Source organism: Miscanthus floridulus, chromosome 16 (genome assembly GCF_019320115.1).
Source record: "Miscanthus floridulus cultivar M001 chromosome 16, ASM1932011v1, whole genome shotgun sequence".
Taxonomy (NCBI): Eukaryota; Viridiplantae; Streptophyta; class Magnoliopsida; order Poales; family Poaceae; genus Miscanthus; species Miscanthus floridulus.
The window spans coordinates 23,510,553-23,582,641 of NC_089595.1; the positions used below are offsets into that span (position 1 = coordinate 23,510,553).

Sequence of the window (72,089 nt, forward strand, 5' to 3'; positions counted from 1 at the left end):
ATTATGGCCACATAGAAGATATATGAGAACTAGACTGCGCACCTAATTTTAAAGTCCCTTTGTTCTGGTGCCAATGGGTGAAGCTGACCGGAGGAGGGGTAACAGTCGACAAAGAGTATGGAATGACAACAGTGGACCTCAACAATATTGGGTACAAAGACGAACCATTCGTCCTTGCTGCCGATGTGAGTCAGGTGTTCTATGTGAAAGACATGTCTACAAAATCAAAGAGTGGAAAAAACAAAGACATCAACTCAATGATTAATGAGCCAAAGCGCCACATAGTTCTTTCTGGGAAAATAAATATAGTGGGAATTGAAGACAAGTCAGACATGTCAGAAGATTACGAAAGAAATGTCCGAATTCCACCCTTCATAGTGAAGAAAGATCCAAGCATCATGTTAAATGATGAAGACACTCTATGGTTACGACAAGATCATAACCAAGGGTCATACGTCAAGAAGAAATTCACTGTTGTGCCCGCATGATACAACGATCCATGTTTAATATATTATGTTTTAGAGACGGATATTATGTAATATGTTATGACTTCACAATTGTTTTTTTCATCTGAGGTCATTTAGTGTCTCATTTGAGCAAGTTTGACTAAGTTTGTTAAACTTAAAAAGATCTACAATTGTTGTTTTGGTCAACTTTCCATTTGAGAAAGTTTGGACGGTTCAAATTTATGATTTTTAAATTTCGACGCCTACAAACTAGTTTTTGGGACCCTAGATTGTCTCAAATTGAAAAGTTTTGAATACCAAGTTTGTTAAGCTCATCAATATCTACAATCCTTATATAGGCCATTTTTTCATTTGAGAAAGCTTGAACAAAATGTAATTCAAATTTCACAAGTGTGTGACATAGTTTTAGAAAGTCTATATGAGATTCAAGAAGTTGTGACTAGTGTTTGATAAAAATTTCTCAAATTGGAAAATGAGCTATGTAAAAATTGTAGATCTTGCTGAGATGATCAAACTTGGTATTCAGAGTTTTTTCATCTGAGGTCATTTAGTGTCTCATTTGAGCAAGTTTGACCAAGTCAAATTTGGTCAAATGAAAAAACAACACTTTGACTCTAGTATTATGAACTCTAAATGACTTTAAATTGAAAAGTTTTGAATACCAAGTTTGTTAAACTCAAAAATATATACAATTGTTGTTTTGGTCAACTTTCCATTTGAGAAAGTTTGAACGGTTCAAATTTCTGATTTTTAAATTTGGACGCCTACAAACTAGTTTTCGGAACCCTAGATTATCTCAAATTGAAAAGTTTTGAATACCAAGTTTGTTAAGCTCATCAATATCTACAATCCTTATATAGGCCATTTTTTCATTTGAGAAAGCTTAAATAAAATGTAGTTCAAATTTCACAAGTGTGTGACATAGTTTTAGAAAGTATATATGAGATTCAAGAAGTTATGACTAGTGTTTGATAAAAATTTCTCAAATGGGAAAATGAGCTATGTAACAATTGTAGATCTTGCTGAGATGATCAAACTTGGTATTCAGAGTTTTTTCATCTGAGGTCATTTAGTGTCTCATTTGAGCAAGTTTGACCAAGTCAAATTTGGTCAAATGAAAAAACAACACTTTGACTCTAGTATTATGAACTCTAAATGACTTCAAATTGAAAAGTTTTGAATACCAAGTTTGTTAAACTCAAAAAGATCTACAATTGTTGTTTTGGTCAACTTTCCATTTGAGAAAGTTTGCATGGTTCAAATTTATGATTTTTAAATTTCGACGCCTACAAACTAGTTTTCGGAACCCTAGATTATCTCAAATTGAAAAGTTTTGAATACCAAGTTTGTTAAGCTCATCAATATCTACAATCCTTATATAGGCCATTTTTTTTATTTGAGAAAGCTTGAACAAAATGTAGTTCAATTTTCACAAGTGTGTGACATAGTTTTAGAAAGTCTATATGAGATTCAAGAAGTTGTGACTAGTGTTTGATAAAAATTTCTCAAATGGGAAAATGAGATATGTAACAATTGTAGATCTTGCTGATATGATCAAACTTGGTATTCAGAGTTTTTTCATCTGAGGTCATTTAGTGTCTCATTTGAGCAAGTTTGACCAAGTCAAATTTGGTCAAATAAAAAAACAACACTTTGACTCTAGTATTATGAACTCTAAATGACTTCAAATTGAAAAGTTTTGAATACCAAGTTTGTTAAACTCAAAAATATCTACAATTGTTGTTTTGGTCAACTTTCCATTTGAGAAAGTTTGGACGGTTCAAATTTGTGATTTTTAAATTTCGACGCCTACAAATTAATTTTCGGAACCCTAGATTGTCTCAAATTGAAAAGTTTTGAATACCAAGTTTGTTAAGCTCATCAATATCTACAATCCTTATATAGGCTATTTTTTCATTTGAGAAATCTTGAATAAAATGTAGTTCAATTTTCACAAGTGTGTGACATAGTTTTAGAAAGTCTATATGAGATTCAAGAAGTTGTGACTAGTGTTTGATAAAAATTTCTCAAATGGGAAAATGAGCTATGTAACAATTGTAGATCTTGCTGAGATGATCAAACTTGGTATTCAGAGTTTTTTCATCTGAGGTCATTTAGTGTCTCATTTGCGCAAGTTTAACCAAGTCAAATTTGGTCAAATGAAAAAACAACACTTTGACTCTAGTATTATGAACTCTAAATGACTTCAAATTGAAAAGTTTTGAATACCAAGTTTGTTAAACTCAAAAAGATCTACAATTGTTGTTTTGGTCAACTTTCCATTTGAGAAAGTTTGGACGGTTCAAATTTGTGATTTTTAAATTTCGACGCCTACAAACTAGTTTTCGGAACCCTAGATTGTCTCAAATTGAAAAGTTTTGAATACCAAGTTTGTTAAGCTCATAAATATATACAATCCTTATATAGGCCATTTTTTCATTTTGAAAAAGTTGTAAAACAAAAAATACTACATTTTCTTTATTTTTATAGGTTTAACAAAAATTTCCTATCAATTTTGGTAAAAAACCGAGACAAAATTGAAACATTGACGTTACAATAATGTGATAATAAATTTCCTATCGAATAATATTAGTTTTATTAATTTTAAGTTACAAATATATTTTTGCATTAACAAAATACTTAGTATTAGTAACATTTATATTCTATATTCATAAAAGAAATTAAAAACTTTAGGTTACAAAATTTTCCTATTTACAATAAATAATTAGTTAATCAATAGTATTTTTTAAAATAAATATTGCAAAGTATTGAAGTTGCTATGGAATTAATTGATTAACCTAGTATTAAACAAAATCAAAATCCCAGGCCTTTCCAATTACGCTGACGGGTTACCAAAATTTTCAGGCCTTCAGTCCCGGCCCAGACCAAGAACCGGGACTAAAGGGTGGGCGGCAATTTCGGTGCCCGCCCAAAAATACCTTTAGTCCCGGCTGGTAACACCAGCCGGGACTAAAGGACATTTAGTCCCGGCTGGTAAGACCAATCGGGACTAAAGGTCCAACCCTTTAGTCCCGGTTGGTCTTACCAGCCGGGACTAAATGTCCTTTAGTCCCGGCTGGCCCTTTAGTCCCGGTTGGTCTTACCAGCCGGGACTAAATGTCCTTTAGTCCCGGCTAGTGTTACCAGCCGGGACTAAAGGGTCCCGGCCTATATATATCGAACGTCTGTTCTGTTCATCTTCGATCTCGCCTCCGTCGCTCAGCCCCGCCCGGTCGCGCCATCCGCCGTCGTCGAGCTCGTCTCTGCCGTGCCGCCGTCGTCTACCCCCGCTCGGCCGCGCCATTCTCCCGGCCCGCAACGCCGCATCCCGTCTCCGCCGCCGCACCCGACCCCACCCTCCGTCGCCGACGCTTCCCGCGCGCCCACCGTACGGCCTCCGTTGAGTACTCTTGATCTGCTGCATGCTCTCGATCTGCCATATTTTTTAGATTTTTTTATAAAGTCTCGGCTGTATGTTAGATTAAAATGTATTAAATTTTAATTAGTAGTTTATTATTAGTTTTTTAGTTATTTTTAGATAGTTTTTGATATATTAGATTAAATGTATTAAAATTTAATTAGTATTTTATTTAGATAGTTTTTAGATAGTTTTTTATTATAGTTTTTGATATATGTTAGATTAAAATGTATTATCTATTACTAGTTTATCTAATTTCATGTTAGATTTATTTAATTGGATTTAGTAATTATATATTCTATCTCTCTATATATATTATATCTAGAGAGAGATTCTATATGTATACATATGTACTTAATTATTTCTATATGTATATATACATGTACTTATTTTCATGTGTTGAGAGAGAGAGAGAGAAAATTGTATCTAGAGAGACATTCTATGTGTATCACATGCATATCTAGAGATATAGACATATGCACTTATTTCTATGTGTTGAGAGAGAGAAAATATATTGTATCATTCTATGTGTATATATATACATGTACTTATTTCCATGTTTTTGGATCGAAAGTGTTTTTGATTTGATTCCAAAGCCTATACCTTATTATTGTTTATCCTTATGAAATATTATGTGTTATTATATTTAATTGGATTTAGTAATTCTATATGTGTTATCACATGTACTTATGTTATGTACCATAGTAATTCTATCTATGTGTTATCTTGAAGATACAAATGGCTGCTCCGGATGATAACTTGAGTGATGACATAATGGCGGATATTATCAACGCCGGCACCAATGTGGATGTAGATGACACGAGTCAGTACTTTGCTGATTATGAGGATATCCTGAATATGCCGGTGGTTGAAGATCAACAAATTATCGCGCAAGAAAATACTGGCGAGGTATATTCGATTATCTATCATCTCTTATAGATGCATGCGTACATATATTTGTTGTTAATCGTTGTGGTTCTACTCATGTAGCTAGTCTCTGGATCTACATCAACCACCGACAAAAGTAGGAAAGTCCGAGGGTCAAAAAAGCCATTAGAGGGCCATTTCATAATATCAGAATTCGACATCGACACCGGCAAACCATTGGGACCACATGCTCAGACATATGTCAATCAATGTGGGTTCATTGTAAGGGATAGGATCCCAGTTAGTGCTCGTGAATGGAAGCAGAAGATATCCGCTCCTAATGTTAATTTTGTATCTGATCGTGACAAGAACCTAGCTTGAAAAGATATCACTCAACATTTCACATTACAAGCAGATGATGCTTTGAAGGAGCTAGTGAGGGATTGGACAATGAAGAAGATGGCAACATTGTTCTAGAGTTGGAAGAAGACATTGTATAAAAAGTTTATCTTGAAGAATGCTACACCAAATTTCAATGCTAAGGCGTTTGTCAAGTTGGAGTCCCATTGGGATGCCTTCGTAGAATACAAGACATCTCAAGACAGTGAGGAACGTGTGATGAGGAATCGGCAGAATGCCCGACAGAAGCAATACCATCATCGCATGGGATCAGGTGGTTATAGGAGTGCTATTCCCAAGTGGCAGAACCTAGAAGCAGAGATTACTACCAAGGGAATCATACCTGAAACAATAGAGAAGAACTGGCCTCAACGCGTGAAGAATTGGTTCTACGCTCATGGGGGAAGCCTAGACCCAGACACTGGCAAGCTAATTTTTGGCCAAAAAATTGAGAGAGCAACACAGAGACTAGCTCGTGCTAGGGAAGAAGCTGATAGTGGTGTTTTCAAGCCCAACAGAGAGAAGGATGAATTGACATATGCCCTAGAGAATCCCGAACACGGTGGTCAAACAAGAGGCTATGGGGCGGTTCCGTGGCTACACGCATTCCCAGCAGACAAGGATACCTACAGAAGCCGCTAGAGAAAGAAGGATGAGGAGGCAGAACGAATCCGTGCATTGGAGCAATTTGTTGATGAGTCATGACAAGCATTGCTTGAATCACGTGAATGAGAAAAATCTCTAGAGGCAAGAATGCAGGAGGAGATCAAGAGGCAAGTGCAGCTAGCAATGAGTCAAATGCAATCGCAATCAACGTTGGGAGTCACCATTAGCCCTATTGGTCAGATGAAAAGCAGTTGTGCTTCTACGAAGCTGCCAGTTATTCAAGACGACGCTGGGTTGCGCTTCCCTATTGATGACATTACCGAGCCTCTAACAACATGTGAGCTACACATTCCAGATGGTAATAATGCATCAATCATGGTGGCTGTCGGGGTTGTATCTCCAATAGACCGAACGAAGACACCAAGAATCCATAGGTCAGTTATTCAACCTGGATATGCTAGCGTCTCGGTCGATAGAGTGCTCAAAGGTTACAGCAATGTTCCTCTTGACATTGAAGGCGGTGATGGGGAGAAGACACTAGGAGAAGCAGAGAAGACATTTATTCAATGGCACAAACGCTTCATCATCATTCCTGGGGCACCACCGCTTCCCCTACCTCACCCTAGGTGTGAATGAAAGTGAATGAAATATTATTTTCCATTAATTTTCTATTGGCTTCAAAAATAATTGACACACAACTTGTTTTTGTAGCAGGGTCTCCCCCCAGTCTAGCCTAATCATTCATTTCCCATCTCATCACAGCGTCGTGGGGGGCGAGACGACTTCATCCCCACGGCGATCGCCAACTCCTACACTGGCCCCATCGCCTCCACAACGATCTCCAACTCCTACACCGGCCCCACCGCCTCCACAACGATCTCCAACGCCTCCACGCCGGTCTCCACCAACACCGGCCACATTGCCTCCACGTCGGTCTCCAACACCGCCCCTACCCCCTCCACAGCGACGCACTACAAAGACGTCTAAGGTCCCGGCGGCAAAGAAGACCCCGAGAAAAAGAGTTATTTCTCAAGAAATACTTCCTGAAAAGACTGATGAGCAAATAGCAGCTGAAGAAGACAAAAAAGTGAAAGATTTTTTTATAGATACCAAAAACAAGAGTCAAGCGAAGCTTAAGGAGAATCCGTACTTTTACCTACCACGAGAGGTGCTGAGGCAGAAGGTCGATGCTCACAAGAAAAAGATGATTGAACTTCGTAAGCCTTCGCCACTATCAAACTATGACCGCTCCCTCGTGAAGTCACATGATGCAGATAAGAAAAAGAAAAGAGCATCAGGGAAGGATGTCCCATAGCTCGGACAACAGAAGCAACCAATGCAAAATCTTGTTGTTGCTAATGAATATGGTTCCAACATAGAAGTCTATCGACCAGACAACTCTGGAGAAGTGTCGGTTCAAGCCCTTAATGCTTTTTTTAAAGATACTGGTTTAACTTTGGATCAATTGATGGGCAAAGCTCCAATCCAGAACCTGGAAGTTGATACCTAGAAGACTTATAAATATGGCAAAAGTCTGTACAACCCTGCGGCTCTGAATGAATTGGGTACGCAAATGTACTTGCTCAACAAGTGGTACATGCAGGCGTGTGGCAGGGGTGAGCAGTGGATCTTTGTCAGATTTAGAGACCATCATTACTTCCGTGGCGATGACATCTTACATATTAGTTTCGAAGAATTGCATCAACTATTCCACTTGGACGCTCTGGACAAATCAATCATTAGCTCCTTTTGTTTGTAAGTGATTCTTACTTTTATTTAATAAATTCACTTCCATGCGTACGTGTATATAATTATCCTCACATGTAACTTATATTTATATACTGATTCCAGATGTCAGAGCTCCAAAGAATACAAGACACCAGTGTTGGCTTCATTGATCCTTATATCGTATTCAAAACCGGTATTATTGTCAAGGAGCGGTGGGTATCTGAAGCACAGAAGAATATCATGATGTTCTTCGTAAAGCAGCACGACAAGACAATAATACTTTTCCCATACAACTTTGAGTAAGTGTTAATAATAATGTAGTCTACACATTTTATGTATTATCAATACAACTTATATGCATGTACGTGTGTGTATAAACCAATGCAGGTTTCACTAGATACTCATTGTCATTGAGTTAAACTCAAGTCGGTTAGTAATCTTTGACTCGTTGAGAAAAGAGCGGGCACTATACCAAGATATGATAGACATTATCCAGGGGTAATTTCGATCTCTCGCGCACAACTATTATTGAATAGACTTTGCCATAATTTATTAACGATCGTACATTATTGGTCGCACAGGGTTTGGAAAGAGTTTATTCGGCAACATCGCAAGGATTGCAAGGCACCACTTAATGTAGTTGAAATACCAGTAAGTTGTACTATATACACTTCCTCATGTGTTTAATTATTATATCGTACTTCAATTTACGTGTGAGATGATGAGAATAATCTTCTTCTCATACAGTGGTGTTTGCGGCAGGAACCAGGTAATAACTTGTGTGGATACTACGTTTGTGAATTTATCACTGCGCACATAAGAAGAACTCCTAAAGATGTCCTCAGAGTACGTATATATCAATTTTTTATTTATTTTTAAATGAATATATATATATGTATTAATACTTTTCCTTTTATTTCAAATGCAAGACTGAATGGTTGAAACGAAGGGTCATACAAAAAGACCATCTGAAAGCAGTTCAAGAGTCAATAGCAGGATATCTTGTAGAAAAAGTGCTAAATCCCAACGGCGAGTTCTACTTTAATCCTAAGGAATAAATGATGTAAATTAAATATTTATTGATATCATTATTTTCGAGAACAAGATTATAAAAGTGTTGTATATATACATATATATATATAAATATATATATATATATATATATATATATATATATATATCTATAATATATATAGGTTCATACTTTATTCGAATATAATAATGCTCGAGATGAGAATTAGATATAATTATATGCGTGCGTGTATTTATATTAGCAGCGTAGAATACGTACATAAAAACATATTATATATTAAACAAATACGTGTAACTGAACTGAAAACAAATTAAAAAAAAAGAAAAAGAAAAGGAACCTTTAGTTCCAGTTGGGGTTACCAACCGGGACTAAAGGGTGCGGCCACGTAACCCCAACCGGGACTAAAGGGTGTGGCCACGTTTGCTCGGCTGGAGGGCCTTTAGTCCCGGTTGGTAACACCAACTGGGACTAAAGGTCCCTCTTTAGTCCCGGCTCGATGACCCGAGACTAAAGGTGGCACCTTTAGTCCCGGGATCGTTGTCCTGGCGCGGTAACCAGGACTAAAGACCGTTACCGTCCGGGACAACAAGTCCATTCTGTAGTAGTGCTCTTAGCTAGTACGTAGTTGGCGAGGGGATTGCATCCCTTACCAACTACACGTCCCCCTCACATATCTTCAAGCTTCTATCAGGTTGACGACGTCCATACTTGCAACCTCTCAAATTGCGACGACCATACGACCGACCGAACCCTAACTACCTTTTGCAGCTCCGTGAAGCAACACGATTAAATTTCTATGGACGCTAGCTAGCTTATGATGGTGGTCGATCATGCATACATATAAATAAGGCCCAGGAATTTCTGAGAAGCAAGCCAGAATAGTCTTATCTTGGTGTCACAGTGTGACTGTTAGACTGTAGCCACTGGATGACGACAGATGATTAATGACTTTGCAACTTTATTAGAATATTAAGTACGTAGCTAAGGTACAAAGTTCACATCATGCAGGCACGCATGACGTGCCGGATCGGCGCTGGGATATTTATTTTTGGGTTCGGAGAGCATGTCGTCTCACCTCGATGAGATTGCAAAAGTCGTTGCTACAAAAGATTAAAAAAAAGGGATTTGCTATTTTCAGGTCCATGAAAAATAACATCTGTTCAGGCAATGGCTATGAGCCATCAGATGATCTAAATTGATAGAAAGATGCATGAATATCTTGAAGTAAGATCAAAGAACCAAGTACGTCGTCGTCTGAACAAAAGATAGATTTCAGGCACCTGCTTTTTAGGAAAAGTGTAAAAAAAACAACCCAAGGTATATGTAGGAGACGTGTCATTTTAGGGTCACTTGTGGCATGAACTTAATTTTCACACGGCTCAAAGCACGACATGACATGACAAATTTCAGGCTATGACGAAACGGCATGAACGAAAGGGTCGTACTGTGGCTAAGTCTTGGCATGTTGGGCTACATGGCACAACCCTCATATTTGGCTGTGCTTGGGCTATCATGGCACACGAATTGAAAACAGCCTATGTTTTAGTGCTTGCCTTTTACATGGCCTAACATAACAACAATCATTCAGGAAAACACGAAATATGTCTTTTGTGCTTGGAATATTTAGCCATTTGTTAGTTTTGGCGAGACAAATGCTAGTAAACTAGACATTTTCATACACAACATTATCTAGAATAGTCGTGAAGCACATGATCAGATCTCGATGCAATAAAAAACTATGTAAACTGACGAGTGGCCGAAGAAGATTGATGTAGTATTACTGAGGGCTGTGCCTAGGTTGGCACTACATTATGGCGAGCAATAGGCTATATAGGTCATGCTTATGTCAAGAAAAAGGCTTGCCACACCATATACCTACCGGGAATCACGGCCTGAAGCACGAGAGGGTTGCACCATACCGATAAGACATGGCCTTGAGATTCTTAGGCCACTAGAGTTTTGGCATGGCCTAAGTCACTACCAAGATTATCACCGCCAACTCCAAACTGGAAATGATAAATATCATCATTGTCGGTCCAGGGTACGATCTGGCAGTAGTGAGGTGGACATCACCGCTAGTTGGGCCTACCATCTGGTGGTGTTGATCTTTTTACCGTCGTATCAACAGCTGGTTTTTGGTTCCATTGCGTCCTGTCAGTTCTGGCCAAATCAGCGGTGAAGAACGTGCTATGAAAATGAAATATGTAGTGATGCACCTATGCTCCCAAGTCATCAGAGTTTAGGTTCAATGTCTATCACTCCTCGAGGCCAAAGTACATGCCTTTTATATACATTTTTTTTAAGAATCTCTAGAGGGGCAAAAAGCCCCTACTGGTTAAACATATATATAAATATATATTCTCAGTATGCCGAAGAAAGCACACACGTGCCCTCTATCTGTTGAGTGCGAATTTGGTAACATGGATTGTCTTGCATTGGTGCGTGTTCAGAGTGTGTTTGTGGCTCGTGGCTTGCTATCTCCCTGTAAAAAGAAGTGTATATATATATATATATATATATATATATATATATATATATATATATATATATATAGAACTACTATCCTATAGCTGGCTGCAGAATAACTTATTCTGTAGCCACTTTGAGTTACGATAATTACTATGTTAATTTACGAGATTTACAGTAACTCCTTACTAAGTGGTTTACTATAACGTTATGGTAAATATTCCCATGTGTTATAGTAACCCAACTATCGTAAATATGTATTGACATTATGGTAAATTAGTATATAAAATTATGGTAAATAGAGGTGGCTACAAAATAACTTATTTTGTAGCCGGCTGCTGAATAGCCTCTCCCTATATATATATATATATATATATATATATATATATATATATATATATATATATATATATAGGGAGAGGCTATTCAGTAGCCGGCTACAAAATAAGTTATTCTGTAGCCACCTCCATTTACTATAATTTTATATACTAATTTACCATAATATAAATACATATTTACGATAGTTGGGTTACTATAACACATGGGGATATTTACCATAACGTTATATTAAACCACTTAGTAAGGAGTTACTATAATCTCGTAAAATAACATAGTAATTATCGTAACTCAAAGTGGCTACAGAATAAGTTATTCTGTAGCCAGCTACAGGATAGTAGTTCTATATATATATATATATATATATATATATATATAGGGAGAGACTATTCAGCAGCCGGCTACAAAATAAGTTATTCTGTAGCCACCTCTATTTACCATAATTTTATATACTAATTTACCATAATGTCAATACATATTTACGATAGTTGGGTTACTATAACACATGGGAATATTTACCATAACGTTATAGTAAACCACTTAGTAAGGAGTTACTGTAAATCTCGTAAATTAACATAGTAATTATCGTAACTCAAAGTGGCTACAGAATAAGTTATTCTATGGCCAGCTACAGTATAGTAGTTCTATATATATATATATATATATATATATATATATATATATATATATATATATATATATATATATATATATATAGCTAGCGTCAACGAAGTGCACATGCACAGCGCCTGCAGCTAGCAGCTAGGCGTCGTGTCCATGTCTTTTGAGGCACTCATGCTACGACAAAATCTAGTCAGCAGTCTACCGAAGAGTATACCTATGGTAATAGATGATCGATGAAGGTACGCGTAATAGAAACCAGATGGTAATATAAGACGCAGAGACAGCGATTTAGACAAGTTCGAACCGTCTGGTCGACGTAATACCCTATGTCCTATGTCTTTGTTGGATTGTATTGAATATGATCTAATTTTGAGGGGGTCCCTGCCCGCCTTATATAGTCTAGGGGCAGGATTACAAGTCGGTTAGGTCTAGATCTATTCGGCTATATGATAAGTATTTACAAGGAATACAATATCTATCATATCCGAACAGATCCTTCTCTATCTTCAAGATTCTTTCCTGAACTGTGTGATGCATGCCGATCGGTGTCTTGCGTCACACGCCTTCTCCTTATGGGCTGGACCTACCCTGGTGGTGCGGCCCATGTCTACTGCCGTGGGTACCTGGGGTTATATCCCCCACAGCTAGTACCCGAGCGCCTTGTATCCGCTGAGCATCGTCGTCTTGAGCAAGTTCGAATAATTTATCTTGTAGTCAGACAGTAAATCTGGTAATCCGACCAGTTTAACTGGTAATCCAATCAACAAAATGAAGTACCGACCGGTTTAACCGGTGATCCAAGCGGTAGAAGTCGAAGCCGACCAGTCTAACTCGTTAGGAGACCTCGGACTTCGCCAAGTAAAGCTTGTGTAGGGTCAAGATGGCGGACTAGAGGGGGGTGAATAGCCCTTTCTAAATTTAATCGCGCCGGCTAACCGAAACAAATGCAGAATTAAAACAATCGGTCTAGCCAAGACTACACCCCTCTATCGAAGTTCACAAACACCTTATAGAGATCCTAATTAGGCAACAAAGGTGTCGGGCTAGCTAGAGCTCACCTAACCAATTCTAGAAGCAAGGTCACACAAACCTATGCCTCTAGTACTTCAAGCAACGAGGGAGCTCCTACACATGCTAGTAAGCAAAAGCACAAAGCCACCTAAGCTCACTAGCAATGCTCAATAACAAGGCTACATAAGCCAAATTATAGAGCGCAAATTTCTTAGCTACACAAACTAAGCAATGTGACTAACAAGGTTACTCAAACCGAATTAGTCATTTAAGGGAGCTACTTCTATGCTACACAAGTAAGAAAGTAACTAGCATGCTACACAAGCTAACTAATTATAAGAGCAACTACACAAGCACAATGTAAATGAAGTAAATACAAGCTTGTATAACGAGGATAAGCGCAAATTTCTTAGCTACACAAACTAAGCAATGTGACTAACAAGGTTACTCAAACCAAATTAGTCACGCAAGGGAGCTACTTCTATGCTACACAAGCAAGAAGGTAACTAGCAAGCTACACAAGCTAACTAATTACAAGAGCAACTACACAAGCACAATGTAAATGAAGTAAATACAAGCTTGTGTAACGAGGATGCAAACCAATGGGAATACAAGGATGACATAATGATTTTTATCCCAAGGTTCACGTGCTTGCCAACACGCTAGTCCTCGTTGAGACAAGCTCTAAGGTTGCCGTCGGTCCTCTTGCTAGTGGTGACCTGCAAGTCACACTCTCACACGTGGACTGCTTACCACAAGCTCTAGCACTTGACCCGGCCGGACCACTTGTCGCCCTTTGCGTCTCGCTCTACTAGAGTTGCTCTTCGTGGCTTCCCGCGGGGTGAGCACACAATCCCCCTCACAATCACTTCTCTGGAGCACCGCATAATCTTCTTTACGTGCTTCAACGGACACCACCAAGCTATTTGGAAGGTGGCAACCTCCAAGAGTAACAAGCACCACTGCCTTGTAACTCGATCACCTAGTGCTAGTCAATGCAACCTCATGATGCAATCGCACTAGAATCGCTCACTCACTCGATCGGATGAACACTATCAAGCTCAAGTGAGTTCGAGGGCTCTCAAGCATACCTACACAAGCCACCAAGGCTCAAGGGTGCTCAGCAACCAGCCCAAGGCAGGACAATGCTTGGTTTTATAGCCCCTAAGAAAATAGAGCCATTGTACCCCTTCACTGGGCACTTTTTAAAGTGACCGGACTCGCAGGTCATAATGACCGGATGCGCAGGTCATAGAGTCCGGTCGCTAGGATGACACCACGCGTCCCCTCCTTTTGAAGCCGACCATTGGGCTTCAATGGCTAGCTCCCGCGCGTGCATACTTTTGACCAGATGTGCCTAGGTCCAACGACCGGACTCACCGAGGCCGAGTCCGGTTACCAACGCATTTCTACACAACTGACCGGACTCACCTTTATCCTATGACCGGACTCGACTCTATCAGTGTCCGGTCACTTCTAGAGAGGTTCCAGAGAGCTCTTTTGATGACCGGACACGTCAGGTCATCACTGACTAGACTCTCCATGTGTCCAGTCGCTCCTGGACGTGTTAAAAACACTGACCGGACTCGCAGGTGCTGACCGGACACGCAGGTCGCAGAGTCCGGTCACAAACCTTTCAGCGCTAAAACGACTGTAACTCTTAGCTCCAAACTCTGATTTCGATGATCTTGGACATTTTAGAAAACTTACTTAGAGGTCTACACATCCCACATGCATACTTGATCGAAATCACAATGGATCAAAACAGTATTCCAATCCAAGGACCATCCTATAGTTCAGAGTACACCGAAAAAACCTTTTTCTCTTCTCTAAGTTGATCCACAACAACTCCAACTTCTTCTCCTTTGCAAATGTGCCAACACCACCAAGTGTACACCACCAAGTGCAAGTGTGTTAGTATTTTCACAAACATTTTTCAAAGGATTAGTCACTCAATTTACCATGCCACTCGATCCTAGCAACATCGCAAAGTTAGATCGCTCAAGTGGCACTAGATGACCGATATGCAAATAAGTTTGCCCCTCTTTATAATACGGCCATCTATCCTAAACCCGGTCATAAACTTCTCTACACACCTATGACCGGTGAAATAAAATGCCTTATATGTTATACCTTTGCCTTGCGTATTCCATTCCATCTCCTCCAATGTCAATGCAACACATGCACCAACATGATCAACAATGATATGATCCACTTCATATTATCATGTGACCTTATTGGTTCATTGGTCTTGACCTCACTTGCCCTTCACCGTTGCATCGGTCCACTGGTGCCAAGTCTTTGCTCAAGCTTCACCACCACACGGTCCATCGCTCCAAAGCCTCCAACTCGCCCTTCACGCTTGCAACTGGTCCATCAAGCCAAGCCTTGTCTTGATCTTCTCCACCTTAGTCACATGACTTCATGTCATGTCTCATATGCAATGAGCTCCTTCATCACATGTGTGAGCTTTACAACATCTCCGAGCCATTTTCACCACCATGACATATGTTGCTCGTACACATGTACCTGTGGACTAATTTTCTGTGTATCTCACATCAAACATAATTAGTCCACCTAGGTTGTCACTCAATTACTAAAACCAAACAAGGACCTTTCAGCTTGCCAAAAGGATATAAGGGGCTCAATATTAATTTTAAAAATTATTCACCTCAGATGAAGTGTAGCCACTAAGACTCCATTTGCAAGGTCGGATGATTATCATCTGTGACTTAGTCAATAAGGAGGGTAAATCAGAAAAAGGCACTACATTCACCGCTAGGTGAAGTGTAGCCACTTAGTCCCCGAGCCTACTAGAAGATGAAGAATGAATCTTGTAGTAGGGTCAAAGAAAATAAGTCTGAAAGCTTGCCGACGTCATCTAACATGTGCGTATCAAGACCCAGACGTGCTGCCTAGGATCAACACCCTGATCCAAATAACATGGAGCAACTTGATAGCACACCTGATGAGACATAGCGAGATCCGAATGCTAATGGAGTCCCTAGCTTAGCCGACGACTCTTGCACGAAGAACCCAAACGCTGAGTCCTCAGCTTAGCTAGCGACGCTTGTACAAAGAATCCAAACACCGAGGAGTCCCCAACATGGTAGGTGAGCCCCCATCATCACTGACGATGAAGCGACGGACAATCCGACCGGTTGGTTGGTGAAGAATCAAGCACCGAGCAGCCCAACCATCTGGTCGGTGGTGAAATGACGTCGAATAGATGTGAACGCCGAATAGTCCAACCAACTGGTCGGCGATGAAGTCATGAACCTAGCGGTCCGACCAGTTGATCGGTGGAGAAATCCAAAAGCCAAGTGGTGTGACCACCTACACGATAGTCCTGCAATACAAATATGTAGGATGGGTAGTACATGATGAATTCGGTGATGAAGAAAACAGAGCAAAGTTTATCAGGAGCAATATATTAGTGAATCTTATATCCCGTAGAGCAGTTTATGTTTATTTGGACTTTGTTCATATTTGTAAAAAGAATAAAATCCTTAAAATTTGTAAAGTGCTGGGCACTTAAAAATGGAGAAAAATTAGAGAGCACGGAGAGCACTTAGCATTAGGCCATGGAGAAAATTGGAGAGCATGGAGAGCATTGAAGAACCATGGCGAAAATGGAGAACATAGCAAAAATGGAGACCATGGAGAAATTTGGAGACCGTGGTGAAATTTGGAGACCGTGGCGAAATATGGAGAACAAGGAGAAATTTGGAGAACATGGAGAAATTTGGAGACTGTGGCGAAATTATGGAGACCGTGGAGAAATTTGGAGACTGTGGAAAAATTTGGAGACCGTGGTGAAATATGGAGATCGTGGCTTGATTACGACTCAGGCGGCTCGCTTAGCAGCTCGCTTGGTGGCTCGGCGGCACAGTGGCAGGGTGGCATGGCGGCACAGCAGCTCGAGTGGCACGGCGGCAGCTACGTAGAGTCATAGGCAAACGGGCGTAATCAGAGCTTGGCGGAGTCAATTCGCGTGGGGAGGTGAAGCCCTTGAGCGTGTCCGACCAAGGCGAAGGCGTAGTTCGATTTGAATGGCCATAATATGCATCATCTTAAAGATGTTTAGCATGGAGAAAAGTTGTTTGGAGAAAAATTGTGGAAAACAAATGAAGAAAACATCACAGATAGAATCATTATTGAAATGCATATATACATAAAAAGGTACATATATTTTGTAGAACGTCTAAACGATAGAAACACCTAAGGCGTTCGATGTGCCAAGAATTAGGGATGTCAACGCCGTCTTGATCACAGAGCCTATATGACCCACGTCAGGTCACAACCTTGATGATGTATGGACCCTCCCAAGGTGAAGATAGCTTATGCATCCCGTCGGTCTTCTGTCTCCTATGGAGTACCATATCATCGACCATGAAGGATTGCTCCTAGATATTGCGGTTGTAGTACTTACGTAGACTGTCTAGGTACTTGGTCGTCTGAACACATGTGACCAAGCGTTCTTCCTCAAGTCGGTCGACATCGTCTTGTCATGCCTGATTGTTGTTCTCTTCATCATAATTCTCTATCCTTGGTGCTTGGAAAGCGACATCGGCGGGTAGCACGGCCTCTGATCCAAACACAAAGAAATAGGGGAAGACTCTAGTATTGCGACTGGGCTAGGTCCTAAGTCCCCTGACCATAGTTGGTAGTTCTTTGAGCCATTTGCCTAGATGTTTCTGATCCTTCTCATATAACCTCTTCTTCTGGGCGTCTAAAATCATGACGTTCACTCGCTCAACCTGGCCATTGGCCCTAGGGTGTGCGACCGATACATACTTAATGGATATGCACCGATCCTCGCAAAAATCCTAGAAGTCGCTGCCGGTAAATGTAGAACCAAGGTCAGTGATGATATTGTTTGGCAGCCCAAACCTATGGATGATGTCGTTGAAGAGTTCCACTACTTTCTTTGCTATAGACTGGACGAGCGGCTTGTACTCGATCCACATGGAGAATTTGTCAATAGTGACATAAACCCATCAGAATCCACTAGGGGCTTTCTTGAATGGCCCAATCATGTCTAGTCCCCAGCATGCGAATGGCCAAGAGGTGGGAATAGTCTGCAGAGCCTACGCTGGAGCGTGGATCTATTTGGTGAAAAATTGGCAACCCTCACACCATCGGATGAGTGTTTTGGCGTCTGCTACTGCTGAAGGCTAGTAGAAACCTATTCGGAAGGCTTTGTCGACTAGACTTCTAGAGGTTGCGTGGTTGCCACAAGATCCAACGTGGATTTCTTGAAGCAATTCCTCCTTTGCATTCTTCCGCATTAGCTTGCCATCGACTAGCACGTAATGCTTGCTGCGGCAAATTAGGCGTTCCATTTTAGTCTTGTCAGCCGGTATATCTGCGGTGGTCAAGTACTTGATAAAAGGCTCTCGCCAATCACTGCTCGGCGTGGGAATTACTAGGACCAATTGCTCGGCAGGGGAAGATTCGTGAATTTCTTGCTCCTGCTTAATGGATGGGGTTTGAAGATCTTGGACAAAGACACCAGCTAGGACCTCAGCTATGGTCGACCCTAGCTTAGATAGCTGGTCGGCTGCTTGGTTCTTATCTCGTACGACGTGGTGGTATTCAATACCATAGAACTTTCCCTCCAACTTTCTGATTTCTAAGCAATAAGCATACATCTTGTCACTGGTATAAGACCAATCTTTGTTGACCTAATTAATGACAAGCGCGGAGTTGCCATATACCAAGAGGCATTTAACACCAAGTTTGACACAATACAAAGACCATTGAGACAAGCTTCGTACTCAGCGACGTTATTGGAGGCTGGAAAATGAATTCGAAGGACATATCGGAGGTGATCCCCGGATGGAGAAATAAAAAAGATACTTGCCCTAGCACCATCAAGGTTGAGGGAGCCGTCGAAGTACATGACCCAGTGCTCGGGTTGATCGGCTGAGATAGGAGCTTGCATGTCGGTCCATTCGGTGATGAAGTCGGTAAACACTTGAGACTTTATCGTCTGGTGGCCCCTAATATCAATGGAGTACGTGCCGAGCTCTACCACCCATTTAATGATGTGGCCATTGGCTTCCTTATTACGTAGGATGTCGCCTAGTGGATACTCAGTAACCACTGCTACTTGATACATCTCAAAGTAATGGTGGAGCTTCCTAGACGTAATAAGGATAGCGTACAACAATTTCTAGAACTGAGGATACCGAGCCTTAGATTCATTCAGGACTTTGCAGATGAAATATACAGGGCACTGAACCTTATAGGCGTTCTCGGCTTCTTCTTGTTCGACGACAATGGCCGTATTGACGACACGGTTGGTTGCAGCGATGTAGACCAATAAGGTTTCACCAGGCTATGGTGCTGTCATAACTAGAGGCGTTGTGAGGAATTGTTTGAGCTCATCAAAGGCCTAGTCGGCTTTAGGCGTCTAGGTGAACTTCCCCGAAGCTTTGAGCATCTTGAAGAAAGGTAAGCCCTTTTCCCCCAATTGGGATATGAAATGGCTTAAAGCCGCCATGCATCCCATTAGCTTCTAGACATCCTTTACGCAGGTCAGCGATTTCATCTTGGTGACCGCTTCTATCTTCTTTGGGTTTGCTTCAATGCCATGGTGGCTGACGACGTTGCCTAGGAGTATACCAGATGGAATACCGAATATGCACTTAGTGGGATTCAACTTCCATTGGAATTTCTTCATGTTCTAGAAGGTTTCTTTGAGGTCAGCGATGAGGTTATCAGTAGTCTTAGACTTAACCACCACATCATCAACATAGGCCTTAATGTTCTTCCCAATTTACTCTTGGAGGCATCATTGGATAGCCCTCTGGTAGGTGGCGCCGACATTCTTTAGCCCAAAGGACATGGTGGTGTAGCAATAGGCACCGAAGGGTGTGATGAACGAAGTCTTGATCTGGTCTTCCTCCTTTAAGGAGATCTGGTGATAACCAGAATAGCAATCAAAAAAGCACAAGAGCTCACAACCGGCTACTGAATCTACGACCTCATCAATGCGAGGTAAACCGAAGGGGTGTTTAGGGTAGTACTTATTGAGATATGTGTAATCAACGCACATTTTTCATTCATTATTCTTTTTTCGTACATGGACCGGATTGGTGAGCCACTCCAGGTGATACACCTCTTTAATAAAACCGGCTGCTAAGAGCCGTGTTATTTCTACCCTAATGGCCTCATTTTTGTCTTGCGTGAATTGTCGTAGCTTTTGCTTGATCGGTTTGGTGGTCGACAAGACATTTAAGGAGTGCTCGATCAGCTCTTGAGGAACGCTGGGCATGTCAGCAGGTTTCCATGTAAACATGTCGATGTTTCTATGGAGGAAGCTGACGAGCGTGTCTTCCTATTTGGGGTCAAGATGGTCCCCGATCCGGGCCGTCCTGCTTCTATCACCGATCATGAGCTCAACCTCCTTTGTGTCTTTAGACTTAGTCACAGACTAAGGTGGCTCTAGAGTCGGGATCGCCTACTCCTCTGCTGGGGTCTTCTTGGAGTCGGCGATGCAAACCTCCATTCTAGCTGAGAGGTCCATTGCTTTGGCGATGGCGATTCCTTCTCGTTCGTAGTCGTAGGCGGTGGAGACATTGGTGCATAGGGTGAGAAGGCCTTGCTCCGTCGGGATCTTCAACACCATGTAGACATAATGGGGGCACAACCATGAACTTGGCGAGAGCTAGTCGGCCAAGGATGGCGTGATAGGCAGTGTCGAAGTCTGCCACAAAGAAGTTCACATACTCAGTACAGAAGTGGTTGGCGGTGCCAAACTAGACTGACAAGGTGATCTGCCCCAAAGGTTGGGACACTCTGGCAGGTACAATACCCCAAAATGGAGAATCAACAGGGACGAGATCGTCCTTTATAAGGCCTAACTCAGTTAAGGCTCTAGCGAAGAGGATATTGAGGGCACTCCCACCGTCGATGAGGATCTTCTTGAACCGCACGTTGTGGATGGTTGGATCCAACACGAGTGGAAAATGCCTAGGGTATGGGATATCTGCCCACTGGTTGGCCCTACTGAATGTAATAGGATGCTCCGACCAGTCCAGATATTTGGGATCGGTGACAGTGTCGTACTTGGTGAGCGACATGACCTGCCGAGCGATGAGCTTCTGCTGGCATTTGCTCTCGGAGACTGCACATCCTTCAAAGATTGTGGCGATGGTCTTGTTGTCATCTTGGGCAGTAGATCATGCGCCCTTAGGATGCTCCTCTCCTTTGTCGTTGTCTGACTTATCATCCTTGCGCGTTCACCATTTCTGCTCCTCATCACGGAAAAGCTTTGGCCATGCCATGGCATTGCCGCGTGGTGTGCTTGCTATTTTTGTGAATTAAGCATGGACCATCAAGGAGTTCTTCATAGGCAGCATTGAAATTTCGCATAGCGCGTGGCTGCTCTATGTTGCCAATGGAGTTTTTCGGTCGGCGGCGACGTGGCTGTGCAACCCTTGATCCCTCTGGCTGATCAACTTCTTTGGAGTCTACATATGAGTTTGCAACCTTGGGGAGTTCTCCGATGGTCTAGGACCTCTTGGTGTAAATTTTGTAGCATAGCTCCTGACGGTGATGGAGTCCTTTGGTGAAAACGGAGATGGCCTCACTGTCTAGCTAGTTCGCGGGTGGCCACATCCAATTCTGGATGTCGTTGACCTAGGCCTAAGCTGCTTTGAGCAGTGCTTGAATCTTGAGTATCTCTGATGTTTGTGGGAGTCTAGCCAACTCATGGGTGGCAGCAGCCAGATTGGTGCTCGGTGTCTGCTCCACTCGCTGATTGTCCACCATGAGGAACTCTTGTTGGAGATTATGGGCGAGAGGTGGCGGGCCACCTCTGGTGGCTTGGGTGGCATTTTCTGCTTCTTCATTGCGATGTCTTTGGCGATCAGTGTTCTTGGCTTCACACACATGGCACTGGACACTGGTCTCTCCATCGACAGCAACGCTGTCCTGGCTAACCATGAAAAGCTCTCTCCCCAAACCTGGAGAGAAAGATGGGCAATTGTTGGCAGAGGCCTCGTAGTACAGCTCAGGACTTTCCTCTAGGATGGTGTGGAGTGTTTCATCTAGAAGATCTGTTTGGATTTGCACCATGTTTACCATTGGTGCAGGCTGGTCGGCCTTAAGGAAGTCGATCTAATAGAGGTCAATGACGCTGCTGTGCTCGGCGTGGTCAGCAAAAAGATGGTGCACGATGTCCTGACACATCAGATCTGCACCCACTAGCTCAAAAGGATAGGGCCTCGACATGCTCTCCGTTGGGGCGAGGAGTGGTCGGCGTTGAACGGTACGCCCTTTCGGAGTTGCCGTGATCACCAAATCTTTATCTTGCCACCTCGGACGACGTGCATGAGCGTGGCATTTCGCATTATTGGCATGGTGACCTTCGAGTGCAGGAGGTTCATGACAGAATCCACGAGGAGCTGACATTCCGCTAAGCGGTCCTAGACCCGATCGATAGCTTCGATCAGATCGTCATTGTTGATGGATCTCCTAACCCAACGTCGAGGCATCGGGATCAGAGATGTCATTGTAGATGTTGGCATGATCGGCGCAGGGTGATCCTGCACCGCCTCCATGATTTCCCCGCTGCCGTCGGGACCGATGACCCAAGTCATAGATCCGACCGTGAAGATCTGGCCCGGCTCGGGAAAGGCCATGGAGCTCGGGAAAGTGACCATCTGGTTGGCCATGGAATCAGCACGCACACCCCCTACCTGGAGCGCCACTGTCGACGAAATCTGGCCAACAGTCTACCGAGGGGTATACCCACGGTAGTAGATGATCGGTGGAGGTGCGCGTAATAGGAAGTGGATAGTGACACAAGGCGCAGAGACAACGATTTAGACAGGTTCGGGCTGTCTGATCGACGTAATACCCAACGTCATGTGTCTTTGTTGGATTGTATTGAATATGATCTGATTTCGAGGGGGTCCCTGCCCGCCTTATATAGTCTGGGGGACAGGGTTACAAGTCGGTTAGATCTAGATATATTCGGCTATATGGTAAGTATTTACAAGGAATACGATATCTATCGTATCCGAACATATCCTTCTCTATCTTCAAGATTCTTTCTTAAAACTGTGTGATGCATGCTGATCGTTGTCTTGCGTCACATGCCTTCTCCTTATGGGCTGGACCTACCCTAATAGTGCGGCTTATGTCTACTGCCGTGGGTACTTGGGGTTATATCCCCAACACTATCCCTTGTGCTTTTCTTTCTGATCAAGTGCCGATCGATATGTACCTAGGTAGTAGGTCACTGGCCTGCTGGGTGCTGCTGGTAGCTTTAACGGCCTGTTTGGTTCCTTAGACTGAATTTTAGTTCCTGTCCTATCGGATATTTGGACACATGCATGAAGTATTAAATATAGACTAAAAAAATAACTAATTACACAGACTGTGACTAATTTACGAGACGAATTTTTTAAGCCTAATTAGTCCACAATATGGCGCTACAGTAAAATATATGCTAATGATAGGTTAATTAGGCTTAATAAATTCGTCTCGTAAATTAGTCTTCATCTGTGTAATTAGTTTTGTAATTAATTTATGTTTAATTCTCCTAATTAACATCTGAACGTTTGATGTAATATCAACTAAAATTTAGTCCGTGGAACCAAACACCCCGTGAGACTTTAACCCAGCAGCTTTCTGGAACGGTACGCTGCAGCTCTCCATCATGCACATATCGTTGTTATCCAAGTGCAAACGAAGTGCTAACAGACTAGCTAGCTAGCTAGGTAGATATATGGTCAATCTCGCCCGTCCACGTCGAGCAATCCAATGTGCTGAAATTGTGAACTTTTCCCACACAACAAAGTTGCTCGATCCATCAGCTTTCTTCCTCCATTGGCTGAACTATGCAAGCATTTCTACCAATAATACAGTGGAATTTTTCTTCTATGGGCTATAGCTAGTAGTGCACTAGCACGCAGTGGGTTTTCAGTGGTGGTGGTGGTCATTTCTAGCTGCTTGAGTGACTCTTGACTGACTGATGACTTGTTATATTCATATTTTGACATATTACCTGTGCATGCACCATATCTACCTACCTATGGTGGAGTCACACTGAAATTTCAAAGTCACAAATCCTGCACCAGATAGTTGCCTCTATCAACTACTCCCTCCGTCCCAAATATCTGTCGCTTTCGCTTCTCGAGAAACAACTTTGATAAAATATATATTATAAAATATTAATATTTATGGTACATAATTAGTATCATTAGAAAGATCTTTGAATCTAGTTTTTTTAATAAATTTATTTGGAGATATAAATGTTGTACGTATTTTCTACAAATCGAGTCAAACTTGTGGCATACAAACCGGAAACGACAGATAATATAGGACAGAGGGAGTACAAAGCAACACTCTCTCCTTCTCTCTCTCAGGAGTACTTAATGGGTACTGCGTCTGTGTCAACCTTGTTGGGGGCTTATTGTCAATACAATTTCAAAAGGTCGCTTCTTAGACCATGGTTCTAAAAGCATCATTTTATATTACAACTCTCAGGAGTACACTTGGGCATTGCGTCTGTGTCAACCTTGTTGGGGGCTTATTGTCAGTGCAATTTCGAAAGGTCGCTTCTTACGCCATGGTTCTAAAAGCATCATTTGATATTACAACAAAACGATTTTAGGAGATAACTTCTTTAATTTACTAAGGCAGTCATAAAGAGTTCTTGCCTCCAAAAATGCATACCGATTTTCGGAGGCGGTCAGTCCATTTATAGAAATACTGAGCAAACTTTTGCATGTGGAAATGAATTAACAGAAGTGAGCGTCTTAAGACGTCCTCCTTTGTAAATGAGGGCCATTTACAACTCTAAAAGTACCCACCCAAAGCCTAATATATAGCATCTGCCCCACCTTAGCCCATCAGATGAAACCCTAGGTGCATATCACCTAGACGCCTACCCAACAACGCGAGCATGGATATAAACCCGAGCACGTAGGTGAGCTCCAACAACGGTCACACGACAACCTTCAACGGCAGCTAGCTATGATATATACGCGAGCGTGCAACCTCTTTGATGACCTAAGGTAGTCAAGTGCGTCGCGTTGGAGGAGGCTGATGGCAGCAGCAGGCTCGACGATGGGCTTACTGCTTTGTTTTTTCCTCTCAATTTACAAAGGGGAGCATGAACCACCGCCGATGTTGTCTCTATTAATAAAGACCATGAAGCAGAGGCGGCCAATAGGGATGGTAGTGGGGCGGTTTCGCGTCAAGCCCCCGCAGATTTTAGGTCCAACAGGTACAAGTGTGAGGGCGATTTCCCCAAACGGATTTTGGGTTCGGGGACCAAAAACCTGTTGGGTTCAGTTTCTGATTTTGGGTTCCATCCACAGATGACCAACGGAGTCCCGAAATAGATTATTTCAAATCAAAACCCATGTCTTGTATAATAAATTGTTTGTATAAGCTACTAAGTTTGTTATAAGCTGAGTCATGAAATTATGTGTTGTTTGTTGCCTCTTGTATATAAATGTAAATATCATGCATGCGTTGTCGGAAATTCCTTATTGCTCTTATTGTACTGCCATATAGTGGTTTAGTGGCAGGGGTGGATTATCACCTGAATCGGTGTTCGAGGCGGATTCAGGTTTTGAGTTCTAGTTTCAAGTGCAGGTGCATGGAGAGTTCACCCAACCTAAATCCGCCCCATTGCCATCCTCAACGGCTTTAGCGGGCCGACGGTTACTCTGCCTCTGATAATCATGTCGGTTCACCTGTGATAATGGGTTCTATGGTAGTTTCAACATTAATTTAGGGCTGGCCGGGCCATCAAGGTGCCTGACTGGACTAGCTGGGCTTGGGCTGGACCACACCACACAAGTAGTATGCACTACTGGAAACAGGATATTTGCCGTGTGTAAAAAATCGGGCACTCAGCAAAGAATTGCACTCGGCAAAAAAGGCTCTCGGCAAAAGCGCGGCACTCGGCATAGGCTGCCCCGCGTAATGGTGTTCGGCCACGTCCTTCTTTGCCGAGTGCCTGCTGTTAGGCACTCGGCAAAGAAGGGGTTTTTTTTAAAAAAAATTCTTTGCCGAGTGTCCTAGATCTGGCACTCGGCAAAGATTTTTTTTTGGAAAATACTTTGCTGAGTGCCCCTGACACGGCGCTCGGTAAAGATTTTTTTTTTGAAATGTCTTTGCCAAGTGCCCTTGTGAAGAACAAGGTTGACACGGTGATTTTTCTCCCGAGGTTCACGAGTTTGTCAACACGCTACGTCCCTGTTGTGTCGACCGCTCACTTGGTGGTTCGGCGGCTAATTGGCATCACCCGCCAAGCCCGCATGTCGGGCACCGCAAGAACCTACCCCGAAAGTGAGGGTAGCTCAATGACACGCTCAACTAGAGTTGCTCTTCGCAGCTCCCGCAGGGCGAGCACAATGCCCTTCACAAAGCTCTTCTCCGGAGCACCGCACAAGCTTCTTGTGGGCTTCAACGGAGACCACCACCAAGCCATCTAGGAGGTGGCAACCTCCAAGAGTAACAAGCATCACCGGCTTGCAACTCGATCACCTAGTGCCACTCGATGCAACCTCACGATGCAATCGTACTAGAATCGCTCTCTCACATAATCGAATGATCACTATCAAGTATATGTAAGATGGAGGGCTCCCAAGCACTACTACATAAGCCACCAAGGCTCTAGTGTGCTCAGCTGTCGGTCTAAGGCCGACCATGGCTTCTATTTATAACCCTACGAGCAAATAGAGCCGTTACCCCTTCACTGGGCAAAACTCAGGACGACCGGACGTTCCGGTCAGATCTACCGGACGCTGGATCTCAGCGTCCGGTCATGCGATGCACGCCACATGTCCCCTGCTTCAAATACAGTTCGCCCGATCTCAATGGTCATATGTTGACCGGACGCAGCAGCTTGAACTGACCGGACTCAACAACCCCAGCATCCGGTCGTTTCCAGTAAGGTACCAGACATGACCGGACGCGTCCGGTCAGTCGCGATCGGACGCAGCACCAGTGTTCGGTCACCTCCAGCAACACTGCTCTACCTGTGTCATCACACGTCACCTTGACCGAACACATACGGCCAGCGTCCGGTCACTTCCAGCGCCAGCGTCCGGTCGATGACCGACACCTGCCCGCTGACTGCCACTACTGACCGAACGTTGGAACCTAGCGTCCGGTCACTACGTGGCCAGTGTCCGGTCCACTCTGTGAGACCCTATCTTTTTAGAACATGGCGCCGGTGGCACCGTCAGACTGTCCGCACTCTATGGGCGGACACTCCGTCGATGGAGTTACGAACCCTTCTCACCTCCGTTCCATCGCCGAGTTGATCCACATCAACTCCAACTTCATCTCCTTTGTAAATGTGCCAACACCACCAAGTGTACACCATCATGTGTATGTGTGTTAGCATTTTCACAATCATTTTCCAAAGGATTAGCCACTCAACTTGCCACACCACTCAATCCTAGCGATGATGCAAAGTTAGATCACTCGAGTGGCACTAGATGACCGATATGCAAACAAGTTTGCCCCTTTTGATAGTACGGCCATCTATCCTAAACCTGGTCATCAACTTCTTTACATACCTATGACCGGTGAAATGAAATGCCCTAGGTTATACCTTTGCCTTGCGCATTCCATTCCATCTCCTCCAATGTTGATGCAACACATGCACCAACATGATCAACAATGATATGATCCAGTTCATATCATCATCTAATCATATTGGTTCATCGATCTTGACATCACTTGCTTTTCATCATTGCCTTCCTCCATCGGCGCCAAGTCTTGCTCAAGCTTCACCGCCACGTGGTCCATCGCTCCAAAGCCTCAAACTTGCCCTTCACGCTTGCAACCGGTCCATCAAGCCAAGTCTTGTCTTGATCTTCTCCACCTTGATCACATGACTCAATGTCATGTCTCATGTGCAATGAGCTCCTTCATCATCACATGTGTGAGCTTTGCAACATCCCCTAGCCATTTTCACCTTCATGGCATATGTTGCTCACACATATGTACCTATGGACTAATAACGTGTGTATCTCACATAAACACAATTAGTCCACCTAGGTCGTCACTCAATTACCAAAACTACACAAGAACCTTTCAATCTCCCCCTTTTTGGTAATTGATGACAACTCTACAAAGATATAGAAATTAAGCTCTTTTGGATTCATGTTGCTTGCCCAAACAATTTTACCATGTGAAAATGATTTTGGACAAGTACCACAAACCCGAGATGGTAGTATTAGCTCCCCCTACATATATACTAGAGTGTTTGATTTGAAGCTCGCACATATGCATAGATTAAAATTGTGGGAGAGTAATTACTACAAAATGATGCTAAGGTGTATAGAATAACCCTTTGAAGCGTGTACCAATCGGAGTTGCACCTTTAAGTTCATCCTTAGCACTATGGTTAGCTAGATATCACTTGGAAATAAAAACACTAGATACATTGCGAGATCAACATTAAAAGCAAGGTACTAGCATTACTTGAAAAGCATACCAAGTGTCTAGCTGTCATCCTATGCATGCTAGTTATCTAATAATTATTCAAGTTCTACAACTAGCATACACCACACAAGCATGCATATTGAATTTGAAAGCTTATGCAATGCAAGCAAGCACATGAATATGCACATATCAAATGCAATCAATCAAAGCTCATGAGCTTGCTCCCCCTACTTGTGTGCTTCTCTTGTCCAAGAAATTTTGCTCCATCTCTTTTCTTCAATGTTGCTCCCTCTTTGTCCATATCTATGTCCAACCTCTACTTCTTTGAGCTTTTATATCTTATCTCTCCCCCTTGTATAATCTCAATCTCAAAGCTTTCATATCTTTGTACAATCTCTCCCCCTTTGTCATCAATTTCCATAAAAGGTGAGCTTCTCATTGATGCAAAGGTATACGTTTGGGGTAGATGGTTGAGGCTTGAATCTTGCATTTTTTATGGACATTACTTGATTATTGGAATGACACCACTTATAGATACCACTTGTAACTCATACCACTTGTATCTTGTGTAAGGCTTCTTGAGATACCACACATAGGATCTTTGATCTTGATACCAATTTGTGTGACACCTCCCCCTATGTGATAGCATGGGTCATCCATTTGATACACTTGAGCTCTTGTAGGTGAGGGATGCATTCTTCATTTGATAATCACTTAAAGTTGAGGATCACTTGTGGAACCATCGTCTTGCATGATTGATGCCATGTGTAGATATGATATCACTTGAAAGAATCTTCTAGTATGGAACCACTTGTTGGATTTATCAATAAAAACCATTTCTTGAACATTTGCTATCTTCATGAGTACCACTTATAGGATATCACTTGTGAGTTGATCTAGACATTACTTGTAGATTCTTGATGAAATACTTGAGTCTAGATACCACTTGTAACAAACAAACTAGATATCTATTTGCATTGTTGTCTTGTGCTTGTACTCTTATCACTATCATGAGCTTCTATGATTGACTTAAACTAAATTGATTTGCCTAAGCTTCCAAGTCCGGTTTGAACCAATGACAAGCTTCTTTACACCTCTTGCAAGGGTTATCTTGCCAATGTTGTACTTGTCACTTGTTAGCAATCCAAATTGAGTCAAGTACTTGGGTTCACTAGCTCATGAACAAATTCATGTACTAACCACTAGATCAAGTAATCATTCAAACAATAGTGGTAGGCTATGAATTTAAGCATTTCATTTGTTATGCATGATCCTATGAAGTATGAACTATATGCACTAACCGCATACTAGTAAGGGATGAAATGATCATGCACATTACAATGATACCTTTGCTATGTTGAAGTAGAGGATAGTCACATAGATTCTAATTCATTACTCCAATAGCAATGTGAAGTCCAATTATAAGCTTGGTGAAGACCAATAGATACCATTTTGAATTCCACTCTTCACCCATATGAAATGAATAACACTTATGATCAAGTGCACTTTCTTGTTGTGGTTGGCTTGCTTTATCTTTTGATCTTTGCTTGCATGAGAGTATCAATTTGAGAATACCACTTAAAATATCATGACTAGCTCTCTTTTGGGTGTTGCTTGCTTTTCTTGATCAACCCTTTTGATTGCTTCAACTAAGCATCTCAAATGTTCCTCGGATCACCACTTCCATGTTAGCCTTCCAAGTACCACACTTGGTTCACCTACACATAGGCGGCAAGCCCCTACACTAGGGAGAAGTGACCTCTCTCCAAGAATCATTCTTGATTCTCACTTGAAATGACTTGATTGATTGATCTAAGTGGTGGACTTAACTTGGTGATTAACCTTGATTCGTTCTTTAAGTCCTTTTCTTTTTCTTGTTTAAGTCCTTTTCATTCTACTTGTTTAAGTCCTTTTCATTGTTCTTGTTTAAGTCCTTTTCTTTCTACCAAATGATTTCCAATAGTTACTAGAACTTAAACTTCAACTTCATCTTGAGTTTGATCTTGATCTTTCAATTTGAGTACTGAATGTGTGCAAAGTACACTCCACAATCAAATAGCCTTGTACTCTTTGTTTGTCATGCTTCTAGATCATCTTAAAACCAAACTTAGGTACCTCAAACACTTGTAAACATGTTTCCAACTTGAGGACCTTTCAATCAAAGTGACTCTAGATCAATCCAACATTTGTCACTTTTCTGACAGATTTTGTATCCTTCAAAGAAATAAGCATGTCTCCCAAAGTACAAATCCAAATACCACTAAACTTGGTGGAGGTGTGCAATACTAAGTTACCTAGCAGCTGTAAAAAATTTTAGCTTCATTTGACTTCTAGATTGCTACCAGATTTCAATTCTTCCACTATTGCTACATGCTGAAAATAGCTGCACTATAGCTGACAAGATCTACTCCAAAACCGAAGCATTTCTTATCCAATTCTCATGAAAATTGTACAACATCTTATACCATAAGTCTAGAGCATGTACACCAATTTTTATGCCAATCCAATAAGTGTTGATTACTCAAGCATGGCTAAGATTACAGCTCACTCAGATTTTCAATATAGGACAGATTTCAATCACTTGAGCTATACTTCATCAAATATAATTCAAACTTAAAACTAACTCGTTTGAATACTTTCATAAGACATAAATCCATTCAAACCACTTACTAAAAGTCATCTCATGAATTTATCCAACACAAGTCAATCCAAACTTGACTACTAATCAATTTATCCATTCAAACATCTCATAGCAAGCAACATTGCATATTTATCCAATTCAATCAACTCATATGCACCCAAATGAAATGATGAACAAAAGATATACCTTGGTTAGCTCATGATCATTCAACTTGCAAGCTTCAACTCAATTATTTGTAAACCATCAAATATATCCAATAAATTACCAACAACTTGAATTTGACACTTGTACGTTGTAGCACATTTAGACTTCACTCAATTTGTCATGACATTGGGATAATGATCATCACTTAGCAATACTTGGCTCAACTACATGATCAACAAGATTAATATCATTTGAACCAAGCCTCCAATGCCGATGGTACCTACAAATAATCATCCACTTTTTGATGGTACCCAAACAACTTTGTGTCCTCTCAAGTTAGGAGCAACATATTTAGGCAACGCCTTAGTATGAGTAGCGGGATGTTTTGCAATAGCAACCATAGATGTACCATTACCACCCTTTCTAAGCAAATTATTATCAACAATTGAAATAGGCTTAGAAGTATCACCTAGGGGACATGAATGTGTCATGTGTCCCCTTTCTCGGCATGAGTAGCATTTTCTCTTTGCTTGAGCCTTCTCTTCTTTGCTCATGTGATGCTTCTCATTGCCTTGCCTCTCATGGATTGCTTGAGCCTTCTTCTCAAGCTTGGTAGGACACTTAGAGGCAAAGTGTCCCACACTTCCACACTTGAAGCACTTGATGTGAGCATGATCATTCTTCTCATCTTCATTCTTGCTCATCATCTTGGCATCTTGAGTTTGCATTGGATGCCTTGCCTTTCCACCCCTTCTTGTTTTCTTCTTCTTTATCATCAAATCACCACCATCTTCATGGTTGATCTTAATTTGAACTTGGGGTGTCTTCTCTTGCTCAACTTGTGGCTTTGGTTGAGGCTTCACTTGTTGCTTTACCAATTGCTTGGTTGGGCACATTGAGGTAAGATGACCCCAAGTGCGGCACTTGAAGCACTTAACATGCTTTAGCCTCTCTTCTTCTTTTATCTTCTTGAGCTTCTCAATGTTAGGGCAACCATTTGCAAGGTGTCCTGCTTCATGACACCGGTAGCACATGGTATGAGAGAGCTTTCTTTGTTGTAGCTTCTTCATCTTTCTCTCTCTCTTTATTTCACCCTTTGTCATCTTCTTCTTGAAGCCGAGACCACACTTGTCACCATAGTTTCTTTGAGTCTTCAACATGTGCTCAAAGGTGACTTTTGAGTTGTAGCACCTCTCTAACTTGTTTCTCAATTTCTTTACTTGTTCATTGAGATCATTGTTCTCCTTCAAAAGGTTAGTCTCACAAGATATAGAAGTAGAACAAGCATCTATATGTGAAGAGCATGGCATATCTAATAAATAATCACAAGAGGTGGATACATGCTTCTTGCCTACATCACAAGGGTTAGCAACAATTTGTGATTTATCATTTGATCCATGTGATGAGCTCTCATTATTTTTAAGTTTCTTTATAAACATTTTAATGAGAGAAGCATGTTGTTCTAATAATTCATCATGAGATGCAAGTAGTGTCTCATGATTCAATTTTAGCTCATCAATTTGTGATTTATCATTTGATCCATGTGATGAGCTCTCATTATTTTTAAGTTTCTTTGTAAACATTTTAATGAGAGAAGCATGTTGTTCTAATAATTCATCATGAGATGCAAGTAGTGTCTCATGATTCAATTTTAGCTCATCATGTGAATATTTATAAGCATCAAGTAATTTCTCATGTTCTTCACAAGAGTTCTTTAGAAATGAGTTTCATTTTCTAATTTCAATGTTTTAGCTTTCTCATTTTCTAAAGACATGGTCATGCTAGCAAGTCTACTAACAAGCTCATCATATGAATCAACATGATCAACCACATTATCATTTGTTACCTTGGTATCACCTTGTGACATGAAGCAATGTGGTGATGTAGTTGGAGAGCTTGTAGTAGCATCTTCATCAAGGCTTGAGCATGAACCATTATCACCATCAAGTGTGCATGGGGTAGTATCATCACTTGAAACACTTGTGGCATCATCATCAACCTTGTCAAGTGAACTTGTGGTAGATCGATCATCATCATCATCACTTGACCATGAGGTGGAGCAATCTTCCACAATCACTAAATTGTGGTTATGCTCAATACACTCATGTGTCTCCATCTTGGACTCATCATCATCATCGGAGATCATCCCATATTTCTCATTGAGATAACTCCAAATCTCATAGGCGGTCTTCATGTCAATGATCTCTCCAAATATACAATCATGCAAAGATCTATACATGATGTTAGTAGCTTGGATGTCGAGATCTAGGCATTTCTCTTGTGCTTGAGTTAGATTATCTTCATCCAACACATAAGAAAAGCCTACATCTACCATCCACCATATTTAAGGGTAAATAAACTTAAAATTGCATATCATCCAATTTTTCCATCGTGTAAAGTGTGTGCCATCAAAAATGTGTGGACACTCAACATCTAGCCCATAAGCCACCATCCTCTCGGGTCGGTGAAGACCACAAATGAGATACCTAGCTCTAATACCACTTGTAGGGTCGAGATGGCGGACTAGAGGGGGGTGAATAGTCCTTTCTAAAATTAATCGCGTCGGCTAACCGAAACAAGTGAGGAATTAGAACTATTGGTCTAGCCAAGACTACACCCCTCTATCTATATTCTCTAGCACCTTCCAAAGATACTAATTAAGCAACAAAGGTGCCAGGCTAGCTAGAGCTCACCTAACCAATTCTAGGAGCAAGGTCACACAAACCTATGCCACTAGTACTTTAAGCAACAAGGGAGCTCCTACACATGCTAGTAAGCAAAAGCACAAAGCCAACTAAGCTCACTAGCAATGCTCAATAACAAGGCAACCAATGCCAAATTAGAGAGCGCAAATACTTAGCTACACAAACTAAGTAAAGTGACTAACAAGGTTACACAAACCTAATTAGCCACGCAAGGGAGCTACTTCTATGCTACACAAGCAAGAAGATAGTAAGCTACACAAGCTAACTAATTACAAGAGCAACTACACAAGCACAATGTATATGAAAGTAATTACAAGCTTGTGTAACGAGGATGCAAACCAACGGGAAGAACAAGGTTGACACGGTGATTTTTCTCTTGAGGTTCATGAGTTTGCCAACATGTTACGTCCCCGTTGTGTCGACCGCTCACTTGGTGGTTCGGCGGCTAATTGGCATCACCCGCCAAGCCCGTACGTCGGACACCGTAAGAACCTACCCCAAAAGTGAGGGTAGCTCAATGACATGCTCAACTAGAGTTGCTCTTCGTGGCTCCCGCGGGGCGAGCACAATGCCCCTCACAAAGCTCTTCTCCGGAGCACCGCACAAGCTTCTTGCGGGCTTCAATGGAGACCACCACCAAGCCATCTAGGAGGTGGCAACCTCCAAGAGTAACAAGCACCACCGGCTTGCAACTCGATCACCTAGTGCCACTCGATACAACCTCACAATGCAATTGCACTAGAATCGCTCTCTCACACAATCGAATGATCACTATCAAGTATATGTGAGATGGAGGGCTCCCAAGCACTACTACACAAGCCACCAAGGCTCTAGTGTGCTCAGCTGCTGGTCCAAGGCCGACCATGGCTTCTATTTATAACCCCACGAACAAATAGAGCCATTACCCCTTCACTGGGCAAAACTCGGGACGACCGGACGCTCTAGTCAGATCGACCGGACGCTGGATCTTAGCGTCCGGTCGTGCAATGCAAGCCACGTGTCCCTACTTCAAATACAGTTCGCCTGATCTCAACGGTCATATGTTGACCAGACGTAGCAGCTTGAACTGACTAGAGTCAGCAACCCCAGCATCCGGTCGTTTCCAGTAAGGTACCAGACATGACCGGACACGTCCGGTCAATTGCGATCAGACGCAGCACCAGTGTCTGGTCACCTCCAGCAACACTGCTCTACCTACGTCATCACACGTCACCTTGACCGGACGCATACGGCCAGCGTCCGGTCACTTCTAACGCCAGCGTCTGGTCGATGACCGACGCCTGCCCGCTGACTGCCACTACTGACCAGACACTGGAACCTAGCCTCCGATCACTACGTGACCAGTGTCCGGTCCACTTTGTGAGACCCTATCTTTTTGAGACAGGGCATCGATGGCACCGTCGAACTGTCCGCACTCTATGGGCGGACAGTCCGCCGATGGAGTTACGAACCCTTCTCACCTCCGTTCCATCGCCGAGTTGATCCACATCAACTCCAACTTCATCTCCTTTGTAAAATGTGCCAACACCACCAAGTGTACACCATCATGTGTATGTGTGTTAGCATTTTCACAATCATTTTCCAAAGGATTAGCCACTCAACTTGCCACGCCACTCAATTCTAGCGACGATGCAAAGTTAGATCACTCGAGTGGCACTAGATGACCGACATGCAAACAAGTTTGCCCCTCTTGATAGTACGGCCATCTATCCAAAACCCAATCATCAACTTCTCTACACACCTATGACCGGTGAAATGAAATGCCCTAGGTTATACCTTTGCCTTGCGCATTCCATTCCATCTCCTCCAATGCTGATGCAACACATGCACCAACATGATCAACAATGATATGATCCACTTCATATCATCACGTGATCATATTGGTTCATCGATCTTGACATCACTTGCTTTTCACCGTTGCCTTCGTCCATCGGCGCCAAGTCTTGCTCAAGCTTCACCGCCACGCGGTCCATCGCTCCAAAGCCTCTGACTTGCCCTTCATGCTTGCAACTAGTCCATCAAGCCAAGTCTTGTCTTGATCTTCTCCACCTTGATCACATGACTCAATGTCATGTCTCATGTGTAATGAGCTCCTTCATCATCACATGTGTGAGCTTTGCAACATCTCCAATCCATTTTCACCTTCATAGCATATGTTGCTCACACATATGTACATGTGGACTAATCACCTATGTATCTCACATAAACACAATTAGTCCACCTAGGTCGTCACTCAATTACCAAAACCACACAAGGACCTTTCACCCGGCCGCGCCCTGTCCCCGACCGCCGGCCCTGCCCCCGGCCGTGCCCCGTGGACCGCCCGCCCCGACGCCGCCCATGCCCGACTCCAGTGACCCTGACTCCAACCCCGACGCCGCCCGACCCCAACGCCGCCCTCCCCTACCCCTGGCGCTCGTCAGGTATGCCTTCTCTCTTGTTGTTGTCGTGGTAGTGATAGTTGTAGTAGTATTAGTTGTACTAGTAGTGCTAGTGGTGGTAGTAGTATTAGAAGTAGTGGTAGTAGTAGTACAACTAGTGGTAGTAGAATTAGTGGTAGTAGTAGTAGAAGTAGTGGTAGTAGTAGTAGAACTAGTGGTAGTAGTTGTAGCAATAGTGGTAGTAGTAGTAGAACTAGTGGTAGTAGTAGTAGCAATAGTGGAAGTAGTAGTAGTAGTAGTAGTGGTACTACTTGGATATATTCTTCTGCATGGATTGATATCCAAACTACATGGCTTCTCTTGAGACATATGTGCTTGTTGGCCATCGTGCTGTTGTTTTTTGCAGGTTTTGGAAACCTCACCGTGCAAGGAAGGTTCTGTCGAATTTTTTTAAATGACAATATTTTGTTCCATTTTTGTAATTATGTTTTGTTCATTTTTTGCAAATATTTCTAATACATATATTACTATGTTTTTTGTAATTATGTTTTGTTCATTTTTACACCTATTTCTAATTACGTCTTGTTTTTCTTTTTTATTGCAGGTGGTTGAACAAAGATGGCGGGCGACCGTCATAGGTCAGTGAACTCGATTTACCAAAGACCATGCCGGTTGCAGGAGGAGGTGGAGGGGGCGACAGAGGGATCGAACAGGAGGAGGAGGAGGACCGCCAGACGCAAGAGGGGGCCGTCTCCTCCCACGCCGCGTGAGGAGGAGCCAGAGGAGGAGGTGGCGCCCGTGGACGAGTCAGACAATGAGCTGGTTCGGTAGACGGACAAGGAGGAGGGGCTGCACGAGGACGACGAGTTAGAGGCAGTAGGCACGGGTTCCGCTTCCTCTGACTCCTCTTCGAGTGTCTACTTGCGAGGTCCCACGAGCCTCCCACAGGTTCCGCTTCCTCACCAACGCCCAATGATTCGCCCCGAAGGGCAAAAGTAAGTAACTTTATATGTTATCACCACTACTTCATATGATATGATGAAAAAAACTAATAATTTTTCTTAATCACTTATGCAGGAACTAGGTGGTTGTGTTGGGTGGTTGTGCATGGCTAGTCAACGGCATCCTGGGTCTTTTGTGCAGGCAACACTTCCTCGGCATTGTCATGTACGCATCAAAGACGGAGCCAGCCTACTCGTTTGACCACTACGCCGTCGCCACCGATGCGGAGTACCCCAACAAGACAGCGCGGGTGAAGGCAGAGTTTTAGGTAAGTCTCCCTCGCACAACATTGCTCAATACGTCGCATTCATTGGACTCTTCTTGAAATAATGAATGGATACATCACTTTTGTATGCAGACTTATTACAGATGCGAGGAGGGATTTGAGGCTAGGGCGGAGCAGGTGACTACCAAAGCCTATAAAAAACTCGTCACTGACATGCATCATGAGGTGCGCATCCAGGCCATCGTAACCTACTACGGGTCGAAGCTTGGAGAGAGGAAAACCAAGAAAGACGCAAGAGAGATACAGCTGACCTAGGAGCAGTACCTTGAGGTAAATGAAGAACATCAATATTGATTCGTTTTGAGATTAAGTTGGTTTAATTTGATCTTCTTATATGTCCATTATTTGATGATGTGTAGATGATTCCCTGGTGGTGCTAAGCGTATCCCGAGTGCTGGGCGATGATGGTGGAGAGGTGGTTCACGGTGGAGTACCTCAAGATGCACAGGGATGCCCGGGACCGTTGTTTGCAGATGCAAGGTCCAGCACACCATCAAGGCAAATGTAGCCTCACCGGATACAAACAAGCATGGGTACGCGAATTCATTTATCTATTGTGACGCTCAGTTCTACCTGATTTCTAATCATCGTGCTGTCTTTCTTGCAGTCGCCGTCACATAGTGGCTAGGCTTGCTTGGACTTCTAGGCATGGTGTATGGCCCACAAGGGTAAGGCGACGTCTGACGTCTCCTTCAACCTGGAGGACCCGTCCGAGGCATACACGAACCCGAGCGTCCACTCCCGCATCAGTGAGTACACTGAGGTGGCGAGGTCGCTCCATGGGTCAGACCATGATCCGAGCACCCAGGACTTCGATGGAGAGGCCGTCATGAGGGCGGGGCAAGGCAAGAAGCATGAGCGGTTCTAGCTTGGCAATGACGTCATCGACGCGGCCTCTACTCCCTCTCTCTCCTAGATCCGAGCACGGAGCATGAGCGAGAGCCCGGCCATTCGCACACGGCCGACCGCTGCATAGCACCAGGGCGACGCACTCGACGTTATTCCTGTTTTACTCATCATATATTGATCTTTACACACCTTAATTAGTTTTACATTACTGAAACATTGGAGTGAAATATTGCAGGCCTGGCTGGAACAAGAAATGAGGCAACATTAGGAGCTGGAGGCCGGGCACCAGAGGATGGTGGCCCAGGCGCAGAGGCTGACGGACATTACGGAGTTCCTATAAGGGCTTGGGCAACATGTGGGCTTCTCTCTGCCAGCTGGGCTGTTGGTTCCACCTCCGCCTCTGCGTCCTGCAGCTCCAGCTACTCCTATGAGTATGAAAGTTTTTTACTTTCGCTTGTGCTTTGCTTGTATGGCCTCTACCTTCCTAGATTAGCTATCCAAATAATCTTGTCTCACATGTAATCTTTTCTCCTTTGTGCAGTCTCCATCTGACGGTGGTTTGAATAATCTACCTCATGCACCTCCGAATGATGGACCTTCACCACAATCGCAGTGGCCGAGATGAGTGCACATTGTATTTTTTCATTTGTTGTTCACTTGGTGATGGACTTGTGATATACTTGTGATGCACTTGTGGACTTTGATGGACTTGTGGATTTATTTAGATGGACTTGAGCACTTATTATTATATATGTGATATATATTGTGATGGATGTGATATGTGCGAATGGATGTGTGGATGGATAAGATATATATGTGATGGATGAGATATATATGTGATGAATGAGATATATATATGATGGATGAGATATATATGTGATATATGTTTGTATGGATTTATTTGTCATGATAGAATATATAAAAAAAATTAAAAATTGCCATTTTGGGTCACTTTGTCGAGTGTTGCACTCGGCAAAGGACCCCGTTGCCAAGCGCCATGGTCACAGACTCACAGCACTCGGCAAAGCTGGAAAAATGAGCGCTCAAAAAACTATTTTTCCAGCTTTGCCGAGTGCCATGACCATGGCACTCGGCAAAGAATTTAAAAAAAAATTCAAACTTTGCCGAGTGCCGGCTAGAGGGCACTCGGCAAAGAATTTTTTTAAAAAAAAAATTCAAACTTTGCCGAGTGCCAGCAAGATGGCACTCGGCAAAGAATTTTTTTTTAAAAAAAATTCAAACTTTGCCGAGCGCCGACCAGGGGGCACTCGGCAAAGAATTTTTTTTTAAAAAAAATAAAAAATTCTTTGTCGAGTGTCTGCAGGGTTGCCACTCGGGAAAGCCACCGTCAACGGGGCCGGCGCCGTGGCGGTCGCTTTTCTTTATCGAGTGCCCCCGGGGCTCTTGGCAAAGCTTTTGCCGAGTGCCCGATAAAATACACTCGGCAAAGAGGTTTTTGCCGATCAATTTTTTGCCGTGTGTTCTTTGCCGAGTGCCTACCTGAATCTAGTAGTGATGTGTTTGTTTTGAACGAGGAAATATCTGTTCAAATACATTGACAAGTCAGCGGGGCTTCTCTAATCCACATGTAAATCCTCAATATGAGTGATGGATGACGAAAACCCAAAAACCATGAATGGTTGTGGAGAGCTGAAACATGCTAAAAGTATATACATATCCTAAAAGATCATGGACCATGCAAGGACAAGACCGTGCTTGGCCCCGCCGACCACACACACGTAATGTTTAGAGATTCTATATATTCGTTTTCAATACACATTTTATGCATGTTCATCAAATACACATTTCAAACTAAAGCGAAGAGGACTCATCTGGATCACATATTTTATATATTCGTTCCACGTGAATGTATATGAATGTGATGAATTCCGAAAAGCAATGGCAGAGAGCCGATCGAACATACACACAGTGACAGCAGCAAGCAGCAAGGTCCCGATCATGCATGTGGCACCCAATTGTCAAGACGTGACCTGTGCCGTTTCTGCACACAGCACACAGATTCCTTGTACAACGACACTGCATTTACCCACCGAACAAGACAAGGTCAAGTCGGCATGTTTGCCATTTATCCATTCCATGAATCTGCTCGAAATGCAATATTGCTTAGTCAAAACATTTCACATTCACCCACCAACCTAGGACTGTGACGTCCGGTTACAGCGAAACTTTTGACATTTCCGTTGTTGGAGCGGCCGGCCGTGTGTTAGGGGATAGCAAGATAGATTTTTGTCCGCGTATATATTGTTAGATAGATTCGTTACAGAGACCAGAGCTTTATTTTAGGTGGAATTATCATTTTAATTAGTTCCTCAAATATTACCTCAATTTCATTCTTGAACTATCAAAGTACATTACCAAAATGGTGGAGTTCTCCTATTGTTTTTAAGTAAAACACTACCACTAGTCATAGCACATGAAAATCCTCGCTAGGAGGCGTTTGGTAGGAAAAATTTATACTAAATGTTGAATGTTAAAACACTAGAAGAACCCCACGTCACTAAGAGAAGTTACAGATTTTGGCTTTGATATTTTAGTCCTCAAACTTTTCTTTTTCAGGTCAACTTCACCTTTTGCCCTACGTAAAATAACGCACGACCGTGTCTAGTCAGCTCTTGCATCACTCGTGATTGGAGATAAAAGAATATGTGGATAAAAATATCATCATTAATTATACAGTCTAAAACCTCTCTAGGGACCATTAATAATTGTAATGCGTTATTTAAAATACTCTCTCTATCCCCGAATAAATAGATTCTTAACAAGTTTAGGACAAACTAGTATGATACAGAAAAAAACATACTATCCTTCATTAACTGAAGTCTCGTGCCATAGGGAGGGACCAAAATGATTATTTCGCCCATGAGCTGCTAGCTTTTTATGTATTATACTGAGAGATATAGATAGTTCAGGGTCAAGCGAACGTGTTCTGACATTTTTCTGCAAAAAGAACTGGGCACAAACTTGAAGCGGGAGGATGAATTAAAAGCCACTGGAGAACGGAGATGCAGCGTGCTTCATTGTTAATGGGTGCTACTCATTGCGTTAGAGGAGACAACCTACCACGCGGTCACTAAACTAGCGTTGCGTGACACGTGAGTGGACCAGAGACTTTGGTTTCAAAATTCTATTCATGTTGGAAGCAACTTTAACCTTTTTTTCTGATAAATTTCTTCAAGGCATGTAATGCGTAGCTTGGAAAGGACTGATCAAAAAATAAGGATAATATTGTTTCCGTGCCGTAGCATAAACAGCTGAAGCAATGGGCTAGCTATGTGGCTACTATATACTTATATCTATGTAGCACATTATTAGAGTACGCACGGTAGGCCGCATCTAACTCCATCTATTAAGAAAAGACTTTCATGGCAATGGGATGTTACCTTGACCGTTAGATTTTACACACTTCCGTGTCCTTGGAGGACAAGGGAACCTAAGTGTAACTCATTTGTTATGTTCCTTGTAGTTAGTGGAACTTACATATCGGTTCGAATTCTCGACTTTAGTATTTTTTTGAAGCGAATCAGGGGAGAGCTACCGATTATATTAAAATGAAGATAAGCTTAGACTGAGCACAACGATGCAACGACTAGACAACTAGACGACCACAACCAACAACAAGAACCACTAAAAACAGACTTTAGTATCGATACTTCATTTTTAGGTTTGTTTTAAGATCTTATGAAGATAGTTTTAAAATGGTTGGCAAGGTGTTCATCGACAACAGGATACACTTGTATGGCTTTGCCAATCTTAAGATCTTTTGCCCAGTGTTTTAGAGATGATAATAGGGGTAGGGTTTACGTGCATGCATTCATAAGTTTTTGTGAGTGTGCATGCATGCATATTGATAGCATGTTCTAGTCTGATTAATAGTTCATTGATAGCTATGACAAAAAGGTAAGGCGATAGGGGACAACCTTGTATGATTCCTCATTCCGATCGAAAGGTGGCAGAAGGGTTTCCATTCACAAGGATGGAGAGAGATGAAGTGGATATGTAGGATTGAATCAGGTTGATGAAATGTCCATCATACCCCTAATATTGAACGACAACAACAATGAAGTTCCATTCTATATCATCAAAGGCTTTGGCTAGGTCAAGCTTGAGCACGAAGGCTTGCTAGTTCCGGGTTTTGAGTTAGAAGGAATGAACAATTTCTTTAGTTATGATGATGTTAGAGGCAATGTGCCTACTCTCAATGAACACCCCTTAAGAGGGGTGGATTGAATCCGGAAGGCGGGCTTTGAGTTTGTTAGCTAAAGACTTAGCTAGGATTTTGTAGACAATATTGTATAGGCTAATGGGTTCAAAGTCTTGGGGTGTGGTTGGGTTTTTTTGGATAAGCGCTATGAAGGTAGCATTGCGAGAGTCAGGGAGATATCTAGTTTGATAGGAGAAGATTACCTTATTCACATCTTTGGCAAGCCATTGCTAGACTGACTTGTAGAAACCTGCATTTAGCTCATGAAGTCCTGTCGCTGTAGTACTTCTCATTTTGTTGACTATTGAGTGAATTTCTTGAGGGTCTGGTGTAGAGTGAGTGAAATTGTTAGTTTCAGATACCTGGTCATGTGAGTTTGTTGCAGTGCTTGGGGGTGGTTGTTGAGCTACATTGGGAGGTGAAAATAGATTTGAAATAGGCATTGAGTGTAGCCTCAAGTTTTTGAGGTGTTGTTGACATGGAGCCATTGAGGTTAATGAGGTGTATGATTCTGTTCCTTCTGGTTCTTTTAAGAATGGATCGTTGGAAGAAGGTGGTGTTCCTGTCTTCTTTGGTTGCCCAAACTTTCTTGTATCTCCACCTATGGTAGGTATCTTGTTTGGTAAGGATGAGGTGGTGTTGTTGGTGCGTAATCTCTTTTTTGTAAGGATTGATTCTAGAGATGTGGTGGTTTGATTTGTTGTTGTAGTTGTGTTGTTCAAAGGTTTCGAGCTAGTCTGTGAGCTTAGGTTTATTTTTTCTGCTGGTTTTGAGGTTTATGGCTAAGTATCTAGTCTTTTGGTGGAAAGGGCATTCAGAAGAACTTGAATTAGCCATTAATAAACTCATCATATGTAACCATATCGAAGAATATAATGAACCGAAGTACTTACCAGTAAACCAGTATTAAGGGGCCTCCCAACGGGCCATCGTTCCCAATACCAAACCTGGAGTAGGTACGAGCAACCTCCAAGGTTTGCATACCCTGAGGTGCGACGGCAGGCAACGCATAGATGCCGATATGTCCATGTCAGGACTACGTTTCTCCAGCTATACGCCGCTATGTTCTCCCACGGCTAGCGTAGTATGTCAAGGAAGATCCAGCTGATGGTGTTGTCCGAGGTGTCTGGGAAGAGGAAAGCACCAAGAAAGTGCCAGAGCCACACTCGAGCGAACCTATCGATCTGAGCCTTCTCAGCCTATGGGTCCAAGTAATCAAAGCGCTCCGTGATCCAAGACGATGAAACACCGGAAGTTTTCCTGAAATTGACCAAAGAAAATGAGACCCGATGGCTATAGGAAAGCAATGCAAGTATTAAATAGGCTTGAATTACTCACTCATTTTTCTTGGAAGCCTCATCGTCCGGTGGAAGAAAGCCAGTAAACTGAGCCACCAGCTCCCTCCAGTGATCGTTGTCAATTATTCCTGTCATTGGAAGTCCTCCCAACCGAAGGCCTAAAATAGCCTTCACGTCCTGCATGGTCAAGGTCATCTCGCCACAAGGTAGGTGGAATGTGTGGGTCTTAGGCCTCCACCTGTTATAAGAATAGAACGATTGTTAGTTGCCTCAAATTTGTTATAAGAAAGTTTGTGTACAAAGAATGCACTCACACCTGTCTACAGCTGCAGTAAGTAGTGCTGTGTCAAGGGACGAAAGACCGTGGTTGATAACACGGACAAGCTCGAGGAAGCCGGCACACCGTATGTATGGTGCATAACGCTCGTCCCACTGGTGCGCCCTGATGTGCGTGCAGGGCCTCAAAGTAGGCAAGGCCACCTCTGCGTCGTTGTCACTCAAGATGTATGCCCGGTGCTGGTCGTTGTACTCCACCTCAAGAATGGGGTACAACGGGTGTTGCGTGGGAGGGGCCATCCTGTTACAAATTAATAAACAAAGTGTTAGAGTTTTCAAATTAACAAAATTCAAATTAACATTATGTAGCATTGCAAAATTTGAACTACTTATTATGCAATATGAAAGCACATGTATATATTCAAAGTAAAATTAACAGACATATCACGCACTAGTAACATAAACAACTTTACTAGGAATATAAGCATTTGACCAAACTTCATGAAGTCATCAAAATCGACATATCACAAACTAGTAAGTACCGACATTTGTAAACTAGTATCTATACCCAAAATCCCTAACTAAATAACTAACTATAAACTAAATAATAAATACCTAATCAATCCCTAAACCCAAAAATCCTAACCTCAAACCTAAAAACTACCTACGTAAATCACAAACAAATTCACTAACCTAACTATCCTAAATCACTAACTATCCTAAATCACTAACTATCATAAATTAATAACAATCATAAAACCCTAACTATCCTATATTACTAATCATCCTAAATCACTAATTATCCTAAAACAATAATAATGAAAATAACATAAAATCGAGAGGGAGGTACCTTAGTAGCGGGCGGCCTTGACGTACCGGTGTTCGTGGCGCGGCCGGCGCGGGCGCTGCGCGGTGGGAGTGGCCGGGCGCGGCCGCGTGCGGCTAGCGGCGGGCGATGCGCGGCGGCGGGTGGGCGGGCAGGGGTGCGTGCGGGCGGGGGAGGGGGCTCGCTCGCGATATTTATTTGGCCTAGCCGCGCCATGCTCTGTGGCGCAGCACTGCCGCGCCAAGATCGGTGGCGCAGCAGAGCTCTGCCACGTCAACGATCGCGATTCCATTCGTCGCCACGTCAGACCTCTGCCGCACCACCATGCATGGCGCGGCATAGGCATTTGGCCGCGCCAGGGCAATAGGCGCGGCCAAAAGTGTTAGTTTTTAAAAAAAACCCGACCGTGTTAGATTTAAAATTAGTTTTCAAAAAGTGTTAAAATTAAAAAAAATCGCTGCACACAGACACTCATCCAAACACAAAGAGAGGATATATATCATGTCCTGGACAAGAAAGCCTCATTCAAGATAGGTAGCAAGGACTAGAAATTTCAGTATACAAGTTTATCCATGGGTGCCCTTTCACACATCACGGGTCACATATTTGAATGGCCATATTTACCATAAGTTGCAACATATATATCAGAAAATTATCTAACTAACAACAAGGATATAGTGCATTGCATTCGTAATCTGGCTCATACATCAGTTCTAAGTTGTATAATGCAATAATGGAAAACTTTACAAAAACAAACAACAGACACTATCAAACTAGCAAAAATCTGAATATCTGTAATGACTTTTACCAGATGGGAAATAGTAGGTTGGTTTGCCAATGTTGCAGCAAATTTCCTGACAAAATTGCAAGACATACTACTTTATTAACCTGATATATATGGTAATTTGATCTAGGATGGTAAGTAGTAACTAGTAGTGAGGTGTTAGCTTGCAAACCTGGTGACAGGACAGTGTCCGATAAAACCAGTGTGATCTTTAGTATTTACAGCAGCGGCTAGTTTCCTGAAGCAATGAAATCAAATCAATTAGAGATCCCGTTCGTGCAAGCTACAAGTGATTAACAGGTCCAATCTACAAAAAATATATTGATCCAATGATTAGCCTTGTGAAAGAAATAAACACTGCCCTGTTGCAATGTTAGTTTTCAAAGCAGCAACAGCAGATAGGCGATCTTGCTGGAGCCTTTAAAGGGCCCGGACTGAGGCGTCAGCTTCAGGAAAATCACCTTGGAACTCTTGACTGTCTGCAATCACAGAATGAATTATTTGCAGCTATTAATTTGTCATCTTGAATAATTTGCAGTTATTGAATTATGAGTTCTTAATATCTCCATACCTGAATTGCACAACATTACATATTCTAAGTGCTAACAGCAAAAGCCAAATAACTAAGAATGTTCTCCAAAGTGGTGTCTCCACTACTCCAGTACAACACATAACAAAAATGAGTGGGAAAAAATATGTGATGCCATTAAAATTGTCGTCCAACTCCCACCCCACATGCATACTAGTGTATTGAGAATCTAGAGAAAATTAACTTCCAGTAGCAGACAAGTATTACACTGAAAATATTGCCGCCGAATTGCCAACTAATTAGCAAGATATTGATGCAAACTTTAATCCGCAAGCCCCTGACAGCACTGCACGCCGAGGGCGGCACACACCTGCAGCGTAGTTTGACGAGGCAGATCAAGCACGTGATGACGGCACACACCTGCACACCTGCCGTCGCCTCAGTTGGCCTAGGCCGTGGTACTAGAGAGGAGTAAGGACGGGAGAGAGGGGCGGCGTCTAGTCGGGAGAGGACGGGATCCAGCTAGGGTTTCTCCTGAGGATGCTAGTTTTATATAGCGTGAGAGTATTGCGGACCGTCCGATCGCAAAATCAACGGTCAAGATCATGGGCCAAACACAGTGGGGCGGCTGGTAATAGCCGCCTCTACATACCAGTCGTCCCTACAAATCGACGTATTTGTAGAGGAGGCTCGTATTATCAGCCGCCCCTACTGTGCCATTTGTAGGGGTGGCTGCTATGCTGAAGCCCGAGCACGTCACTGTAAGGGCTGCTCCAATGCCAGCCGTCCCTAAAAATAAAGCCCCGTTGCTACAAGCTGTTTTTCACGTAGTGCGTGGCGCCACTTTCTTTCCTGCACCACGCCAGTAGCGTGCGTGAGCTGCAGGGGCGGAGCTAGAGTAAATACGAAGGGGTGCGCTTGACTCGCGGGTGCATAGAATTTTACCGTATGATGCAAATATGGTAAAATTTTGATCATAATCACTATTTCTTGATATTTTTTGGGTGCGTTCGCACCCTATTTAGTGTATATAGATCCGCCCCTGGTGAGCTGTATGCAAATATCATGGCGGTGGGGTTACACACAAACCGTGTTTGAAATTTCTTATCTGACGACAAATTCGTGGACAAACAAACACATGGTGACGTTCAGTCGTTGTCCCGTATCCGTTGGGCCAGCAGTGCGTGGGGGCCCATCCCATCCTCCTCCTTCACCTACTACCATGATCGAGTCGACTAATAGAGACGCGGCCAAAAAACTAAGTACACGCATGCATTACCAAATATATAAGCATCTCAGCTAGCTAGTTGTCATATATAATCATAAATAGTAGTGTCATTTATGGCCATTAGACGTTCCTCTTGGGTTGGGTTGGGCCTATATATACTCGTGCCATCTCTCAAACACATTTCATACATGAGCGCACACACACACAAGCTGCTAGCAGCTTAATCACTACACACACACTCCAAAAAGGGGAAAAGAAGCAAGGTGCTAGCTAGCTAAGCTAAGCATGGGCACCATCGATGACACCGCCGGGTTCCCGGTGACGAGGACGAGCAGGTCGCTGGTGCCGCCGTCGTCGGCGACGCCGCGGGAGACGCTGCGCCTGTCAGTGATCGACCGCGTGGCGGGGCTGCGCCACCTGGTGCGGTCCCTGCACGTGTTCGCCGGCGAGAACAAGGCGGCGGTAGCGAAGCCGACAACGCCGGCGAAGGCGCTGCGGCAGGCGCTGGGGAAGGCGCTGGTGGACTACTACCCGTTCGCGGGGCGGTTCGTGGGGGCGGAGGACGGGGAGGTCCGGGTGGCGTGCACCGGCGAGGGCGCCTGGTTCGTGGAGGCCGCCGCGGCGTGCTCCCTGGAGGAGGTCCGGCACCTGGACCACCCCATGCTCATCCCCAAGGAGGAGCTGCTGCCGGAGCCCGCGCCCGACGTCAACCCGCTCGACATGCCGCTAATGATGCAGGTATGTGTGTGTTGTGATCACTGCACTATATACATCTCCATGCATGCATGAATCAAGCAGTAATATATAAATAACATGCATGCCTAGGCCTAGCTAGCAAGCTAGGAGTAGTAGTTTCATGATGCAATATTTGTGTTTTGTATGTACTAGCATGCAAAAAGAAAAAAAAAGAACCATTGTATAGTTAGTGGTGAGAAGCATGATTAGTAATATAGTGAAAAGAAAGTTAATCAGCGAATCACAGTGAGAAAAGTTAGAGTGAAGGAAAAGAGAAAGAACCCTTAGTTTGAAGCTAAGAAACTTTGGCGCCATGCATACGTACTATCACTATTTATTAGTCTCAAAGATATGATATATAGGGAATATTGTGGTTGAAAAAGGTACGACTGTTGAATAGAATTTCGCACTTAACCAGCTAGCGACATGCATGCAAAACCGTGACGTACGACTGGTCAACCATATATATACATGCATATTAATCATCAATTCTTGTCTCCGCTAGTTAAAAAAAAATGGTTCCGTCATCATAATTGTATGCTCTTATTATATATGTATATATTATTAGCTATAGGTACGTACGGTGGACTACCGTCCATACGTATTTCATCTTTATTATAAATATATGCGCAGTGCTATAAAGAAAATAAAACAAGGGGTGCAATGAAATCGCAAGGTTTTCTAAAAATAGAACGTATATATGTCTCTGTTTTTTAGTTTGGGATGGCAACGTGTCGTCGCCGTGCACGTTTTTTTTTCTTTGCGACTCGGGGGTTTCATTCCTCAAGAAACATCAAAAAAAAAAAAATTACAAAAATGACCCTCGAAAAATTGACTATTTAATTACGATGACACTCGGTGGATAACAAGTGGGTCCATCGGAGTCTATGAATATAAGTTCAGTATCAAATCTACAAACGACCGATGCGACACAGGACGGGGCAAACTGCAGTCACAAAAAAAAAATCGTGCACGATTAATTAAGCAAATAAATGGTGTACTTAACAGTGGGTGAGAGGAGCTACTAATAACGTACGTAACAGGTGTCGCTAGCTAGCGAGCTATTGGTCCATTCCATGGGTAGGTGAGGTGCGGACTGACTGATGTGATGATGATGAGCTAGCAGCACCACCAAGGCGTATGTACGACGACGTACGTACAACAGTGACCGCCTACCAGTACTGATAGAGTGATACGGATATATATACCACATATATGCACTATTTTGAAAGCAAATGCAAGTAAAGACGACTGCAGTAGACCAGTCGTGGGTGAGCAACATGCATGCATGTTTGCTTCTTAAGGATCGGATCGGATCTCCACTGATGCTCGCTCTAAGACGGAGCATATACATTCATATCTATATATTTTTTATTTAAACTAAAGAAGATCGGTGAAGATCGATCGTGAATAAATAAATAAATAAATAAAATCGGCTGTCAAGACAGCTTCGGAGCATCGAGTTATTGCTCTGTTTGCTTGACTGATAAGCCATGACTGAAAATACTGTTGGCTGATTTATTGTGAGAGAAAAATACTATTCGTTGACTAAAAAAAATACGGTTTATAAGCCAAGCGAACGGTGTATTCATATGTCCCAGCCGGCCGGCCAGCTTTGATCCCATCATATTGCAAAATAATTTATGTATTACACTCCTATTTCATTTCATTTAGTTTGGAGCCACACAATCTCAATCTCAGATAATAAGTTCCATCAGGATAGGAGTGCACTAATAATACAATAATCGTACCTATATATCTGCCTACCACCACTACAGTCTACACTCTCTACAGTCAACAGTGCATGATGCATGCGTGAGATCGAGCTAGCTAGCTAGCCATATCCATTTCTAAACTAGCTAGCCGGTCGGAAAAGATATATATAAATAAAATAAATAGTAAGATGTAATCAACATCAAATGGACCGGAGATGACATGTGCCATACGTAATGTTTACTTCATGCATGCACGTCGTCCATCTAATCCTGCAGCTTGTCGTTGCAGTATTTATGTATCTATGCATGTTTATGTTGGTTTACGTAGCTATCTGAAAGTTGTAAGGTCGTTGTTAACCTCTAGCTAGGTTTTTTTTTGTGTGTGTAAAACCTCTAGCTAGGGATTGGTTACCAGCAGATGGGAAAACAAGAAAAACGCTGCGTCACCACGCTTCCTAGTTTAACTTCTTTAGCCTATTCGCTTGCTCGTAAACGATCGTAAATTTCTAGCCGGGAACAGTGTTTTTCTCTCACACCAAACTAGCCAGCAGTAAATAATCCACGATACGATACGGCCTCCCGAACAGGCTGTCGTGAATGAACAATTATATTAGGACAAATAAACGAAAAGTTAGGAAAACAGTAAGGGACCGGTAGTACCGTTGCCATATTATGGCCCCGTTCAGTTTACCCCATATTCGGTGTGTTCGACTTCTTTTTTTAGCCGGAACAGTGTTTTTCTCTCACAACCGGAACAGTATTTTTCAGCCAGTTTCAGACCAACGAACAGGGCATATATATACATACTAGCTCACTACTGCACAGCCAAAAGTAAGTAATGATATGATGACGACGTTTTATTTGGACATTGACAAAATACTAATACTCATCACTGCAGCCGGCCGCCACAAATAACAAGCAAAAATATTTATGCTAATGGCAGCTAGCTTTTCTCAGCATGTATATATATTAGGCTAGCTAACTAGCCACTACAAGCTCCAAGCCGGCCAGCCGGCCGAAGAGCACGCACGCGCCTATATATATAATAATCACACATATCTTTTGTCGTCTCAAGTTGGATTATATAGTAATCACGCATGATTAGTTTCAGCATGGGCCATCACTGTGTGATCGATGTACTCCATCATTCAACAACCAACCTGGAGATTAAAAAAGGTGCTATGCTATATATATAATGGCTAGCTAGCTTGGTAATTTTGTTACGTAGTACTACGCATTAGACCATTTCTTTGAGATACATTAACTACATGCGCTAGCTCCTGGTGACAAATGGCGACCGCCACCGAGATATGACTATTCTAATATAGTACAGATCTAAGATATGCATGGCGCATCATGCATGAAAAGTGCATGAATCTTCAGTGTCCAGAAAAAGCTAGGAAAGTAGGTAAATTAATCTTCAGTAAATCTAGTGGCCGGTGCAGCAGTTGGTAAGATGTTAGCGCGTCAAAAAGAAAAAGGCTCTGGGGTACTAACATCTGTCTGGATAATAACGTACCACAGGCCGGCCGGGTGAAAAGCTACCTGGGCATGCAGGTCAAGTGCCTCCATCGCTCACGTAGCTTTCACTCTGGTCGAGTGACAGCGGCCACGTCGACTCACCTTATCTCTTGCTACCAAATTTTAACCTCCCATCGATCAACCATCAGATATTCCTCCTTTACGTGTTATATATATATATATATATATATATATATATATATATATATATATATATATATATATATATACACACACACACAGACATGGTGTGGCTAACTAACTGTACTAATCTACTAATGAATTATTTTCATCTCACCTTAATCATTGTTAGCCTTATCAAGTTACTAGTATACCGTATTAAGGGCCTCTTTGGCACGGCTTATGCCGGCTTCGACTTCATCTATTTTGCGCAAATCGAGGCACGGTAGCGTGAAGCCGTTTTGTAAGCCGGGGTTAAAATGAACTAAAAGCTGGGAAAAGCTAGTTTTTCTGGCTTCACCGACTTTGGCTTCACCGGTGAAGCCGTTTTGGATGAGCCGTGCCAGAGGGGGCTTAATTTTGCTTATTGGCTTCTCTCACTCATGACGATGGAAATGGACACGTACGTGGATGGATGAAACTGCAGGTGACGGAGTTCACGTGCGGCGGCTTCGTGGTGGGTCTCATCTCCGTGCACACCATCGCCGACGGCCTGGGCGCCGGGCAGTTCATCAACGCGGTGGCGGACTACGCCCGCGGCGCCGTCACCAAGAAACCCCGCATCACCCCTATCTGGGCGCGCGACGTGATCCCGGACCCGCCGAAGATGCCGGCGCCGCCGCCGCGCCTGGACCTGCTCGACCTGGTGTACTTCACGACGGACCTGAGCCCGGACCACATCGCCAAGGTCAAGTCGCGGTACCTGGAGGCCACGGGGCAGCGCTGCTCGGCGTTCGACGTGTGCGTGGCGCGCACCTGGCAGGCCCGCGTCCGCGCGCTCGCGATCCCTGACCCCGCCGCGCCGGTGCACGTCTGCTTCTTCGCCAACACCCGCCACCTGCTCCCCACCACGGCGTCGCCGGCCAGTGGGTTCTACGGCAACTGCTTCTACACCGTGAAGGCGACGCGGCCCAGCGGCGAGGTGGCGGCGGCCGACGTGGTGGAGGTGGTGCGCGCCGTCCGGGACGCCAAGGCCAGGCTCGCCGCCGACTTCGCGCGGTGGGCGGCGGGCGGGTTTGATCGGGACCCCTACGAGCTCACCTTCACCTACGACTCCCTCTTCGTCTCCGACTGGACAAGGCTCGGGTTCCTCGAGGCCGACTACGGCTGGGGCACGCCGATACACGTCGTGCCGTTCTCCTACCACCCGTTCATGGCCGTCGCCGTCATCGGGGCGCCGCCCGCGCCCAAGCCCGGCGCGCGCATCATGACCATGTGCGTCCAGGAGCAGCACCTGCCCGAGTTCCAGGAGCAGATGAACCAGCCGTCCTCGTGATCGATCATGCATCCAGGTGCAAGTTTGGAATTATTTGTCAATAAACGAACGAACGAACCGTACGTCGTCGTACGATGAGCTTGCTATATACAAGTACACCTCGTCAACTGAATGGATTCGAATTCGCGTGTAATTTGCTTGTATGTATGTATGTATATGAATGTCAACACCGTATACCTGCCCGGCTGTGCCTAAAAATGTCGGCCTAAGCTTTTCTTCATGCACCTGTAGCAATTCACGGATGAATGAATGAAAATATGAAATAAAGGTCCATGATTTGTACCGCATGCACATCTCCTATACTACAGGTGCCTCTGTTGTTCGGCGGTCTTAGAAAGTGGCTTGAGGGAGACAGGCCGGCCAGGGGGAGCACGAGGGCGCCGGTCGGAGCGGCAAGCCGGCGGAGCCGCCACCGATCGTGGATGGTGGAGGAAAACGGTTGGCGACGGGAGGGGCGGAGGAGGATCCAGCAACGCCGGGTTAGAGGGACAGGGGGCAGGAGAGGCAAGCTCGGCGTAGGGATGCCGTCGGGGATGGGACGTGGCCGGTGGTAGCTAGGCTGGGGAGCGGGCAATTCTCTTTGTACTGCTATATACACCCGATCGGTAGGTTGTGAATTATACTCCTGGTGCATATCGGTATCATTAGATTGCTAATAATTAAATATATTTTTATAGTAAACTTATTTGTAGATACAATGTCATTTAAATTATCAACAAATCTATTTAAAAAAGTTTCACCAGCACAAATGCTACAGTGACACTCGCTTGGGAACCGAGGGAGTATTATGAACCATCAACGACTTGTGATTGAAACTTGGCTGAAATATAGTATAGTTGGCAGGATTTGACTCATGATCGTGTCGGCCGAGCTAACAAACTGAAAGTGCGATGGATGTTAATGAAGATAGCTTAGCTGATGTGGAACCTAACCTTGTTTTGTGGGCGGCGGGCCTCACTAGCTAGTAAATTATTTCGCCTAGGTCTGAAACTGGAAGTGTCGTGTCGTCTGTCTGTCGTCGTCGTCCTATGCTTTCTGACGCCAAGCTGCCGCCGGTATGACGTATGCAGCCACGAACAGGAGCACAGCACAGCCGATTATTGTTTCCTTCTCGACGTTCTCCCTCGATATCTTAACACTCGAGATTTGTCATTTTTATGTGAATTATTAGAGCAGAACGTACGATCAGTTTGAATAGCTTCGATATATTTTCTTTTTTGGCACTGATGACGCATATCGTGCATAGTAGTATGAAGTATATATATAGAACTAGCAGGTAACCCACGCTTCACGCCGGCAATAGCACGCGCTGTGTCCAACAGACTTAGGTACAATGACAAAGGCGCCGTATATGTATCAGGCAACTGTGATTCAAGCATAATATCTAGTTTTGCAGCATGTGTAAACAGACTGAAATAATGGCATGTTTTATACAGGGAGAATAGGACTGTGAAAGTAAGAAAGTCTTCGTGCTTCCATGGCAGTTGTTGATGTTCGGGAGATGCTGATCCTGCATACAAAAAGCGCTTAAGGGCCTGTTTGAACGAAGAAATCCAAAACGCAGGAATAAGGTATGATGAAAAGTGAAAAACTACGGGATTTCAAAACACAGGAACAGAAAATTTAGGCTGTTTGGAACAAATGAATTTATAACATAGGAATTATAACATGTTAGGCAAATATGTGTACTAATTACTATATCTATTAGGCACGAATATGACCCCCCATGTTCTTCTCGCCTTAACTGCTGTTTTTTCCCTCCACTTCACACGCCCTACCTCGGGCTTCAGCGAAGGAAAACAAAACAATGGATCAAACTGGATTCTTTCATTCCCGTGAAATTGCTTCACAGCTACAGTATTTTGGAGGAACGGTTTGGGCGATTCCTCCATTCCAAACGCTCACATGAGTTTCCTTTCCTCTGTTTCTGATTCCTGCAATTTTCCTATGGTATTCCTTCAATCCAAACACAGCCTAAATCTACTCTCTTTCCACTTGAAGCGGTTGTTACATATGGAGAGTAGAAAGTGTGTCAATCATCATCATGACCGCAGCGGCTCGGGTGAACAGGCCTCCCGCTCACTACCGGGAACAGGATCTTTGCACGAAAACACTGGGCAAACCCTTTGCCGAGTGTAGGCACTCGTAAATTTCTTAACGGCAAACAGTCTTTGCCGAGTGTTTTTTGTCGGGCACTCGACAAAAACTTTGCCGAGTGCCCGAAAAACACTTGGCAAATATTTTTCCAAAAAAAAATAAAAAAAAACAGCACCACCACGCCAGCCTCTCCACCAACAGTGCCGCCGCCATCGCCGGCGAGCTCATCGCCTCCTCGCGCTCGACTGGCTCGCGTAGCTCTTGCGCCTGCCACCACGCCCGCCGCCGCCATGCCCGCCGCCGCCAACACACCACCACCACCACCACGCCTCCCGCCGACGCCACGCCACCACCATGCCTCCCTCCGATGCCATGCCACCACCAGCACCACGCCGCCACCGTGAGAGAGAGGGGGAGCAGTGGCGGCCGGATTCGGGGAGGAGGAGGAGGGGAGGGCCGGCGCCCGGATCCGGAGAGGGAGGGGAGGGCGGGGCCACGCCGGAGAGGGAGGGGAGGGGCGCGTCGGAGGAGGGGAGGCGTGGAGGGAGGGGGAGCGGCGTGGCGGCGCGTGCGGGCGGATCTGGGGAGGAGGCGGGGGAGGAGGGAGGGGAGCTGAGGGCCCAGCAGATCTAGTGAGGGGAGGGCGGGGCCACGTCGGTGCCAGAGAGGGAGGAGGGGAGGGAGGGGAGGGGGCGTGTCAGAGAGGGAGGGGAGGGGCACGCCGGAGAAGGAGGGGGGTGGCGCCGGCGGGAGGAGGAGTGGGGTGCGAAGGCAGCTAGGAGAGGGGAGCGGCGGGCAGGGAGAGGGGAACGAGGAGCGGGGGCAGGGAAGGAGGGGGTGTGCGTGCGTGTTAAGTGTGCGGCGGGCAGGGGCTTTGCCGAGTGCCCAGGATCTGGCACTCAGCAAAGCAGTGTTTGCCGAGTGTCCTAGATCTGACACTCGGCAAAGGATTTTTTTATTTTTATTTATTTTTCTCTTTTCATGGAGGGACACGTGGCACGATGTTTGCCCAGTGCCGTAATTTGCCGAGTGTTTTTCCCATATTTGCCGAGTGCTGGAGTTTGCCGAGTGTTTTTCAGTATAATTGCCGACTGTCAGAATGTTTGCTGAGTGTTTTCTAGTAAGGCACTCGACAAACAGAGAGTTTGCCGAGTGTTAGAATCTTTGCCGAGTATTTTTAGTTTGGCACTTGGCAAAGAGATGGTTTGCCGAGTGTCCGATAAAATATACTCGGCAAAGAATATGACACTCGGCAAAGCCTTCGATTCCGGTAGTGGCTCCCATCTCGTCACCCACCAGCCCCACCCCTCTCTAGCCACGTGTGGGGGCTGCGCCGACGATTCTGCTACGCCGCCACCGCCGCCGCTAGTACCAGCCCCATGGCGGCTGCCGCTTCTTCCACGCTGGCGGCCGCGCCGCCGGAGTTGACTGCCGTGGACCTGCCAAGCACGGACCTACCGGCCACCACCTTGTCCACGATGCGGGACGACCTCGACGGCGCCAGATCTGGCGCCTCCTGCACCCTGGTAGCGGCGGAGACAGCTCCGTGAGCCCTGATGGCCGGGCCCCCGTGGGCGAGCAGTCAGCGGACCTGTCGACAACGATGGTGGATGCAGCGGCCTCCCTGTGCGCGTCCTCACTTTCCCTTTCACCATCCCCTTCTATCCGGTTGGCGGCCCAATGGGACATCCCAAGGCCTGTCGTTGGGCGGAGGACAGCTTCTCCGATGACTCCGACGTGGAGGCCTCGCCGATAGCCTCCTCATTCTTGTACATCGACGCGGTTCACCGGATGCAGCAACCGCATCCAATGTCGCCCGTCGTTGGGGGCACGCACGACGCCAACGATGGGGTGATGGGCGGTCGGGGTGTAGCTGTTGGCGCCGAGAGGCGGCGTAGGCTGCGTAAGCATCACCGAGCACGGCCACAGCTCCTCCATGGGCTGCCTGTCCACGACATAGACGTGAGTGGTGGAGCCTCCTGGGTTGTGAGCGATGCACACGACGCTTGCCAGTCCATCAGAAACTCAATCCACGCGTACCTATCGGCAACCGCTGTCGCATCACCACCCTAGATGTGGATGGCTCGCGCAAGGTCCTATCGCGAGGGCTGGCAAATGACGATGAGGGGACAGGAGCCAACCAGCCAGCTAGCGGTCGACTTCCGAGGTGCATCCCGACGGACCTTCACGGCAAGTGCATCAATTGCCTCTCCTCCATGCATCAGTTGGCAACCTGCAAGCTGCCCCAGCGATGTCTGCGGTGCAAGGGATTTTGACACATTGTGCGCAATCGCAAGCAGTCATGGCGCATGGGCTCTGGGAGCTCGGGCGATGCAGGCGCCGTGGGTCGTCAACCACAAAGCTCTATTTGTTGGACCCTCAACTCCTGCTCCATTTGGCCAGTGGACCACGGTGGTTCGTGAGACTATGGTAGGGTCGAGATGGACAATGCCATTCGTGCTAGCAGCGGTCGCTGGCACCGACGATGGAGGCATCATGGGCGGTTGGTAGGGGCAGCCCAGGTAGCACCGACCATCACCTTGGCCGCTGCTAGAGCCCTAACCAAGCACGGTGAGCTAACCAGCGAGACAGGGGCTCCTACTAACAATGCTGCCCCTTTGTTGTTGCACACTGCTCCCCTGAGTTAGACCTCCTGGCGTTGGAGCTATGCAAGAGCATGGGGCCTCCCACGTGGGTAGACCCAATGTTGGAGGAGCTTGACGCCTCGCTCGTCATGAGCCGGGCAGCAGGAGCACAAGCGCTAGGGTGCCAGCCTACTCAGGTGGCCACGCCTCAGGAGGTTAAAGCATCTGTGGTGGAGATGGCACTACTATAGATTGACTTTTCACCATCGCTACTTTCACTACCGTAGCGATAGAAGCGATGGTGTTATACTTCCACCACCGGTTGGACCGATAGCGAGGCCTCCAAGGCAAGGAAACCGGCAGTTGAAAACCATCAAGGCGGCGGCGGTAGTGGGGTTGAATTCCACCATCATTTGGAATGTCGAGCTGACTGTGATAGGCGTTATGGCCGCTGGCCCTACACGACCGTTTGGTGTACCGGCGGTAGTAAATTTAGCATTGAGTTCATTTCCGCATTTTCCAACTACCAACAACACAGTTGGCATCACCATTACTTTCCTATGGAGTATATGCCTCGTCTTCCTAGATGCTTATACTGCTCCTATCTGCTTCTCCATCTTCAAGGTTGGCCTATTTAAGCGGGGCTAGATGCGCTTCTTGGCAATCCATACACTCCTTCCTCCTTAGATACAGATAGATATAGACAAAGCTCATGAGCCAACCTAGCTATATTTTCTTCATCGCCATGGCGCTCCTTCTCCAACTCCTCCAGTGGTAGCAGTGGTGTTGGGAGAAGGCCTTCAAGATTGGGTACTACCGGCATCTAGGTATAGCGGGGCTGCTCGATCTAGGTGCTAGTGGAAGTTTTACGATTAAGGGGGTTCGCTTATTTGGGCAAGCCAAGGGCTACTCAATGGACTTTGGCATCCCTAGTTTGCCCTACGCATTTCTTAGTGCCTGATTCACCATCCTGGTGCCCTAGTGATCCTCCTTCCTCTGGAGCAGCAGCGATGACGGTGGCACTTCTCTTCCTCGCCTAGCCGCCTCCTCTTCTTCAATGCCTCTATCTCCCTTGCACTCGTGGCCATGAGAGGTGTAGTAGGGAAGGTAAACCACCTCACTGAGATGCTCCTCTTCTTGCCTCTATCTCTCTCGTGCTCACAACCATGAGAGGTGCAGGAGCAGGGAAGGTAAAGCACCTCACTGAGATGCTGGTGGAAGTTTTGTGAGGTGCTACCTCATCCTTAGCTTGCATTGCCTATCTCTAGACTCGACTATGGGATGTACCTGTACTCACAGGACTTTGTTATTGTACGCCCAGTAGTCTTCGATAGGTCTCTGTTATTGTACAACTGTGGAATATAACTAAAGTTATCAATGAAATTGTTGTGATGATTGTTACTGTGTTAGATGAGGATGAAATGTGGCAGGGAATCAAATGTGCCAGGGAATCTCAACCGCATCGTGTTCATCACTCCATCGCCCGTGAATCACGTGGGTGGCCGCGGAATGTCATGGACCTTGACTGTTGCCTTCCCCGGCACGTGTCTTGAGGTGGGGCTATTTAAGCCAAGGTAAGGGGAGCCTCTCTATCAAACTCCAATCCTACTTCCTCCCTTAGCATCAGAAAAACAAGAGAAAACCTTGAGTTGCACAGTAGTCTCCTCATCGCCATGGCCTCCCTCAGTCCTGCATCGACTCTAGCGCCGCTGGGAGAAGGCCTTCAAGATTAGCTTCCTGCCAACACCTATGTGTGCCTATATGCATGTTCGCTCAATTCCTCGGTGCTAGTGGAAGTTTTGCGACGGTGCAAGGGAACATGCTTGTTTTCCTTCCTTCGCTTCCTGCTTGGAAGGTAAAGGGAACATGCTTGTTCTGCCTCTTTCTCTCTCTCGACCAGTGAGAGGTGCAGATGCTAGTGGAAGTTTCACCTCACCTTTTCTTTCTCTTTCTTGAATAGCTCTGTGTTCCCATTTCCAAGACTGTTGTTCAGTCTGAGGAATCGAAACAGTGAGCACCACCATATCCTAATCGACAAGGAAGTTAGTACACAAGAAAGATGGACAAAAAATGGTTTCCTTCATTTTTTCCTACTGCTAAACTTACATGTTGACAATTAGTGATGACGCCTAGACCTAGCTTAAATAGTGATGCACCCATTTCATACATTGTTCATTCCGTATGTTCCCTTGTTCTCGGAGTCATTAGGAGAGCACTAAACTAAGTTGCATTTGATGTATCTCTCTGTGACATATTTAAATGGACCAATGTTGTTTGATTGTCTATGGACATGTTAATTTCCTCTAGGATGGATGTTGTCATTATTGTAGCTAAACTAGTGTGCCTTTGTTGTGTTTGCAAATTGGATTATTTATCTAGCGCGAAGAGTACGGTGGTGTGACAGCTCCCGTCGCTGTTTCATATGGTGATTCAGCGTTAGTTTTACATAGCCTAGAGGCCCACAGTCCTCCTCAGATAGGAGGAAGAAGTTAATAAGGACCTGCGAGACAATGAATAAGGAAGGAGCACTGTAGTACAATACTAATATTGAATTAATTATGGAGTTGTTTCCTATATTCACTCTCGCAACAGAAAATCAGAAGCTAACAGTCAAGAGTGAATTAGTTTCCTATTCCAATTGCCTTTCTGAACAAAATAATTTCACGACGAAGCCTACAATCCTCGCTGTAAAGCAGAGTCCTTTGTTCCCATCCTTTTGGAATGCCGCAGTTGGCACCTACGCATGGAAGGTCACCGCGCTCCTATGCCGACGGCGATAGTGGCCACTTGTTGCGCCACCACGTCGTTTTGTGGATCAAGTTCGTGGCCGCCTCGTGGCACAACCAACACCCCTTGTTGCTTAGCCGCCTACTCATTGGTCCATCATCGCCGCCCATGATTCTTCCTCACCCTCAATCCGACTTATGTACCGCCTCGTAGGGTTGTCATCGCTAGCTCCGCCATTGTGCCTATAGAGGAATATAGCGACTAGATAGGCTGCCATATTATGCCCGCCATCAGTGGCATGGTTGAGATAGTCAAAGCATGGCCGAGGGCTATTGTTTTCTATGAATACGGCTTGTATCCCGGGGAGCAAGCAAGCCTTTGGGTTGCTAAACTAGGTCAGCCTAGCAAGGAGGGCAAAGTAGTTAACACAGTCATTCGACGAACTAGGTCAGCACTAATCCACTGCCACACGCCGAATGATGGTGGGGTCACCGTAGATGCGGCGCATGGACGAGCACGTCACCCGTAGGCTGTGGAGGTCGTCCATGGGCCGCTCTGAGGTCGTAGCGAGGTGGCCGGTGATGTCAATTTGCACCTCGTCTAGGAGCACCGTCAGCGACATGCTGTGCTGCCTCACCACCACGATTGCCGACGTGGATGGAGGTACGGTGTGTGGATGGCACAACGTATGTTGATTGAGGAGGAGGGTTTTTTTGGGGGGGGGGATTTGATTGATGAGGAGTTATCATGACAAACTTATTTCCCAGTTATTTAAAGAGTATCATCCGGCCATGTAGTGCACTGTGCCACTTGATCTTGGATGTTGGACGCGATCTCGATGGCGTAGCCCACAACATCACTGTTGGTGTTGGGTACGACATGTTCTTACGTGTGAATCGCACTCCTAATTCATGACCATTGTGGTGGTTGCTTTTCCAATGTTTTTGAATGCTTTGGGAACGCTGCCAGGCCAAGCGATGTGAAATAGGTGCCTTGGGAACTCGACGCTACCATGTGAATGGTCACTATTGAATGGTCGTGTTGGGTACGCTGTGAGGCGAGGTGACGTGAAATATGCGCCTAGGGAAGCTAGTCGACGTTGCCATGCGATTCGTCGCCATTGCTTCGTATAAGAAGGGGGTGCGGTGTGTTGCTTTCTCCACTCTAAACTTGCAAAATTTTGTAGTTGGTCGTTCTCTTTCTTTCTTCCACTTCCTCTGCAAGCAGGGCAGGCCATAGTGACTCCGATAGCGAAAACTCATATTCAAACGAGGCTGAATTCGAAGAGAAGAAGAGCGGGATCCTACTCGGCCTCTCCAATGGAGGCAGTCAGGTTTCAGTGGTCGTGGCGAGGGCACCTTTGTGTGTCCTTTTGCTGCTGGCAAGAAAGTGCCATCATGGAGTCTTCGTGAGTTGCTGCAGCACGTGAATGGGAAGTCTCGTAGAGGCGAGGGGATCTCTAGGGCCAGAGCATAGTGCTTTGGCCAAGTATATCCTGAGCAACGATGCCATGGCCCTATGACCATGAGCTTGGTGGAGTTGGGGACTATGGCAATGAGGCAGGTGAAGGCTCGTAGGGACCAGCGCCACATGCGGCCAATAGGGCCATCAAGGAAGCGCACAAGGAGAAGGTACTGAAGAAATAACTCTGTGTGATGATGTTTTTTCGGATCAACCTTCTTTCAATTTTTTAAGTTATAGTACATAGTTCCTGTCACCAATTGAAACTAACTATATTTTAATTAACACAGCGGACCGAGCGACCGCAATGGGAAAGGGCCCCTACTATAAGCCTGGCAGAAGGCCCGATGGAGGGTCATCCGCATCCCGTTGAAGCTAGTCTTGTAGTAGGATTTTTATTTGATATACTGAATTTTTAGCGTACAATATGTATGTTTTATTTACATGAAATATGAAATGTTCTTATGTATGTTTTGGGATCTTCCTTATCTTTGCTGCGATGTTTATTTTCTGTGATGGGGAAGTGGTCTTGTACAACCGGTAGTGTGATGGTAGCCCCCAAGCACCATAGATTTCAGGACTGTATGTCACGTCCATCGTTAGGTGATATTCATAACACGCAACCACCACCGCCGATAGCCTTCACCGCCGCTTCCAGACGGTTAGGATGTCACCGCTATCGTCAATTTCCAAGCCCGCCCAAGTCTCCCACGCGTATTTATGAAGTTTCGCTCAAATTTGCATTCTCGTGGCCCCCACTTTAGCTTACAAAGACTGCTTCCCCACCCTGTGTGCCTCCTCCTCAATGCTACTATTCCCCATCACCGCCTCCTACCATCAACAATCTAGTGCTCCGTGCCGCGGCGCCGGTACGCCTCACTAGCCCTCACAGATCCACCGGTGACCAAGGTGGTACTCACCGCCGTGTCCGCTCGAGCTCATTGCTGCAAGATCCAAACACAAGGGTAATGCTTTCACACTTCCCTTATCCATGTTTCTTGGATTTTTATTGCCCTCTTCACTCATGTAAGTAGGAAGGAAGCTTCCATTTGATTAGTGTGTGTCTGCCGCTCCAGCATATCCTTGTCAAGATGGAGGAGGTCCCTAACAAGATGAAGGGAGTGGGCATCCTTGTAGACCATGTCATGGTCCTCATCGTCCACTGCCTCACCGCCCGCTCCTTGTGCAGCAACAAGTGTGTATGCCGCTCCTAGAACCACCTCATCTCGGACACCGAGTACCAAAGGAGCTGTCCTAGATTATTGCTAGATTCTTCTATCGCACCTGGAAATGCAAACGCCACTTCGCCAGCATCACCAGTGAACACCCGTCCTTGTCCTTCTTGCCCTTCCCCATTCATGATGTCGTCGTCTCAGATTGCTTATAGCAGCCTCATCCTCTTGCTGGTGTTTTGGGTGTCGCTATGTTGTCTGCAATCCGTGACTAACAAATGGTTGCTACTGCCTGATAACCTCCATTCGTGTGGCGAGGCTCGCTTGGGGTTTGATCCGACAGTGTCCTCGCACTTCCATGTGTTTGAATATGGGAAGATGAGGGAGGGTGAGTCCATAGGTGTGAGCATCTACTCATCTAAGAGTGTAGCTTGGATCTTTAAAGAATCTGAATGGGACGACTGTATTATAGTATCCACATATGCGAGAAGTGTGTTTCTTAATGGTTTTATGCACTGGCTCGAGTTCTCCTAGATCATTGATGTTGATATAGACGGAAAGACATGGACTAAATACAGAAGCCACGTGGTGATGCAATCTCCATCCATGAAGCCTAGGGTCAGTTGTGTTTATGTACTGCTGATATTTACACTATGACTCAGCTTTCAATCTAGATCCTTGAAGACTATGGTAGTAATAGATGGACATTGAAGCATATGGTGACCACGCTAAAGATATTTGGACAGAACAATATTGAATTTGGTTATGAGGTTTGTAATGCGGAAGTACAGAGTGATTGTAGTTCACCTTGAATGGAATTTGATTTTCCTTGTTGGGGAGGACAGAACACTGCTTGCATATGACATGAACCATAGAAAAGTTCATGTCCTCCCTACACGGGTCATCCACTGTCCTAGACCTACCTAGAGTCTATGTATCAATGGACCTCACTATCTGCCTCATGTCCCCTTGTTCATGGAGTCATTAGCAGAGCAGTAAAGATGCATATTGCTATATTTTATTGTTAGGATATGTCTTTGTTCAGGTAGGAAGTTGTTTTGAGTCTATATATAGTCTAATTTTGGCTTAGTAACTAAACCAATGGTATTTTGAATATTATTAATTCTGCTGCTTTGCATTGTGCAGGTTTCAGAAGTCTCAGTGCTTTTGAACGATTTTCCTGCAATGGCTATGGGAGGAAGAAGAGGGGTTCCATCGTGCATTTGCTGCCAAGCTGATCAAGGAGTGCCAATCTGAAGGAGCGGAGCACATTACGTAAGTCTGTAGGGAGCAGAACCTTTGTTATGCTATCTATGTACCGCTTGTGTTAATTCATCAGTTGACACGGTTGCTATGTTAGTGTCGAGCATTGTTATTATTACAAGTACTCTTCATTATGGACATGATAAATGATGTGTAATCATTATATCTGTATGGTGTGTGTTCAGTAAGTTATTAAGGCCCAGCTGAATTAGTAAATACATTGTGAAAATCGGATGCAATTCTGTCACCGTTAGGATGTGGGTTGTTTTGTCATCACCGCTGTGCCACTCGCCGTTGGTGAAGCAAACGTCCATCACCGCCGCTATTCGTCTGATGCGGCAGGGGTCAATAGTGTATCACCGCCGAATCATTTAGTAAACCGACACTGACTAAAGGATCATCACGGGCGGATCGTACTGCAACGCGATGATGACCATGCCCTATGACCAGACAGTTCATATGTTGAAACGACGGTGATGTTCGCCTGGACACAGGCGGGTCGTGCTCCAATGCAACGGAAACAAGGACCTGATCACGGACAGATCAGAAGCCAATACAACGGTGTTAGTGTATACCCACACAGGCGGGTCGGGCCTCAATGCGATGGAATAAGGATCTGATCATGGATGGATCATAGGCCACGTGGTGGTGTTAGTGCATATCGACACAGGCGAGTCATGCTCCAATACGACGGAAGTAAGAACCTTATTACAAATGGTTGATAAGCCAATGCGGCGGTGTTGTGTACTTCCCAGTCGGTCTGAGATAGCGACGGTGATGGCTACGACTATCACTGTCGATAGCTTACTGCCGAGGCCGAAATTGGATTGCTATGTGGGTTGCGACGCGGCTGTGAAGGGTGCGAGTGTAGTAGTGTGGACTCGCCTCTGTTGTTGCCGTAGGGGCTGCCACAGCTCATGCCACCACGAGTGGGACAACACGGCATTGCTGATGAGATCATGGTGGGCACACCCATCCCCAGCGATGCTGACACCCACTGCCACGTGCTGGCTGCTCAGGCGTCTCGCATGGTTCGCTGAGGAGGATTCAGCTCAAGCGAAAGTCCGTTGTTAATCGCCAGTCCACTAACGCAGAAGATGACAACTATTAAGCAACCCCTGCCACTCAGGAGCCGACGGATTGCCGCTCAATCGCTGGCGCACATACCTACCTCCAAGCAGGGGAGTCGTACTCCACATGAAGAGGATGGGGCATCCAGCCACCGGTGGCACCAGTTTCATCATGCGTCCAAACAAACATATGACGCCTTATTCGTAGGGAATTTGACGCCGAGCCACGTTGCAGCTCTGACGAGTTGTTCCTAGCGACCAACTATAGGGCCGGCAGAAGAGCGCTCTTCTCAGGAGGACCGCGAAGCCAGCAACTGGTGAACGCGCACCCATAGGTTGCAGCGCTGCTCTTAGCTTGGTTGTAGACCATTTATGTAATATTGAAGCTTGAAACTATTTGCTAGGACGGTCTAGTCTATGACTGTAAGACCTCCTTGGCGCTGATCAGAAGCGCGTTGTTTGTATGGTTGAACTCTTCTTCTTAAATATAATAATACACAAATCTTTTGCGTATTCGAGAGAAAAAATAACTCACAGATGAAATGCATCCCTTTTTGTCCAGCTTCCTTTTTTGCAGTGTTGTGCGAGTTGCACTGTTGTTTACTGCCAATTATTGCAATGTATTTAGTATGAGGAAACTGTAAGTTTGTGGTTTTCATAAACATCAGAGTAAGCGCAGATTTTTTTTTTTTTGTGCAGTTTACAAAATTCTGTACCACTGGGTCTGTCCTTTTTCCTCCATTCTGCAGCATAGCGTTATATGTATTAATGAAAAAATCAATTTGAGAAAGCGATAATGTTAGCGCTGGTGAAAAGGCGCTTGAATTTGCCATGTTATTTCGACTGAAGGGGACCTGTTATACAGATATCCAAAGGGGGCTCTGAAAACATATGGCAAAAATGATTTGTGGGTTTAAAAAGCCTTGTATCAACAAATAGGTATGGATCATGTTATGAACAGTTGTTTAGAGAAAATGTACACTGTTGCCAATACTTGCCATCAGCATGCCATGTCCAATACTCATGAAATTCTACATATGTCAATTGCCTTGCTTCTAGTTGTGTTTTGTTGACCTCAAACCAAGTAGTCAATTTGGTGACTGTGTTGCGGGGATCACGAACCACTTCTTCCAGATTATCATCTTCCGCATATAGGATACTGTTCTCAAGTGGAAGGCGGACACGTAGTCGCTCAATAGATGGATCTATGTGGTGAATGTCAAACTGGAGAAGGCGCCAAGCTGCATCATTTGGTGTTATACATCTGCAATCTAAATATTGTTTTATTTCATTGACTGCAGCATCATCGTGATCTTCTCTGCTTTGGATGGCAACCTTGGCACGGCCAGGACCCGTAGCTTATCTGTGTTGAAAGTGTACTTGAATAAGTATTTCTCTATTCCATCACGACTAACACTTTCAACATTTATGTGTGCATCATATTTGACACATAAGTCAACATCATGGAGGACTACAAATCGATTGTCGATGTGGATACCATTCTTTTGAACCGTGACATCGTTATTTGGTTGTGCATATATAACATGACCATTTGATGACACAGTTGTTGTGCTTGAGAGATCTTTAGGATAGAACTTACGCATCTGCCATCGGTCTGCAAGAAATTGAACACAGAGCACCACAGGGACCATGTATCATAAACGTCATTCGTTGAAGATAAGAGTATATCGAACCCATATGTCATCTTACCATGAGTAGATTGTATCCATTGGGCAAATATAGGTTCGATTTGCTTTGCAATAGCTTCATAACCAGCCCGATCAAGTAATGGATCAGGCAGTTGGGCCGATATGTAAGAATCAATTTGGTCGGCCATATGGGGGCCATTGGTCTGAAGCCATATGATGACCGAAATATGTGACATCTGCCATTTTCTTACTACCTGATACCTTTCTTTATTTTTGAATAGCTTTAAATAGCTTGCATGCTAGTACCTCATCCATAGCCGACACAAGAGTTTTCTGATTTGTTCAATAGCTTGATTCTAATTGATGTGTTCATTTTTTGACATGTAGTTCAGATGGATAGTCTTGGGTACTGTGATGTGCTTTTGGACAGGTTTTAATTATGTTTTATGAGATATGAAGGTTGTAATGTGTTCCCTGAATATTTATTTATGTGCTGATCTGGACCTATTTTGTTACTGATGATGAGAACATGTGTTAAATTAATGATGATTGGTTATTAATGTGGCTGAAAAGTAACGATGATTTCTTTTGCTATCAACAATTTCAAGTTGGGGCGATTGAGCCTTGATTTCTAGTTTGTAAGGCGTGCTAGATGATGGGCCTTGCAAACAATTTTAATGATCAGCAAAGGGGCCAGGTGAATAATGGGCCGCACACAATACTGAGAGCGTGATTCTGGCAGTACATGACGCACCCATCCGGTTTCAACGCTTATTTGCTATGAATAGAAAACTGAATGATTGAATGAAGCTGAGTAAACCAACATCATGTTCCTTCGATTTCTTCTTTTCCTCTTTTCTGGACAGAGATGAGCAACGAAGTTTCCGTCCCTGTGAATGGAATCAACTAGCAATTCAGACTCGATGCTTAAATTCCAGGCAGAGGTTAGTTGCTTGTATCTACCTTTCATGTGGGTTGCATACTTGCATTACATGCCGCCTTCAATGCCTTCTTTGGAGCCCAGCCGCCAGGAACGTAATGCCCCCCTTGCGCTCGTGCTCCTGTCCTGCAGGCCGTTCTGGTCGTCAAAAATCTCTGCTCCTGGTTTACTCCAATCCTGCACCCAATTAATAATCTCTTGCTCCTCTGAAATCTCTGCTCCCAAATAATCCATGACGGGCACGCGCACAGCTCGACTTCCTAGATCGATTCAAGGTGTTAAATTACAACTTGCAACACCCCCAAGATTAAATTTTAAATAACCCTTCTCATTTGCCTATCATCACCATCATGTCATAGTTGACGACATCATATATCTTTACCGAGCCGTCGTTGGATATTGTACAACACAGCAATCCATCTGCGCTCACCGCCCAGGCAGCAATGTAGACACCTTCGTTAGATAGAGATTGGAGAGGGGGGTTCTGAAATTGGACCCACATCTCAGCCATAGAGACGTGCTTCGGGTCAAGGTGAGATCTGAAATGCTTTGTGAATTTAATCCCCACTGCTTTCTTCCGCGGCGCATTAATATGATACAACTGAATATCTGACCACACTCTATCTTTGAAGTGGCTATCGTACCGGGCACTCAACAGCTTCCTAAACTCAAGGAGTAGCTGATGAGATATTTTTTCAAAACAAGCTTTTGCTTTTGATATATGCTTTTATGACTATTGACCGTAGGCCAACGTTTGATTTCCTGGAAAAGAGTGATAGCGCCCCGTCTCGGCCGAAATCCATGCGAATGCACGGAATATAGAGGATCAAATAACAGGTTAAATAAGTGAGCTAGTCCTAGCCCTCCATTATGATCCTATCTCTCTCCGCAGGTTGAGTTATTGGTCGAAACATTCCCGGTTTGTTCGCTTTTGGTATGAACGACCGAAACATTGCCGAGAAGCGAAAGGTTGATGTCAACAACTCACACTGAATTTCCTCTGGTTTCTCCCTTTGTGGCAAAGCGAGCGCCTTGACTAAGATAGATTGACTCTTTCATTCTTGCAGCCTATTCTGGCTCCAATAGCTAGCAAACAATATGAAGGAAGACCTTAAAGCCTTATTCGTACTCCACGGACCACGAATAATAGTTTCTTCTGAATGGAACCATACCGATCTACTAAACGAAGGTGTTCACGAGAGGTGATGTAGACTAGGCCCGATCTTCCGAAAGGTATGATAGCGTCGATTGGTGGAGACTCGACGTTCACGATCTAGGCTTCGAACCAAGACTGATTCGGACCCCCGCAACCATTACACCAATGCTCCGTTGGTTATCAACCACGCGAATGCGATTGACCTTGCCGAGAAGGCTTTCCTGCAAGCGAATCGAGAACACAAGCAAGAACAGGACGAATGCAATCTGAAATTGCAAATAAATATGAAGCTTATGATAACAAGAAGGAGTTCAAGTCTTTATTCGAAAGGACTAATCGCCACAGGCGAACGAGATCAAGAACTGGGGCCCTGGTTCACAGCAAGCGGCCTTGGCGGCGACAGTTGCAGCAAAACGACGTCTGTTTCATGAGGAAATCAAGAACTAAACAAAACCCAAACCCTAAGGAGAGCGACGGCTGGTATTTATAGAGTCCTGGGCGTCACCTCCCTGGACGCGTCCCCTAATGGGCCCAATCACGATACACGGTCCAATGGACCAAAAGACGGTGTCGCAGCACCCTGACAAATTCTTGACGCTGACTTGTTTCGATGATTCCTATTGATTCCGAAAGGACTTTGATGTGAGACTAATTGGGTTGGCTTCCTTATCCAATTAGCTTTCCATCCATATGTGAATCATCGAAAACGGAGTCCAGATGCGTCCTGGGTGACTAGTTTAAGGTAGACTGGTCCTGGAGGCCGAGGCAGACTCGAACTTGAGTTGCTTTGGGCCTCCACCTCGGGGACTCGAACCGAATTAGCCTCGGACCTCCTTCTTGACTTGGACACCCTTGCTGGCCTCCTACCCCTCCATACCATGTGCCAAACATGGTCATATGCATGGGTGTCATTTCCTCATCAAGAGGGAAGGGCTTATCTTCAAATTCGGTATCAACTTAGCTCCAAAATTTCATTCATAACAAAGGAAATGGCACCGAAACAACTTATCTGCAACCCTGACACCAGCAAGCATGGGCAAATTGATCCTCAAAACCAAAGGGCGTTAGCCAAGTCGAGGCTTTTGAAAAGCCTTACCTACAATGCGAGTCTCCTATTATCAACCACTACGTAAAAAAACGATTTTTAGCAACGGTTCGATTTTTTTGAAGGGGCGGCTGGTGATGGAGCTGCCCCTACAGTGGCGTGCTCGGGTGCCTAGACACCAGCCGCCCCTACAAATGGAACAGCAGGGGCGGCTGGTGTTACGAGCTGCCCCTACAAATGGGGTCTTATTTATAGGGGCGGCTCAATCACCGGCCGCCCCTGGAAATGATATTTGTAGGGGCGGCTCAATTACCAACCGCCCCTACAAATCGATTTGTAGGGGCAGCCTAGGAACCACTCCTATAAATACATGATTTGTAGAGATGGTTCGGTAGGGGCGGCTGGCCAAACCGCCCCTACAAAGGGTTACCAGCCGCCCCTAAAAATGCTTTGTGTAGTAGTGAACCATTCTAGTTTCAAAAAATGTTCCCATCAATGCTGCTACTCGACTTTAGGGGCATTTCCACGTTCTTCTTGTCATCCTTCTCACCCTCCTTCGTCTTGTGGGTCGACTTGTAGTAGCAAGCGTAGAGGATCAGCTGTGCTTGGCTGAACAAGGCGCCAAGGCCGTTGGGGATCCACGTTTGCATCATCAAGGGAAGAACCAAGGTCAACTCAACTAAGTTTTGTTCCAACATGAGGAGATGCAATTCATTCAGCTGACCGTGACATAGAGGTCGAAGCGGATGAGCACGTAGGCCGTCCAGCAGCTGCCGTTGAGGAAGGAGACCAGATCGTTGTAGCAAGAGCACGAAAAATCGAGCAGTTCTTATCACAACCGTTCTTTATGGCAGAAGTTTTTACTGGTTCTCCAGGAAAGTATGTTGGTCTATTAGAAACAATTAGAGGATTTCATCTAATCATTTCCGAAGAATTAGACGGCCTACCCGAACAGGCTTTTTATTTAGTGGGGAACATCGATGAAGCTAGCATGAAAGCTATAAACTTAGAAGAGGAGAGCAAATTGAAGAAATGAAATGAAATCTTTATGTACTGACTCCTAAACGAATTATTTGAGATTGTGAAGTGAAAGAAATCATTTTATCTACTAATAGTGGCCAAATTGGTGTATTACCAAACCATGCCCCCATTAACACAGCTGTAGATAAGGGTCCTTTGAGAATACGCCTCCTCAACGACCAATGGTTAACAGCGGTTCTGTTGAGTGATTTTGCGAGAATAGTTAATAATGAGATCATCTTTTTAGGAAATGATGTAGAACTGGGTAGTGACATTGATCCAGAAGAAGCTCAACTGGCACTTGAAATTGCCGAAGCTAACTTGAGTAAAACTGAGGAAAGAATTGGTTGAAGCGAAGCTAGCTCTCAGACGAGCTAGGATACGAGTCGAGGCTGTCAATTGGATTCCCCCATCCAATTGAATCCAAAGGTTTCGTTGATACAAAGAAAAAGGAAAGAAGGGATCTCGTTCCTAGAGACCTAGAGATGAATGAAACTAATATTCACTGTTATATGTAACAAGCAAGTTGATATATATATGTAGCTTTTTCAGACCTGACTGGCATGTAGGTAGCTTGTTTGTATCTATTTTAAACAGGCGGGGTTCAAATGTGGCATTTCTATAAAATGAGTCAACGTCATGCTTATCCTAAACAACCAAGCTCCCCCTTGCCCCTACCTAAAATCAGGCTCTTCCTGACTCCTTTGCGGATTGGACGAAGGCTTTGCTGAATTATTCTTGTCTTGCCTTGAGCTCACCACTGATAGATGTATAAGCTTGGTCATTGCCAGACTTTCTCTTTCTCCACCTAAAGATGCCTCATCTTGGTACGAACTTTTTGTCTTCTTAAGTCTGAATGCTGATAGGTGGTTCTGCCTAATTCTCTCTTATTCTATCTTTGATGGACCAAGCGAGTCTTATA

General features: G+C 44.5%; 2 protein-coding genes and 1 long non-coding RNA gene across 3 annotated transcripts; 1 reads left to right on the forward strand and 2 right to left on the reverse strand.

Moving 5' to 3' along the window:
• Positions 1-43,613: 43,613 nt before the first annotated feature.
• LOC136511811 (protein MAINTENANCE OF MERISTEMS-like) lies at positions 43,614-45,176 on the reverse strand. Its single transcript, XM_066505836.1, has 4 exons — positions 45,039-45,176; positions 44,229-44,489; positions 43,953-44,150; positions 43,614-43,874 (listed from the first exon to the last, which is right to left on the reverse strand). Exons 2-4 carry the CDS (start codon positions 44,486-44,488, stop codon positions 43,814-43,816), a joined length of 519 nt encoding a protein of 172 aa, XP_066361933.1. The 5' UTR covers position 44,489; positions 45,039-45,176; the 3' UTR covers positions 43,614-43,813.
• A 467-nt stretch (positions 45,177-45,643) lies between these two features.
• LOC136511766 (uncharacterized) lies at positions 45,644-46,833 on the reverse strand. The gene is made up of 3 exons (XR_010772830.1): positions 46,698-46,833; positions 45,971-46,277; positions 45,644-45,868 (listed from the first exon to the last, which is right to left on the reverse strand). It is a non-coding gene; the product is annotated as an uncharacterized lncRNA (long non-coding RNA).
• Positions 46,834-47,708: 875 nt separating this feature from the next.
• LOC136510017 (acyl transferase 4-like) lies at positions 47,709-53,271 on the forward strand. Its single transcript, XM_066504590.1, has 2 exons — positions 47,709-48,293; positions 52,134-53,271. Exons 1-2 carry the CDS (start codon positions 47,841-47,843, stop codon positions 52,980-52,982), a joined length of 1,302 nt encoding a protein of 433 aa, XP_066360687.1. The 5' UTR covers positions 47,709-47,840; the 3' UTR covers positions 52,983-53,271.
• The last annotated feature ends 18,818 nt before the right edge of the window (positions 53,272-72,089 follow it).

What these genes read in the sequence shown, in the direction of transcription:
- LOC136511811 (XM_066505836.1), bottom strand. Translation starts at nt 44,488, where the DNA reads ATGGCCCCTCCCACGCAACACCCGTTGTACCCCATTCTTGAGGTGGAG. An exon ending in CTTACTGCAGCTGTAGACAG is followed by an intron (nt 44,151 to 44,228) that starts GTGTGAGTGCAT and finishes TTCTTATAACAG; the next exon opens with GTGGAGGCCTAAGACCCACA. An exon ending in GAGGCTTCCAAGAAAAATGA is followed by an intron (nt 43,875 to 43,952) that starts GTGAGTAATTCA and finishes GGTCAATTTCAG; the next exon opens with GAAAACTTCCGGTGTTTCAT.
- LOC136510017 (XM_066504590.1), top strand. Translation starts at nt 47,841, where the DNA reads ATGGGCACCATCGATGACACCGCCGGGTTCCCGGTGACGAGGACGAGC. An exon ending in ACATGCCGCTAATGATGCAG is followed by an intron (nt 48,294 to 52,133) that starts GTATGTGTGTGT and finishes ATGAAACTGCAG; the next exon opens with GTGACGGAGTTCACGTGCGG.